The following is a 72,089-nucleotide window of genomic DNA, read 5'->3' on the forward strand; positions in this document are numbered from 1 at the left end:
GCATTGAATTCCCGCATAAAATTCACCCAAGTCCTGGGCGTTTGTTCCCGTTCCCATTTTTGCCGAATAACATTCCACCAGGAACGGGCCGCCCCTTCCAGTTGAAAGACGGCGAAGGTCACCTGCCTCTTCTCCGTATAATGTAGGGCGGCAAACATATCCACCATCTTCTCTAGCCACCTTTCGGCCATTTCCGTATCGGGCCCCCTGATAAACTTTGGTGGGGCAAACTTCTGGAACCACTCGAGAGCCCTATCCTCGCTCTCCACGTGATTGCCGGGGTTCCCAGGGTTGGGGTTAGGATTTTGACCCTGTTGGTGCACCACTTGGGCTAGTAAATTAGTCATTTGCTGCATAGCAGCCGCTATTTGGAAGTTAGGATCAACCCTAGGTGCAGGGTTAGGTCTAGATGAGGTTTCAACAGTGCCCCTTTCAGGCGTGGGTTGCCCACCCCCACGTCCACGGCCTCGACCACTACGAGTGCCTTCCATCAATCTAAGTCGATCTAGGTCACAAAATAAATATACTGTTAAAGGGCACCTAACCCTCCTTTTCGTAGCACTAAACAGGAACAATTAAACAAGGACAATTAACTAAAACAACTACCTCGTAGAGCATTTAAACACATAACACATATACATAGAACACATAACCGGATCAAGCAATTTTACAGAACAGTCAGTCAAGTACATACAAAGTCATCCCATGAAACAAAAGGGGTCCTCCAAAAGTACTATAGACAGACCAGGTCACGAGTACAAACGAACTCATGAAAAGCTTTCCCCCCCTAGGCTCCGTCCATAATCTACGAGAACAACACCATTTATATCTTAATCAAGGTTGATCACTCTTAACCATACCCGAACAAACTACACAAAATTCCATAGAATCGCATTTCTAGTTCGCCCAATCCTTTCTAACCTAGGCTCTCATCTCTTTCGTATCCGGACGCAAGAATCCCATCTAAGATGATTCACAACTCGAGCCGGCCGGTCCCAAGTGTAATTCATCCGTATTAAAGATTCCTACCTGACATACATACCTAACTTCCTCAAGTCCCATGATAAGGATCCTTACACTTATGACATGCACAGTTCATAACTTACGCTCAAAAGAGCACTTATACCTTTCGACGCATTCATGAAAGCAGGACCATAACACCATTTGGTCCAAGCTCACTCCTCGCAGAGACCACGCGAAGTAGCTCTGATACCACCTGTGACAACCCCACATTCCCCTAAGGCGAACCAAAGGGGTTAGCGAACTGCCTGCCCAACTCTCGCCAGGACTAACGGTTCAGTTTAGAGCGACCTAATACGTTCCGGAACATACAAACGCGCGTAAACAAGTCAACATCACAAAAATGAAAAAAAATGAAAAAACGGAGCCGGTCATGGACAGTAACTGCCACGTCCGAATACGGCCGCCAAAAATTTTGTTTCGCCGATTGAAATCCGAATCTGTCCGAATTCTCGCCCAACATCAATCAAACATTTATACGTTGAAACTAAGCATATACAATCCAAAGTGGCATACAAAAGTTATTCAAAAGTTTATACATGTACGGTTTGCCAAATCAAAAGAGAAAACGGACCCAAAAGTACATTTAGGGTTCAATCAATGAGCTACACAAAAGATATGTACATCTAGCTCAATTCGGCAACCAACTATCAAATCCAGTCCAAAAGTATTTATTTTCCTGTAAGTAAAACAAAAGGGACAGAGTGAGCTTACGCCCAGTGGTATACTATCAGTCAAGCAACCAAGTCATATAGGCATAAAGCGGTCAAGAAAGAAATAAACCAAGATCACGCATTCACAAGATGGGTAAAAGGATACGGACGGCTTTCAAGAGCCCCTTTCCCCGCTCGTATATTTGATCGGACTTCATTGACCCTCCGTCAATGTTTACAAAGTAACCAACCGTAGACTCCACTTTACTTCCATTCCTTCCACCCAACATACCCCTTTCGGGTCCGAACTCCAAACAGTAGAAATTTGGTAATACTCGAGTATACCGGAATCAAGAGTCTCACTACTACAAGATTCCATATAACAGTCCCCATGGCTCGTCAATTTTCACGACCAAGCCCTCGCCGGCTCGATCCAATCGACTACCAATGGGGTTGAACTCAGTAGTATCAGTAATGGTCGTTGGATACTCGTCCAAGCGACACCAAATTCATGAACCAAATTCAGTATTTCATGTATCATTCAATCATTACAGTGAAACAGTAGACAGTCATATGAGATACCAAATGGGTGAGGGCGATCAAGTACACCCTCACTTAATCAATTTCAACGGAGCAAATAAGCCTTCAAGGCATCAAGTTCACATATACCAAAGCCACATTGTAAACAACAAGTGAGTAGTACACTCACCAAGCAAGCAAGTGGGAATTCGTAAACTTCCGCCCAAAGAGCGTCTTTACTCACCGTCACGCCTTAGAACATTCAAATAAGTATAATAAGATTCAATTACAAGTCATAACTAAATCCACATACCACCAAAATAAGGTTCCACTAGAATGTATAAGCACTAGAGTAAACCAGGGAAATCCGGAAATTGAATTAAGCTCTAATCCAAAAAAAAAAAAATAGTTTTTGACATCATTTTGCGGTTTTGGCACCATTGGCACTACGATTATCGGATTGAGGTGCAAGATACACCGTTTCGAAGCTAACCGATAGGGTTACAATGTTACAGAATGTCACTCAGCCCAGTTCATAGTGAAACTAGGCAAAAAATGCAGGATACTAAACCAGAACCGCAAAAACAGGTGAACAAACCGCATTCTGGTTAATAAACTGTAAGTCAGGCTACCTAAGTCCAAATCAAGTGATTCAAAAGCCATTCGAAAGCTAAGACATCAGTCTACATTTCTTCAGAAGACCTCAACAACCAATTCTGAAGTATTTCCAACCAAAATAACCCATTACAGAAGCAATTCTCAAGTTCGGGTGAAAATTGGGCAGCAGGGGTATTTCGGTCTTTTCACAAGCTACACTACTCCGATTGGTCTGAAATTTTGAAGACAACTCTAAAATATCATTCCCTACAACTTTTATGTTTTAACCCAAGGCTAATTCGGCCTCTAACTATGATGAACAGTGCCGGGCAGAATTAGGGGAAATGAAACCCTAACTTTCAAAATTTCTTTCCAAAGCAGAAATTTTCTGCAATTAACCACACTTTACACCTTCTAACTTCCTTCAATATCATTTCCAACCATCATACATAGCCACACCATAACAATCATATTAAAACAGAAATATCATGATTAAATAGAAAATGTCATCAATCTCAACCAAAATCATGAATTAACACCAAAGATCATTACTTCAACTCACATAGGTCACTAATTAAACATTATTGGAAAGACAAGAGTAGTCTCTTAGTCACTCACCTTATAAGACAAGAAAGGAAGCAATTCAACACCTTAGCCTTCCAAACAACTTCACCAATCACTTCACAATCACTAAGTGGAGAGGTTTTATGGAGCAAACACAAAATTAAACGGTGGAAATTGAAGATTGAGCAAGTTTGGAGCAAAGAAATTGGAGAGCTTTTCTTGTCTTGTTGCTTGAAGATGGCCGGCCACAAAAAGCAAATTTTGAGTGATTTTTGGTCAATTTTTGAGTTATTTTAAACAAATGGTAAAAGGGTGAATAGTAGTCAAAAGTAAGAATTAACCTCTAAGTGACACATGTCACTTTCATTAATTGCATACCTAACCTTTTTTTCTCTCTCACACCAATCCACTTGGTAACCTCTAATTATCTCATAACACCCGGTAAATTAAACCCAATATCCAAAACTTAACCTAACTGGCCGAATTTTTTCGAACTTTTCACACTAGCGGGTCCCACGTCCGATATACGCTCTTAACTTCTCAAAAACTAACCGATACTAGAAAAATCATCTAAAAACTATATTTACTCATAAACATTATTTAGAAAATTTTCTAATAAAGAAAATGCATAAAAGGCGTGCGAATAATTAAAATAAGGCCTAGAAATAAAGAAATTTATGGGTTCTCACACAGGTGATAAGTAGAGTTTAATTTAACTTTACATTAATTCTATTCATGTTTACAAAAAATTTTATAATCATGTTTTGTTTGCCTCCCTTCCATGTCAAGTGCTTAGACTCCATCATTGGACACAGGGACTTGTTATCTAAATGTTTATATTTTTTACTTTAGACGATACATTGCATCGATTTCTTTGTGAAAAAAATCGAATTTTGAGAAATTGATTCTTCCAGGACCTTTTCTTCTTAAATTTTTTTGGTCAAGATATCGAATGCAAGGTACAGTAATTTTTCTGCTTTTATGTAGTTTGTTGATTTTGCTAGAGTGTGTGCCTGCTCAAGCGAACTAATCAATTTGGAATTAAAAAAATTATTTTTTGTTAAAAACGTTGCCTGCTGAAGATTCACCCTCCCTCTTTCACTTCAGATTAAGCCTTCGGAGCAAATGGTTTGGAACTATAATGGGTTTCCCTATAGCTAATATCCATTAAAGATGGAAGATCATATGTATACTCTGCACAATTTGCAACTTGTTACATTATATTGTAGGGTTAAAAACAAAAAAGCCCCTTGTGCTAAACCTAATATACAAATAAGCCCCCTATGGTTTCAAAATATATAACGCGACACCTCGTGCTTTGAACTAAGTTGTAACACTGACGGAAATTGGTAAAATTAACGGGAACTGATGAAAGGACCAAAATGCCCTTGTATAATACCCAAAAGGCAATTGAACGGACTCATTTCTTCCCTTCAAACCCTACAAAGAGAGAGAGAGAGAGAGAGAGAGAGGGAAAGCAAGAGCGAGAGAGAGGAAGTAAAGCCCAACCAAACGGTCTCATCTTCTTTGCTGCAATAGACGCTTTCTGTGGGGGGAAAAAGATGGCGAAAGGAAAGTTCATTATGTAGCTTGGGATCAGGTTTGCTTGCCGAAAGAGTGTGGTGGCCTGGGTATTAGAAATCTTTCACTTCTCAATGAAGCAGCCCTCAGCAGACTTGGGTGGAATTTGTTGAAACATGAGGATGGTCCTTGGCAGCAAATCCTTTACAGTAAATATGGCAGCAACGCTTTCTCTTTGGCAGCAAATCCTTTATAGTAATCTGATTTTGTGAGTTTTGAGATTGGTACTTTGGATTTAAAATGAAGACTTTTGCTGTTTTGGGACTACGACTTTGGTTTTGAAGCCGAGATTTTTTTTTTTAATTTTGGGTGTTGGAACTAGGAGTCATGCAAATAATTTCTGAAATGTCCATTTCTAATGGGAGATTTTTGCTGATTTGGGACTGCAAGTTTGGATTTAAAGCCGAGATTTTTGTTTATATTTGGGTGTTGACTAGGTGACGCAAATAATTTCTGAAATTTCCATTTGTGATGGGAAATTTTTGCTGATTAGGCGTGTTGAGTAGGATCTATTAGCCAAAACCCAAAATCAAATCCTTTTACCTTAACCAAGATTGTGTAGTAGTTCCTCGCAGGTTGACTTCGTATCTGGAGAATGGCTTTACCTTTCAAACCTCCTGCGTGGTAATTTGATTTCTCCCAAAGGCTAGTTCAATTTCTCCCAATCAAGTAGAAATCAATTCTGTACACAAGCATCGCTGGGAGGGAGTTTTATTGGGGGCTAAGGGGTACAATAGGAATATTTGCTAAAAATAAGTATAAAGAATTTGTTTTTAGCTTCCAGTACATCAGTCCCGTTAATTTTACCGATTTCCGTCACGGTTATAACTTAGTTCAAAGCACGAGGTGTCGTATTGTATATTTTGAAACCATAAGAGGCTTATTTGTATATTAGGTTTAGCACATGAGGCTTTTTTGTTTTTAACCCTATATTGTATTTGGAAATTTGATTAGGGTTTTATTAGAACAAAGGATAGTCTTGGAGTACAGAATGAAATCAGTGATACAATAATCCAGAGTAGAATGCAAGTAGAGTTTGGATTGTAGAGATAGACCCTGCAAGAACGAAGGGGGTGATAGGTGAAGCAGTGGTCATGGCAATGCAAGAATGAATATAATGGAAGGTATTTTAGCGAATATGCAACAGCAGATAAGAGGTTGCATATAGATAACGTGAATGAAACCCACATCATAGTGGTCATCCAAACACTAAGTATCGGAATCATTAATACTAACACCCATTCCTAGGCCCTTTACCAAACAGGTCCTAAAATGGCATTCAACCTTAAATTATTACTTGGACACTTGCCCATCCCAAGAGCATACAAACAAACTTGAACGCAACTAGAAAATCTGTCAATTAGAAAAGCACACCATTGCGGCTCAGAGAATTAGAACTTTCAATGAATGGGAAAAAAGGCGGGGCGCATTTAAATCAGAACGTATGGTTAGTGTATGTCGACCAATTGTCCCCATTTGCCATAACCATTATTTTAATAATCCGATCAAGTCAATAATAGAAACTCCAAAACGTTGATGACTTCAGAAACAAGAAATCAAAAAGAGGACACTGATTATTTTACTAACAAAATGTATTTCTACGAGAACTGGCCTCTATAGATTTCATATCCTGAAGTGGAGCCAGTTAAAGAACGAAATCTGATCGAGAAAGAGTATGGCACAGCAGGTACGAGATAATTCTTATGGACACAAGGAGACCAGCTATCATCTCCACCCAAGCCCATGTGTTTGTGGTCAAGATGCACCTGCAAGCAAAGGTTCAGAAGGATCATCACTGACTTTATTTTACCAGACATTGTAATTGCAAGATGATGCAGAAAGAGACAGGTAGAGAGAGAGAGAGAGATTTAAAAAAAGAAGAAGAAAAAAACAGAAAAGGGTAAGAAAAGGAAGAAACATCTACAACGAGAAATGAATTATATACACTTGCTTTGACCACTGCTTCATAAAGACAAGTATATTAATTCATAAAAAACTGACTAAATCTAGATCATTGTTGAACATCAATTAACTAGAAAATATAACAGCTCAACAGCGCAGGATGACAGAAAACCTAAGAAAGGGCTTGTAAAAGGAAAAAACAGTTACTTTAGACTATGACATAAATCAGTAAAGTGATACTAGAAAGACTGACTACGCCCATCTGTCACAACTTTGAAGGAGGAAGGTTTCCCAAACTTTTCTCTTTGGGCCAGATGACACGAAATATAGAAGTGGAACAAGTCTTGTACATCATCTTTATTTTCAACTATTGCACCTAACTCCAGCAGAACTACCTTCAATGTTAACTCATTGTTTCTTTAAAATCCACAATATGACCTTAAACCTTTCTAGCTTCAAAAATTTCAATTTCCCTTCATCGGTGAAATCGCTGATCAGCATTCCTATATTAAGTTTCTAATTCCCCTTGAACTTTTTTTGCAGTTCTTCTTTTCCTCCTTGTTTTATCCGCATTTTTCTTTAGTTTCAATGCAGGATTCGTCCAGTGACATCTCCAAGGACTCTTTTTTAAGGTGTTACAATTTTTCCCTTTATGTGCCAAATGTTAAATAGCCAAACTTTAGTTCAATCTCATATTCAAAAGGCAAATATTAGCATGTGAAGTTCTGAACTTGAAGCCAAGAGTTTATGGCAGTATTTGTTAGTGGCCAAGACTACCATACAGTTAAACTTAAGGCAGCTGCTCCAATTAGTACATCAATAGTGAGAGAAAACAGAAGGGTTTGAACAAGCTCCAATTATCACGATAAAACTGTAAACTTGGGAAACGGGCAACAATGAATCTCTCAGACTACTAACGAATTCTAACAAACTTGAGACAAGTTATAAACTGGGTTACTCTTAAAAACCTGGAATTAAAGCCAAGAAATAGTGTTACATGTTGAATCGACCAGTATATGCTCAAGTGAAAATGTTGCACCCTGAGCTCCACCTATCTAAATTAACAAGATTTTGAGACACACAAACTTCTTGAAATTCTCCAGTTTATTGTATTAAATGTGAATATTAGGGCTCAACATATCTAATAGGGCTTCCATTTCTACAATCTTCTCTCATTACTCTACAACTTTTACTTTGGCAATTAGCTGGCTTGAAAGATTTTAATGCACCAAAGAAGTTTTTAGATAGATTACTCAAAACCATTTCTAAGAGAAGGCAAGTGTCATACATGATGCATCAAATTAAACATCACGAAAAAGCTTCTAGTTTTGATATAATCATATTAAACCTTTGTGCTTTTTTCTAGAAATGGATCTATCTTGTTTCAAGAAATGTCACACTCAGGTAGGCAAATTAAATAAGCTACTTACCTCAATGTTCTCCCCTTTTATAAGCTCCTCATTGTGTGTTGCCCTTTCAAGTTCAGCAGTGCTGTAGTAACTTGCATTAATTTGCATTGGTGGAGATCCACCATTTATCGAAGCATATATGCCATAGCCATCATTGTTTTGAAAAGTAACCCATCTAACATCAGCCCTACCTGAACATTCCCCAGGAACAATGTAAGGCACATGCATATCATTCACATTCTGCTCATACAGGCCTACATGGGCAGCAATTTTTCTATCCGGATAACATTCAAATGGTCCTCGTCCATACCATCTGATCACTTCCATAGTCGTGTCCAGGTGAAATTCAACTCCCACACGTGGCAAAGGTGGAAGATGAGAACTTGGTTTTACATTGCATTCCAGCACAACATCACCAGACCCATAAAAAGAGTACAGCATATTAACCTTGAATAGAGCAGTTGACTTGTCTAACTCTGAAGCTGTCTTGTCAACACATCTTGGCAGGCCCAGAAAAGCAACTGCTATTTCAACAAGAAAATCTGTCTTGTTTTGAATAGAGCAACTCTCAGCAAGAAAGATAAGTTTATCAATACTTGCAGCTGTCCACTTGGAGAGATAACTAACAGATCCTCCTCCTTTGTCATTATCTGTTGGTGCTCGCCAAAAGCATGGGACAATGCCTTCTTGCAACACTGAAACTCCGTGAACCTACAACTCACATCCACATCATGACACTTAAAGAGAATCAAAGGGAAAGCCCCACTTTTAGGGCACCAGTTCATTGCATCATTTGCTTCAACAACCTTGACTTTTTCTTTGTTTATGCAATTAATTGCTTTGCATATGATATCATTTTGTGACGAAAGTAGTGAAATGGGCCGGATATTACCTTCCAGCTCTCAATTGCACCAGTCTGTTTGTTGAAGTTTATCTCCTGCAGGTCCTGCTGGCTAAGTACAATTATGTTGTCCACCACCTCGCAACCAAATTTAATGTTTTCTGATTTAATGGTCTGGAGTCATCAAAAGTTGTTAGCTCATTGATCAGACCAGAAACAAGTTTCAGATAAAATCACAAATATCAGGAGGGCCACTTACACGAGGAACAGTTTCTTCTCTTGCTGGTAACTGAACTTGTGTAGATGAAATTACATGACCAGGTTCAGCCCAGCGCGTGGGGCACACATGCTTTGAAGTTACTGTCAAATAAAATTCAACAGCATCTGAAGAACTCCACACAGAATACCATGGGCCAGACTTAAAATCAATTTCTAGACTTCTTTGTGGATCTATTATTGGTAGAGGGAGGAGTCCTGAACCAAGTTCATGGCCATCACCATGAAGCATCCAGTTGAACTCAACTGCTTCCGTTGTATCAAAGAAGTGGACATTTCTGATCTACAAGACCAACTCAAGAATTTTATAGCCAGACAATCCATGAATAAATGGAAATGAGACAGTGATATTACCTTGACTACACCTTCAGTCAAGGAAACTTTGATTGGCTGGTATAAGAATTTAACCTCTAAAAACAACATTACCAGCACCAAGTGAATTTAACAACCATCTTGAACAACTCGTAATTCTGGAACTCATAGAGAGAGAGAGAGAGAGAGAGTATGTTACCATGCACTGCAGGATGAGGACTTCGATCTGGCCACATAAGGCCATTTAGACAGAAGTTCAAGTCATTAGGGGTATCACCAAAATCACCCCCATAAGCCCAATGCTTTGTACCATCCACACCTTCCTTGAGTAATCCCTATTTAAAAATAACAAAATACTGACCACCTTAAACTCGTACAAATATGGAGAAGCAAGTCAAAACATTTTTAAAAAATGGTAAAGGCAGTAACAACTAAACCATTAAACAGTTTCTGACAGGGGAAGAAAGGGTTAAAGAAGTTCATGGTAGAATGACCAAGGAGTAGCAGCGCTATTACGACATTTTTACATGACATGTACTAGGGCATTCGTATACAGAAGTAATACCCCAGAAAAAACTAAAAAGGTAAAACATCAAGTATCCCAAGAGATTTGGTTCATTAACAGACCCATAAAACCTCAGACCCACACTTAGTCTTCCATCTAACATCCTACTTTACCAAGGAAAACAGAAAAAAAAACATTTGTTTTTTACACATTAAAAATTCAATTTAAGTTCTAAAAGTGAAATATGTCTGCTATCAATTTACTGTCCTTTACATGAAGGCTGCAATTGTGACAAAGCATCTCAACAGCATTGAACTTCTTGCTTGTTAAATTGTATCAAGCAATATGATAAACCATAATATCTCAAACAAGGGCGTCCAAAACCTAGCCTACAGTAACTGAAATGTAAGAAAAAATAGATAGTCTTTCTCAGAAGATATCAAAAATTGCTGGACTGCAAAACTGCATTAGCAGATTCTATTTTTGTCCCAGCTGCTGCATTACTCTAGTTGACAAAAATGAACAGGGCAATCCAAACATGGCAACAGAACAACAGGAAGTGAGAGTTTAATATTACAGTGGTAGGAATAGCTTTCATACAATAATCTCACCAAACATGTTTTGGTAGTCCTATCATCTACGGAAGAATCAAATACATTATAGAAGTACCTTAATCCTGAAAGCTGTCAAATACTGGACTTTGTTTCCAGGATAGACAGGTATAGATGGTAAATGCACATCAAATAGACTAAACCATGACAAAGAAGCAGAAAATATAAATTCTTTTTTATCATATACGATGGCTCCCTATCACATGATTTTGGAGATAACAAAGCCTCAATGCAAAGTTATCACTAGGAAGATGGACATCTAAAGGTCCAGTTACTTGGCATAATCTAAATCTGGAGCTAGGTTTGCCTCTGTCCGCTTACTTGGCATAAACTGAATCTGGAACTAGATCTGTTACAGCAGAAACAATATTACTATCGTTTGTCAGGTAATCTGCTCTGGAAGAGAAGCAATTTCCAAAGAGAACATTTTAGAATCTTTGTTTAGCCTTTAGATTTAGTTGGCTGGAGGAAGGAGGACCAATGAAGCTTCCTTACTGAAAGCAACAAAGTCATCCACAACTGTTGTTTCCATATGAATTTTGACCGTTATCTTGGAAACTTGGACCCCAAAATTTAATGAAACCAAGTCCACGAAATAATAGATATTGCTATTGTGTCTGATATGAAGACCATAAATTATCAGTAACCTGCACAATACATACTTGAAGAATTCTAAGGTTCAAACCTGATCAACCCAATCCCATATGAAACCTCCTTGAAGACCAAATGTGGTATCAATTGCTTCCCAGTACTCATGAAGATTACCATTGCTGTTTCCCATAGCATGAGAGTACCTTCCAGTTTTTTATGAAGCACGTATCAGTGGACCGCTTTGCTACTCGGAAGTAGCTATGATTCCTAAAAGATGAAAGTAAAGAGGCAACATACTCGCACAATATCAGTGGCCGTGTTTCGGTTGGATCTTCTGCTATCTTTACCATCTCCCATACACGCATATACATAGGACAGACAATGTCTGTTGACGATGTCCTAGCACCACCACCTTCATAATGTAAAACCCTTGATGCATCCTTTCCTCGTACCCAACCTGAATGTATCACAGCTCACGAGTAAATACAGAAAGGAAAAGACTGTTGCACAAATTTTTGACAGCGTAATAGATGACAAGGTCAATGTGAAGGTTATGAATGAAGACCCAGAGTTTGGATGAGGACAAAAGATTTAATTAGATTCAGATTTTAGCCACCTATTACTTTTTAAATTTGTAGTCCTGTTGCTGTCCTCCAATTTTCATAGAAGTTAATTTTATTACATAGTCAGGGTAGTACTGATTCTCCTGAAAGCCCCATCAAATATGTGCTATAGCAAGGTGGTCATTATTAAAACTCAATCATGTTTGGATTCAGATTTTAGCCACCTATCACTCTTATAAATTTGTAGTCCTCTTGGTGTCCTCCAATTTTCATAGAAGTTAATTTTATTACATAGGGTAGTCCTGATTCTCCAGAAAGCCACATCAAATATGTCCTATAGCAAGAAAGTCATTGAAACTCAATCATGTATTCACTATCTGCTGTCCACTTTTAGCCAAGCAAGGCATGCTTCTTAAAGATGCTTGCAAAGATTCAATTCCAATTCTTTGGTCAGTGACCTATCCAAGCATCCGGTCCCTATTATCATCCAAAAATATCTGAACTGGCACCATAAAACGTAACAAAAATATTCAGAAAATACAAGGAATTAGCTTGTAGAGAGTGCAAATCAGATACTCATGACAGGCATTATATTGGCTTTATATTCTCTTGATGCTTGGAATGGACCTGTCAGTTTAAACCTGAAACTCTAGCCGACAAACTACAAACAGTCCAACCACCATCTTCAGGGTTTTACAACAAGAAAGAACAAAATTAATGGGGATTTCCATGAGCAACCCCAGAGAATAAACCACACCTGCTTCTTATGATGCATAGCTATTTTACTTCTCCAAACATGAAGAGATGTTCTCCAAAGGATGTGATTTTTGTGCATTCACTCAATTAAATTTTAAAGTCTTGGACTCACTCCCAAAATGGACACTGTGCCCACAACTATCAGCCACAACTTTCAAACAAGATTTCAAAACTTGAGACCTTTAACTAGTTTGAGATCCAAAGTAAGGTGGAGATCTTTCTTAATTTTACACTTGAAAATAAACATATAAAGGTTGTAAAAAAATGTCATCCTTTCCTATACATGGGCCGCAAAAAACAAGTGACAGTTTTGTTCACTAGGAATACTTAAATGCTACAAGAGAAAAATGTTGTTTGCATTCCAAATAATATGGATTCTCATACCAGCAAGTGCAGCATGATTAGGTCCATAGGCTGACTCATTCCCAAGAGACCAAGATATGATGCAGGCATGATTTTTGTCCCTCTCAACCATGCCAATGACACGATCCAACATGCAAGAAGCCCAACTTGGTTCCTGTGTAGGATGCTTTATGTTTGTAAAGTCATGAAAACCATGTGTCTCGATATTGGCTTCATCAATCATGTACATCCCAAACAGATCACATAACTCGTACCATCGTTGATGTTGGGGATAATGGCTGTTTCTAACAGCATTGATATTGTTTTGCTTCATTAAGACCAAATCCTAAACAAATAGTACAAATTTATTAAGCAAAATCCTATCAGTAACTCAAAATTAAAGCATGCAGATAGATATTTAGCTTGAGGAGAAAGGTCGTGACGCATCACCTTAATCATGCAGGACTCCAAGTTTGTCTTCCCAAGGCGTGGATGGTGTTCATGTCTATTAACACCTCTTATTACCACTGGGTGCCCATTTACAAGCAGCTGTTTTGGGGCTTTTGATATTTCTCTTATACCTACTTGGCATGACTCACAATCGATTACATTTCCAGATGCATCTTTGAGGGTCACAACTAAAGTGTAGAGATTTGGCTGTCAACAAAGGCAAATTAACTGTGTAAGAGATCAATGAGAAACTGAAAATGCAAAACACTGCCTATTGACAAATCATTTGAACTCAAAGTTTGCAAAATCAAGGTCCTGATGCATGTGGACCACTTATCAAATTGGTTATGTGGCTTGTTCAACTAGTATGACTGGTCCAGTGTTTGTCCAAGAAAAATGCAAAGAAACTGAAACCAATTTCAACCTGGTCTTTTCCCCTTTTGTCTGATTCGATCCATTCATGACCAGGTTTGTCTGATGGTTGGGAAAGCTCACCATCATTTCAAGATGGTATGGAAATTGAGCTGGTTCCCAATTGCAATGCGATGTAGTTGAGGTGAGTTCTGGTTAAAGAACTACAAAAGGAGGTAGTCCTTTTGTGATTGTACCAACTGGTCATTCAGCAGACAGTATTGAAAGCTATTCTTCTGCTTAGTTGCTTCAGATGTGATGTAATTTGCTTTCCATTTCTTTCGTATAGCTGTTGCTCATCCTGGCTCAGACTTATTTTGATATTTGTTTGAATACAAGAAGGACCATAAATTTTTAGACTTTAAAGGTGACAATTCAAAAGCTTGACACTTTATTGGACTCCTACTTTCTAGTTTATTTTATTAAGGGAAAGTTAATCAAGAAGTGGAGATATGTTTTCAATTTTTTATTACATTAACATTATAATTTGTACAATAAGTCAGAGAACTAAATTCTCGAATGTCCTAGGAGAGTTGAACTAGATTTCGACCATTTATAAAATGGAATTGCCATAGTCAGATTTGCCAAATTTCGGTATCTTCATCATACTCCAAGGAAACCTTCTCATCTCAGCCATTCAATTTGCATTTCAAGATACACATTCAAAATTTTCAAAAAATTAGAAATAAAATCTAAACATGCAGTATGTAGCATTGAAATACATGTACTTAGGAAATCATAACTACTTTTTTGAGCTTGCATGTACTTGCTCAATTGACAAGTGCACAATTGAGTATACCTATCTGACAAGAAAATTAGCTAACAAAACTATTATTAGCATTGAATTACTGATTCATCAGTACAAATGCTCTAACTGGAAGTTGCAGAGCACTTCCATGCAAGATGTCAAATTTGATCAGTACAAATGCCCTAACTGGAAGTTGCAGGGCACTTCCATGCAAGCTGTCGAAGAAACCACAACAAACAGCAGCTTACATTTTGGACATGTGCCTAACATCACTGCTGACCTTCAAGTAGTTACACAATCTGGATATGTGCCTAGGATCACAGAAACTGTGGACTGTTGATATGTGTGACATAGATCTTCAAATGTTACACGCATAGATCTTCAGGTCTATTAGATTTCAATGTAGAAATCATTAGAGCCTTAAGAAAGCTATATGCAGCAAATGATCAAGTTGGAAAATGGAATCTTACTTGCTCAGCCGACCAAAGCTTTGGCGAAAGCAATTTTCCCTTTAACATATACCCCATGAATCCAATATAATGATTTAGAGATGAATCCAGTTGTAAATGAGCCACACTACTAGAAAGCAGATCAGCACGAGCATTATGGTTGCCGCAATACCAACTCTCTGTATCAAATAAAGCACCTTCAATGGTGAAGTAACCTAGAATGTCCTCCTTTGGTATTTGATTTGAAGAATCAATTTGCACTTCAACCTAAATTTTAGACAGAAATATATTTAAGTTACATTATTTTTTGTATATCCACAAATCTGAAAAGTAGTGAATAACTTTAGCCAAAAAGAAAGCTTAAGATATTAACATACAAATGACTTTCAGATCGACAACAATAAACACTTAAAAGAGGTAAGGAAACATCTATTTCCAATTACTCAATTATCTACCACATATTAATATAAATAAAAAGGTTCAAAGTTGAGGAACGTAAGGTAAGGACACTGCAAGTTTGGGCATCTATGTAAAGGTGTTCTGTTTCACAATGTACTTTAAAAGAGGGGAGTTGATGGAAATCTTGCAAATTTCTCCTCTCTGTTAACTTAGTGGCATCCCTGACAATGAAAATGAAGGAAGCAAATCAAGTTTTACCCCAGCTAAATTCAATTGGCAGGCAACTGCCTAGCTCTTGCTGTGATTCACTCACAAACTACAAGCAATATAATTTGCAAATAAAGCTAATAAAAAGATGATTTTTTAACCCATATCAAAATCCACAAAGGCAGTCACATCTAATTGTATTATACTTAAATCTTTAGAAATTAGCCACACATACATCTCTTTCACTATATATATGCAACTAGAAGTGTCGGCCATCCTCCATATTGCAGTTGCAACTCAAGTCTTGCAATAATTAATTGCATTCTGGTGTAAGCTCAGCAACTCAATGAGGTTTTGAGTATGCAAGTGTCATTCAAGCTGATATTGAGGTAGGAGCATATGCTATAGCACTTTTGTTAATTAAACACATCAAAAGAAAAAAAGGGTTGACTTCATCAGATTGTATTTATATAATTAGAATAAAAGTAGAACTAAGGCTAGTTGTATGCAAACTGCCTGACCATTAACTAAATCAATCCAATAATAGACTAAATGATACAGAAGACACCCTCTCAGGTATATTGTCTTTATATTACACTAAATATGGAGAAATTGTATCAGAGAGATCATGACAGTCAGCATGCTATTCATAGGTATCTGGAGAAATGGTGAGTCAGCATTGTGGCTACTCAAACTGGGTACATGACATATGTCAAGGATAGTAACATGTGCAGAAATGCGGACATGTGCAAAACTGCTGGTGAGAAGACTTTGGTCAATGCAATTTAGTGCCTCAAGTTCTAAAAGTGCTACTCAGGCAACAAAAAGATTAGTTAATTATCTCAATATTCATGGTATTTGAAAAGAGGCCAGGCTTTTCTTTTTTTATTTTTATTTTTTTCTAATTGTCTAAATATTCATGATACTTAATGTCTTCCATGCCTTGTTTCTGTTGAATTGATGAAAACCACTTGACCCGAAATTGCTAGTACTTTTCAAATTTCTTCCAACCTTGTAGATACACCATTCTTTGCAGCTTAAATACTCTGGTAAGGTGGTTCCACCATACTTCAATCACCCAATCTCTTCATAGAAAATATGTCAGTCGGTTGGCTGCTTATAACTCGGCACAGTTGCCATTGTTGATGTTCAAAAGAAATGGCAGTGTTACACAAGATATTTGTTCTACTGTCTAGAGACAAAAAGTCTATTTCTCTTACGCTTAAAACAATTAGTGAAATTCATGAAATTCTAAAAGTCAATCAACAATAACTTTAAGAACTTCATAACAGGGTAAAGTTTCATATAAGCACGTAAGATAAGTCAACTTCTCACAGAGATGCCAAAAGCAAAGCAATTTGTCTCCTGGAGCAAAATATCCAAAATATCCTCTCTAAATCTGTTAATGCATTACAAGAACAAAACTGTTATAGGATGAACCATTGCTGAAGATGCAGTAGCACCTTGACCTTAAAAACATGAAACGTGCAATAATAAAATCGACATAGTATGAAGACACTTGTCTTTACAATATAGAAAAATGCTCCTCCACCACATAGGTTAATGATATGAAGTAGACTAGAAACAAAGAATTAAGCTTCCAAAGCAATGAAAAAGATTCACTTTCTAGCGCATCTTGCCATAAAAAACAGGAAGCTTAAACAATGGTTACCTGTATATCTGCATAAGAAAAACCTTCTGCCAAGCTTGATTTGAAGAAATAATCTGCAATGAACACCTGTATATTTTCCAGCTTGGATTAGGAAATGTTGCTGTATGTTAACAAATTTGATTAGTTACTTATTCAAAAAGAAAAGGCCAGAATGGGTATGTTTCAGTTCTAAGTATCATGTCCAATACCAGATAGCAACTTTTGGATGATATCAAGATAAACTATATTCTGGTTGACATGCTGACAAGACATCCTATACATATATAAAAAGCACTTTGGATGGCAGTGTTCATAAGTTTCATCTGCCTCCTATATGGGTACTTCAGTAATTCCACATGTTCTTCTTAAATTGGTTATGAAAATTGTACAAGAAATATAATGCAAGGACATGAAGAAAATGACCATTTCACCCTTTATTTAGTCATTGAGTAATCTACATGTTGCATCATTAATAGATAGAATCTGTGTGAAATTAAGACAACTTTAATGTCCATAACAAGACTTAATTGTTACTTGTCCATTACAGTCATAACTACAAAGTGATTCAAATTTTCTTCTTCAGTTTCCTATGCTTTAATATCGGGCAATCATAACTGCAATGTGATTGGAATTCTTCTTCTTTGGTCTCCTGTGCTTTAGAAGGCAGCAATTGTTCAATATTTTACTATTTCTTCTTCTGCTTTTCTTTTTTAGGCTCTAGGTAATTGATGGTTGATTATTTTGTCGTTGTTGTTTACAAATTTGCAGGTAATAATTTACTTTATAGAAAACGTGCTACTCCTTTTCGGTATGTGAGTTGTAATCTCTAAGAATTAGTCAAAAATTGTACATCCAGCTATAGTTTGCTTCATTCCATGAGTACTAGTGTAAAAGAATGAGCATTCTTTCTTGTAGAACTGCCGTTTTATGCTACATGTTTTTGTTCTAGACACTACCTAGAAGAATTCACCGGGGAAATTTGTAGCTGAAGAAAATTTCAAGGATGCTCCTAAACTATATTCATTCGCAACACATGCCAAGATAATTTTACACATAATGGTTGCATTAAGTGTCAAAATTTGTGTGAAATACTATGGTTAAAGATAGTTTTAAATTATGTGTTATTGTGCGATTATGTTAATAATTTCTTATATCCTTGATGTTATTGTCTATTCTTATTTTCCTTCTACTTAGTGATTTTCATAAAATGAGTGCATTACAATTCTTCTTTACTACATAAGTTAGTTTCTATTATATTATCTTCCATTACGTTTCATCTCACATTTCTTTCACTTTCTTCTTAACTAGACATTGCAAATTCATTAATCACCTCTTCAATACTTTTTTCCACAACACACGTACCAATTCCCACGTGTTACGCGGGCCTCTCCCTAGTCTTGGACAATTGAAACATGGAACCAAGAAAACAAAAAATAATTTCATGAGAGGGGGGGGGGGGAGGAGGGAATAGACGAAGAAAGATAAGTGGTTGGGAATCAGTACAAAATCCGCTGGTTGATACTTGCATGAGAGTGCACTATCTGCTCCCAAATTTATTGTGAATAGCAAAAATGTTCACAACAATCTAAAGAGGTTGGGTAAGTTGAAGGAAGTTTTCTGCACGGTTTGTTTGACAACTGTGTTAAAGCTTCATTCTAGGGAAGAATGGTAGCTTTCCACCTAGAGCACTGGGTATGATGGAGACTGCATGCATGGGGACAAAACAAGTTCCTGGAATAAATTGTTATTAAAAGGAATATTTTCCTTGTATCCCAGCATAACTTTTAACTTTTAAGGCACGTATTAACTATTGATAGTGATGGAACTTGGAAATCTTACCACCTGTTTGGTTGGAGGGTTTAGGGGGTAGGCAATGGGTGTGACCATCAATGATTGTCATTGATAATGTTTGGAACACTGCAATGGTAATCAATCTACGATAATGGAAGGCCAAAAACTCTTCAATGGCCATTCCAGAGTAAATTGGGCCCTTTTGCCTTGGTTACCCACCAAACCACAAAAATAAAAGAAAAAAAACCTTCCATTGCACAAAAAACTCTCTCTCTCTCAACGCTTCTCTCACTCACATCCTCACCACCCAACACCCCTTGTTTCTATCTCCTTACCTAAGCTTTCCCTTAACCCATATGCTCTAGATTCCTCCAACATTGGTCAACCATGGGATCCAAGCTAGAGATGGTTGAGTTGTCATCTTCTTCTTCTCCTGATTTTGCTGGTAATGGTCAGATGGTCAGATGTTGGGTATTCATGGTGAATTTTTTTTTAATTAGCAATTGGTGGTGATGGTGGCTGGTTTTCAGATTTGTACAAACTAGGAAAAAATAGTTTGTTGAATTTCAATTGAAATTTTGTTTTCACTAAAATGCATGGAGATGATTTGAAGAATTTGAGATAAATTTGTGAAGTTTTGGGGACTACTATGCTTCATGATGTCATAGGCTGTGATTGTTGGCTGCTACATGGTGGTGCTTATGGAAGATCAGCCGATTCCATTATGAAGCAAGAAAAAATATTGAAGAAAAAAAGGAAATCCATTATAGTAATAAAAAGAAAATGGAAAATATCTAATAGATTCCCATTGCAACGTAATTACCAAACGAGTGAAAAGGAATAGGCAAAACCTATTACCATTGAGGAACTTTTGATACTCATTGTCTTTGCCATTGTGAAATTCCAACCAAACGGGTGGTTAGTAGTTCAAGCAGATATAACCACTCCATGTAAAGATTTAGCAAGAGATTGAAGCAGCACCCATCCCATCTTGTTCATTAGGTACTACAACAGCTGAGAAATTAGGTCCTTGTTATCCTCATTTGGGTATCACAGGTGTTCTAGCCTTCAGGTTTACTTGCTCAAATAACTCTCCAGCTTTCTGAAATACTGTTTTATGACTTCTTTTTTGCATTTCATACAGCATAAAACAGTGTCGCATGACAGCAGTCTTGACTTCTTAAAGACCACTTCAATAGTAAATTAAAAAAAAAAAAGCAGAAACAACTGAATGTTGTGCCCTTCAGAAGAGGGATTCCCTCACTTGGGGCAGCAAAGACCTCAATTTGTCTTGTCAAGGTCATTGTATAATATACATCCTTAAAAAAATGAAAATGCATGGTGTACACCAAGACAATATTAGGGGATTGACTGCCACATTAAAGATTTTAACATCCTCCATCAATTGCGAAATATAAATATAAAAAGATCAAATCAACCAAAAGAGGCAACATCTATGTAGAAGACTCTAGTTTTGAAAACCAAACTAGTTGAGATTCAGTCTAAAACCAGAAGGCGGTAGGCATGTTAAGGGAAGCACATTGCTGAGAAAAAGATTTAAAGAAAAAAAAACAAAAAATTGCTAAAATTAAAATTATTAATCCCCGTCAAAAGAGGAGATGACGGTAAGAGAATGTTTCAATTTATTGAGTTCTATTCTTTGTATATTTTTGTCTGTCAATTTTGAGAACAACATCATTTAGAAATTTCTGCAGTAAGTGTACTTATATTATCATTTAATCACTCTTAGTAACCACTACTTGTTTGGTAGTAAATGGCTTTGATCTTTATGAACGAGCGTTAACTACAAATGGAAAATGTTAAAGTAATTGTTAAGAGAATATAAGTATTTTTGTAGATAATAAATTAGTAAGGGTATTCTTGTAAATAGTTTGTTAGGTTTCTACTCCTATAAATACTAGTTGGTCACTCATAATACTGTGACTAGATGTTTTCCTCCCAAAATACCTATTGACATGGTATCAGAGCAAAAGTCCTAGGATTAGGGTTAAACATCTAGTCAAAAGTACTGTTCAGCCGCACTGTTCATGCCGTTACTGTTCACACGTCACTATCATCTCGAGTTTTGACCCTTTCTTTGGTTTAACGTGCTATTCGCCATGGTTGAAAGGTTTGTTAATGCGGTTACCACTGACCAAATTGAATCGAGTTTTTCAGCACATGAGTCCCAGAAGACTGTTACTATATCTGAGGAAGATTATGTTAAATTCCTACAGTACCAAGCTACAAATCACGCATCTCTTCCCTCTGCTTCTTTAGCACAAAAAGGTAATGACTCATGGATTATTGACTCCGGAGCTGCTGATCATATGTCAGGTACCTCTAAAATTTTTTCTAATTTTCAAAAGTCTACTCCCTTTCCTCATGTTACTTTAGCTGATAGATCTACCACTAAAATTAAAGGATTAGGCACTGTAGAAATTAATCCATCACTTCCGCTGTCTTCTGTTCTTTACGTACCCAATTTGCCCTTTAATCTAATGTCTGTTAGTAAGCTCACTAAATTTCTACAGTGTACAGTTACTTTTTCTCCTAATTCTGTTGCCATTCAGGATTTGAAGACAAAGAAGACGATTGGTGGAGGGCATGAGCATAATGGTCTTTACTTTCTCAACTTCAATGGTCCGATAGCATGTCCTGCTACTGTTTCTCCTCTTGAAATTCACTGTCGTTTAGGTCATCCGTCTTTACAAAATTTGAAAAAGTTGGTTCCTACTTTGAGTCAATTATCTTCGTTAGAATGTGAGTCTTATCAGTTAGGAAACCATCATCGTATTTCTTTTGCTCCTAGAGTCAATAAACGGGTTTCTGAACCCTTTTTGTTAATTTATTCTGATGTTTGGGGTCCTAGTCGAGTCACTTCAAAGTTAGGTTTAAATATTTTGTAATCTTTGTTGATGATTTTTCAAGAGTTACATGGCTTTATTTAATGAAAGATCGTTCAGAACTATATTCCATTTTTTGTGCATTTGTTGCAGAAATAAAGAATCAATTTGGTGTGCCGGTACGTATACTTCGCAGTGATAATGCAAAAGAATATTTTTCCACTCCTTTTAATACCTTTATGAGTAAGTCTGATATTATTCATCAGTCCTCTTGTCCTCACACTCCACAACAGAATGGAGTTGCTGAAAGAAAAATTGGACATTTAATCGAAATTGCTCAAACACTGTTGTTGCACATGAATGTGCCCAAACAATTTTGGAGTGATGCAGTTCTAACTGCATGTTATTTAATTAATCGCATGCCATCTAATATTCTTGGAGGTCAATTACCTCACTCCATTCTTTTTCCTCATGAACCTGTGTTTAAATTACCTCCTCGTATTTTTGGATGTGTGTGCTTTGTTCATCAGTTTACTCCCGGGGTGGATAAATTAGATTCTCGTGCTATTAAGTGTATTTGCTTAGGATACGCACGAGCGCAAAAGGGGTATAGATGTCACAGTCCAGTTTTAAATCGATTTTTTACTTGTGCTGATATTATTTTCTTTGAATCCACTCCATATTTTATCAAACACAGTATGCCTTGTGAGTTAGACCAGTGTCCCTCTTTTTCTTCTCCTGTTTTACCAATCCCTTCCCCTTTATTACCTGAGTTATCTAGTCCACCAGATTCCATAACTCGATTATCTCGTCCTCATCTTCAAGTTTACTCTCGTCGTTCCATGGTTGAGAAAGTTCCTGATATGCCACGCACTTCACCAATTAACTCTCAATCTTCAAATCCAGGTATGACGCCCTCCTCTGAGTTAGATCTTCCTATTGCTTTACACAAAGGTAAGAGACATTGTACTTTCCATCCTATTTCTAATTTTGTTTCTTATTCTCGTCTCTCTATGTCATATTCTTCTTTTGTTGCTTCCCTTGATTCTATCTCCATTCCTAAGTCTATTACCTATGCTCTTAATCATCCTGGTTGGAGATTAGCTATGCAAGAAGAGATGTCTGCTTTGGAACAAAATGGTACTTGGGATCTTGTCCCTCGTCCTTCAGGTAAGCCTGTTGTTTGTTGTAAATGGGTGTACACTATAAAAGTGCAGCCTAATGGTTCTATTGATAGATTGAAGGCTCGTCTGGTAGCTAGAGGATTTATTCAGGTGTATGGAGTAGACTACTTAGAAACATATTCTCTTGTTGCAAAGATTACCTCAGTTCGTCTTCTTATCTCTTTGGCAGCAACTTACAATTGGCCATTGCATCAGTTGGATGTGAAAAATGCATTTCTGCATGGAGATTTGGAAGAAGAGATATATATGGAACAACCTCCTGGATTTGTTGTTCAGGGAGAGAATTCGCGATTGGTTTGTCGTTTGAAAAAATCCTTATATGGATTGAAACAGTCTCCGAGGGCCTGGTTTGGCCGGTTTAGTAGTGTTGTCATGGAATTCGGTTTGACAAGATGTGGAGTAGATCATTCTGTATTTTATCGGCATTCTAATGCTGGTAAAATTTTATTAGTTGTTTATGTGGATGATATTGTGATTACAGGTGATGATGTTGTGGGAATCCAAAAACTTAAATCCAATTTGCAGGCAAACTTTCAGACAAAGGATTTAGGTCATCTACAGTATTTTCTGGGTATTGAGATAGCTCGGTCTAAATATGGGATTTATTTATGTCAAAGAAAATATGTACTCGATATGCTGAGTGATGTTGGGATGTTAGGTTGCCGACCTGTGGATACTCCTATGGATCCTAATGTGAAATTAGTAGGAGATCAAGGTACATTACTAGATGATCCTAGGCAATATCGAAGACTTGTGGGTAAATTAAATTATCTCACTGTAACGAGACCTGACATTTCGTTTGCAGTGAGTGTTGTTAGTCAATTTCTTGATACCCCTCGTACTAGTCATTGGGATGCTGTTATACGGATTCTCAGGTATCTTAAGAGTGCACCTGGAAAAGGATTGCTATATCAAAATCATGGACACACTGATATTGAAAGATATAGTGATGCAGATTGGGCTGATTCTGCCTCAAATCGAAAATCGACCACAGGATATTGTGTATTTGTTGGTGGTAATTTAGTGTCGTGAAAGAGTAAGAAGCAAACAGTTGTCTCCAGATCAAGTGCAGAATCTGAATACCACGCTATGGCTCACACTGTGTGTGAGTTGGTTTGGTTGAAGAGCATGTTACTTGAAATTGGGTTTGAGCATAAACAGCCTATGAATTTAGTGTGTGATAATCAGACAGCTGTTCATATTGCGTCTAATCCAGTGTTTCATGAAAGGACAAAACATATTGAAGTTGATTGTCATTTCATTCGAGAGAAATTGCTTGACGGAGTCATCAAGACATCTCATGTACCGTCTGTAGATCAATTGGCTAATGTATTTACCAAGAGTTTAGGGGGCTCTATGGTGAAATACATTTGTAACAAGTTGGGTGCTTATGATATATATGCTCCAACTTGAGGGGGAGTGTTAAGAGAATATAAGTATTCTTCTAGATAATAAATTAGTAAGGGTATTCTTGTAAATAGTTTGTTAGGTTTGTACTCCTATAAATACTAGTTGGTCACTCATAATACTGTGACTAGATGTTTTCCTCCCAAAATACCTGTTGACAGTAACAAATTGCATTTCAGCTTCACATAAACCTTATCAGGTATAAGCAACAGAGAAGTGTGAACTGACTCAGCCAGATACCAGTGTCAGATCTACCAGGAGATTGATAGTTTATGAGTTCATTCAAATGTTAACCAAACAAATTCTCTATTAAAATTTTTAATTCATCTCCAAATAATGCTCCCCCATCCCCCACAAAAAAGAAAATTCCTTGATGACAGTAAACATGCTTATTTAGAATCAAGCAGTGGAAATAAAGCCAATTTACAAGGTTCTATATGATGACAATTGATTGCAAACCTTGGGCTTGGCTAGAAGAAGCACATCACGATGGATGCCCGATAACCACCAGTGATCCTGATCCTCAAGGTAAGAACCATCACTCCATCGCATCACTTGCACAGCTAGGGAATTTCTCTTGCCAGATCCACATTTGTGACAAAAATCTGTGATCTCAAATTCACCAGGTAGTCTACTATCCTGACTGAATCAGGGAAAATCAAAATAAATAAAGTTAACATTTCATACCACATGAAAATGCACAAATATAGTCGGTATACATATGCAGCATCAATAGCTCCTGAAGGTTTAGGGCTTTCCAAATGTTTTAGGAGGCTTTAGGAGAGCTTTCATCATTTCAGTGTCATCCAACAAATGTGGAAAAAATTAATTCATCATCCACCAGGCTATGGTGCCAGAATATTTTTAAGCAACTGTCAATTAAGTGAAATTAACAAAAAGAAAATCTTCTTTGACATTAACCTTGGAATTGGGAACTTCAGCACAAGTTCAAAAATAAGTCAAGTGACTCAATGACTTTCCATTTACAATCAAACATTGACTGGTTGAAAGGATCCACATATCCAACACGGTTCTCACTTTACCTCCTAGTGCAATACAACGTTCATTATTAAGATGCATGTACAAATTCAACCAGAGATGTCATCCAAGGATGATTGCCGTGGGTACATTTTAGATGTTACGCGGAGAATGCAGTTTCCTATTTCATATAGACTCACATTAGGTATAGATTGTTGTGTCACACAATTAACGTGCACAGATGCCAGTACACTGGATTCCATTGGATACATTATGAGTAAAGCATGTTTGAAGGACGACGAGTATTACACCCACATTGCTAGAACTGTAATCTTAACGAAAGTTAATTACTTTTATCGATCACATGGTAATAATTGCCCAACTTCAAAAGGATAACTTTCTAAGTAATTAAGCAGTTTCAGTAGCTTAATCAGAAATTATTATCTCTAAAATGACATATTCTGAAAAGTCATAAAATTCAGCAGGTGGCAAATATTCTACACATCACATTTTTGCCTTATTCTTTTGCATATTCGTCAAAAACAAAAGCATTATGTATACAGTTTACATCCGTGAAGTAAACAACATGCCAAATCAGAATAGTCATGCTGTTATAAAAATTCTCAATGACAATAGCACTAAATCTGATTAGTTGGTCCATAACAACTGACATAGACATCTAAAAAGCAATGTAACATAACATATATGCCTACCATGGCCGAACATAGCTTTTATTTATTAGACAGGCTTGTGCATCTTAGGTGCTGTTTTATACAAGTAACAACTAAAATACAGCTCCATAAATGCTCAATGGTAAACTCAGAAGCATAAAATCTTAATTTCAGTTCAAAATCTTTGGTCAAATAAAAAACCTGAAATTGAGCACTACACTTATCAATCACTTTGAGAATGGTTATAAGTTAAAAAGTGAAAACTATTTCTTTAATGATTTTCTTTTGAGGCGAACGGATGATAGACGAGGCAAGAAGGGGAAATGAGGATGGTCACAAATTGAACCTTTATCATAAAAAACCGCTTAAGCACTGTGCTATGCAACACCCTATTCTCGAATTTTTAACTATCTGACATTCATATTTTTTCCCTCATTGCTTCAGTCCACAACATTGAATAATTACTAGTAGCCATGTTATCAAGAACAAAAAACATTACAAAGAGTATAGAGCTCAGCACTCATCCTTCATATTTTCTGGCCAGAAAAAGATCATTCAAAGCCTTCATGCATCAAGGCTGAATAGCAAATTAGGAACATATATACTCTGTTCATCTCCACATACACTGTAATAAATAACTGTATAGATATGCATGTTTCCATACATAGATGTGCATATGTAATGCGTAACAGAAGCTTCACAAGTTAAAATTCTCATCTAGACTCACAGTCATTCTTTAATGACATGCAACAATGTCCTATGTTTGCGTCTCCAGTTTACATTTATACAATAAAATTTTGATCATATTGTTTATCTTATGTTATCAAGAAGAAAAATACATCACGAAGAGTTTAGAGCTGAGCGCTCATCCTTCAAATTTTCAGGCCGGAAAAAGATGATTCAAAGCCTTCATGCATCAAGGCTGAATAGCTAATCAGGAACATATATACTCTATTCATCTCTGCATACACTGCAATAAATAACTATACAGCTATGCACGTTTCGGTAAATAGATGTGCATATGTGGTGTATAACAGAAGCTTCACAAGTTAAAGTTCCCACCCAGATCAACAAGTCTGTTTGCAATTCTTTAATGACAAGCAGAGATGTCCCATATTTGCTACTCCAGTTTATATTTATAGGATAAAAATTTCGCCATATTATTTATTTTATGTACGCACCAGAATTATTTTTGTGGCATGCACATCTAAAAGTTACTACTGGAAAGTCATAATTAAGCTTTTGACATAGAGATGAGGAGTCTGCATCAACTTGAGGTGCAAAGTTGACTTGTGCAGCCTCTATAACATGTGGCTCTGCATGTATCAGCATTTATTTGTGCTTATTTTCAACACCCAAAATGTGAAGTATGAAGCTCATCTGTCTTGCAGAGTTCAAATATGATGTTACTCCACCGACTCTCCAAGGTTCAATTTGCTGTAGTTGAGGATTTTGTTTTTGAACCGTTCTAATTGATATCATCAGTTTTGCAGGTTGAGTTTATCCTTGTGTTGGGCTTAGGAATATTTAATTGTCCAGTCACAAGGCTACTGCAGAACTTGGATTTCTCTTAAATTAGTATATTGACCTTTCAATATTAGGGTGGACTCAGATTCACTTTTGCTGTCTAAGTTTCTTTGCGGAAAAACACAGCTACTGCTGCCTTCTTGTTTCCTATCAGCAGCTGATTTATTTGTTTCTGTCAGCTGGTGTTGTATTCAAAATACTTGATATAACCTTTTCTAGTCTACTGCATCACAAAGTAAACATCATTGCCATTGGCCCAACTAATTGCAGCACCATCTAGGGGAACCCAAGTCATTATGTAAAATATTTCACAATTAATCTGTGGCTTGTTTAGTTTTGAAATTTGAGTGCAGCCTTTTTTCAGGCTGTTTGTAGTTCAGATTTTCGTTCAATAGAAAGCATTGCAAGCACTTCAAACTCTAACAGTTCAACTATCAAAACCCAAAATCCAGCCCCAAATGTTGAAAACTGTTGAAATTATTTTTTTATGAGTTTTAACTGTTAATAAGTAATACTGATTAATATCCTGTTAGTTGAGGGAATTGTCACAAATTACAAATTTTTATTGGTACAATCGGGAGACAGTATTTTCTCTCAAAATACTTTGAAATATGGTAGATGATTAGATTAAAATATGGACCCAAACATATTTGGTGATAGAAGAAAAGCAATCATGCCTCTAGAGTGAACAAACTTCTTAGTTCTGTCTTGAGAAATGTAAATGCTTCTGTCTTCATTTATCTCTTGAGAAGCCCAAACAACTTGGCACAAAATACTAGGACATCACTAAACTATTATGAGTCTCAAAGTTTGGCCACTCAACTAGTTTGAATCTTAAATAATCATCTAATCTAAACTGTTAAAAGCATGATCTTCAAGCTGGTCCAACTAAATACCTGTGCATTAGTTGGAAAAGGCATGTGCTTAATAGGTTAGATGCTTCCAAAAAAGTAGTTAGGACGCACCTTGTAGGAATCTTGAATGAGTAATCTTAGGAGATAAATTAGTGAAGGAAATCAGGGTGAATGTAGGAATCTTGAATGAATAATCTTAGGAGATATTTTAGGTAAATTAGTGGAGGAAATCAGGGTGAATAAGCTGTCTCCAAAATTAAGGGTATTAGATGTAGACTTTCCTTGTTTAGTGTACCAGAAAATTGTATATATAGATTAGAATGAATTGTAGGAAAGATACAGAATTAATAAAATCTCTTTGATTCTTTTCCAACATGGTATCAGAGCCCGTCTAGGGTTCTGGGAAAAATACCACTTTTGCTTCTTGTCAATTCCAGCCTTAATTGCTGGTTCCTTTCTTATTCTCTCCAGCCTTCATTGCTGTTCCTTTTACTATACATTTTTTTTTCCTCCTATTCAATCATGGCGGATGCTACATCCTCAACGCGGCAATTGTCTTCAACTGTGGAAGAAGAACAAAGTACACGGAACACAACAGAGCTTCAAAACATCCAGGCAGCTTATAGACTAAATGGAAAAAATTATTTGAAGTGGTCTCAATTGGTTCGAACATTCCTGAAAGGAAAAGGAAAGTTGAGTCATCTATTAGAAATAGCACCGGATAGTGAAACGGCGGGGTTTGAAGCATGGGAACAAGAGGATTCAATGATCATGTCTTGGTTATGGAATACCATGATTCCTGAAATCAGCGATACATGTATGTTTCTTCCTACAGCAAAGGCAATTTGGGATGCCCTTCATCAGACATATTCCAAGGTTAATGATGCAGCTCTTATCTATGACATCAAGACAAAGACAACTGGAGCAAAACAAGGGACAAAAACAGTGACGGAGTATGCCAATTTTCTGCAAAACCAGTGGCAGGAACTGGATTATTACAGGACACTTGATTTGAACTGTAGCAAATGTGCAGCGTTTATCAAGAAGTTCATAGAAAGGGATCGAGTTTATGATTTTTTGGCTAGCCTAAACTCTGAATTCGATCTTGTACGAATTCAAATTCTGGGCAGGCCAGAATTTCCCTCTTTAACAGAAGCAATATCCCAGGTACGTGGAGAAGAAAGTCGCAGGGGTATTATGTTAGAACTACCTTCAATAGAAAATTCAGCCCTTTTAAGTTCCAAACCTCAGCGGTTGGTACTGAACAAGGTTGCTGCGGACAAGACCAATCAAACAAGTGGGCAAAAGAATCGCAAGGAGTTGTGGTGCACATACTGCAAGAAACCACGACACACCATAGATCAATGCTAGAAACTACATGGGAAACCACCCACTCGTGAATGGGGACAGAAAGGTGGCCAGCAAAAGCAGGCTCGTATGTCGGTTCAAGATCCAACTCAAGTGATTGGAGGGTTTAGTATGGAGGAAATTGAGAAGCTTAAAAGTATGTTAGAGACAGTTGACAAACCAGCAACTAACAATTCTCAATCAGGGAATCCGGGTATGTGTTCATTGACACTTTCAGGTAAGGCTCTAATCTCTTTTGCGTTTAGTGTTTTAAGCAATGAGCTTAGGAATGTCTGGATTCTTGACTCTGGTGCTACGGACCATATGACTAATATTTCAAATAAATTCAAAACCTATAACCCCTGTCCTAGCAATAGAAAGATTGTTGTTGCAGATGGTACTACAACCACTGTGGCAGGTATCGGAGATGTCCAAGTTACTCCAAATTTGATTCTTAAAAATGTTCTTCATGTTCCTCAATTATCTACAAAATTGGTTTCTGTAAAAAAACTTGCCAAAGATCTAGCTGGCTCTGTTATATTTGATGAATCCTGTTGTGACTTCCAGGACCGGGGCTCGGGGAAGAGGATTGGACTAGCTAAGGAGCATGATGGACTCTATTACTTGGATACATCAAGTCAACCAGAATTTAGTAAATCTGCCCTGTCCACATTGTCTTCACCCTCCAATAAGGATGTCATCTGGTTACATCATAGACGTCTAGGTCATGTGTCTTTTTCTGCACTAAAAATAATGTTTCTCTCCTTGTTCAAGGGATTTGATGTTCAGTCTTTTCATTGTGATATTTGTGAGTATGCTAAACACACTCGTGTACCATTTCCTATCAGTAATAAACGATCGTCTTCTCCTTTCTTTTTAATGCATAGTGATATTTGTGGGCCATCAACTATTCCAAACATCTCAGGGTCCAAGTGGTTTGTCACATTTATCGATGACTGCACAAGAGTCTCTTGGATCTATTTACTCAAAAATAAGTCTGATTTGAGTCATATTTTCCCTGTTTTTCATGCAATGATTCAAAATCAATTTGGCACCAAGATAAAACACTTTCGTTCAGATAATGCTCGTGATTATTTCAATCAAACTTTGAGTCCGTTTTTCCAAAAAGAAGGAATCATACATGAATCATCCTGTATTACCACTCCACAACAAAATGGAGTGGCAAAACGGAAAAACCGACATCTTCTTGAGTGCACTAGAGACTTACTGTTTGAACAAAGTGTGCCAAAAGCATATTGGGGAGAAGCTGTACTCACATCAACTTATGTCATAAATAGAATTCCTTCCAGGGTCTTGGGGTTTCAAAGTCCACTAGAGAACCTATCCAAATTCTACCCCGATATTCGATCTTCCTTTAATCTCACTCCTCGAGTTTTTGGATGTACTTCCTTTGTTCATGTCCATAGTCATAACCGTGGGAAGTTAGATCCTCGTGCTCTTAAGTGTGTCTTCGTGGGGTACTCATCTACTCAAAAGGGTTACAAATGTTATCATCCACCTACTAGAAAACTCTATGTCTCGGCAGATGTTACATTTGTTGAAAATAAGCCCTATTTCATCACTCCTTATCTTCAGGGGGAGTTAGATACACTTGAAGATAAGGAGTTAAAATTTCCCTCCTTAGAGTTGTCCACATCTGAGTCATCCAAATCTGAATTCCAAGAGTCAATTCTTCAATCTAATGTGGTAGAAGAAAAAAAGAAAGATCGTAAAATCTATGACTGGTTCCAGTTTGACCAAGTGTATACAAGGAAAGGAGATCAGAACAATCCTCTAAACCAAGCTCCGGGAATGAGGTAACAATGAGTGAATCAAATCTGAATTCTACACCACCGACCGACCATTCTTCCAGCTCTAAATCACCTTGTCCTGAGCCTCTTAGCCTTGACCAGGACCTACATCTACCTATTGCTGTAAGGAAAAAACCCCGAGAATGCACCAAAAGACCCCTATACCCATTGTCACACTTTGTGTCTTTTGAGAAGTTTTCCCCAAGCCATCAAAGCTTCCTTTCCACCTTAAACACAGTCTCTATTCCTAGCTCATTGTCTGAAGCATTATCAAAGAAAGAATGGAGACTTGCTATGGAAGTAGAAATGGATGCATTAGAGAAGAATGGGACCTGGGAATTAGTTGATTTACCAAAGAACAAGAAAGTAGTGGGCTGTAAGTGGGTGTATGCAGTAAAGTTTAAAGCAGATGGATCCCTAGAACGCTACAAGGCAAGGTTAGTCGCGAAAGGATACACACAGACATATGGAGTAGATTATCGGGAAACGTTTGCTCCGGTAGCAAAGATGAATACAGTAAGAATTCTGCTATCCTTGGCTGTTAATTTTGATTGGGAATTACAGCAGTATGATGTGAAGAATGCTTTTCTTCATGGAGAGTTAGAAGAGGAGATTTATATGAGCATTCCACCGGGATTCAGTGGGGTTGACAAGAACAAGGTTTGTCGGTTAAAAAAGGCATTATATGGGCTGAAACAATCCCCACGTGCTTGGTTTGGACGATTTGCCAAGGTAATGATAGCTAATGGTTACAAGCAAAGTCAAGGAGATCATACCCTGTTCATCAAGCATTCAACCTTCGGGGGAGTTACTGTTTTGATTGTATACGTAGATGACATTATAGTGACAGGAAACGATGAAGTAGAGAAGAAAACTTTGAAGTGGTGCCTAGCCAAGGAATTTGAAATAAAGGATTTAGGAAAATTGAAGTATTTTCTGGGAATTGAAGTGGCTCGATCAAGGCAGGGAATTTTTATTTCTCAACAGAAGTATGTTATGGACCTGCTCAAGGAAACAGGCATGACAGCGAGCAACCCAGTTGGAACTCCCATTGAGCAGAATCACAAATTGAGGCTCATGGAGATACAGCAGTGGACAGAGAGATGTACCAAAGGCTTGTTGGGAAACTCATTTATCTCGCACATACTAGGCCAGATATAGCTTACTCACTCAGTGTTATTAGTCAGTTTATGCATGATCCTAGAGCAGTTCATCTACAAGCAGTTTATCGAGTGCTTCATTACTTAAAGGCACATCCAGGGAAGGGAATTTTATTCAAAAAGGGTCCTGAAATTGATCTGGCAGTTTACACAGATGCAGACTTTGCAGGGTCTCCAGTCGACAGGCGATCAACTTCGGGATATTGTACATTTCTTGGAGGAAACTTAATATCCTGGAGAAGCAAGAAACAAAGTGTGGTAGCAAGGTCAAGCGCTGAAGCAGAGTTCAGGGCTATGGCAGCAGGGGTATGTGAATTATTGTGGGTTAAAATTATCCTAGAAGACTTGAGGATTCAATGGAGCAAACCGATGAAGCTATACTGTGATAACAAATCTGCTATAAGTATAGCTCACAACCCAGTGCAACATGATCGGACAAAGCACATAGAGATAGACAGGCACTTTATTAAAGAGAAGCTAGAAAGTGGACTGATTTGTACTCCGTATGTTTCGACAGGACTTCAACTTGCAGATGTGATGACAAAGGGACTGTGTAGCAACACGTTTCATGAGAGTGTTGTCAAGCTGGGAATGGAAGATCTATATTCACCAGCTTGAGGGGGAGTGTAGGAATCTTGAATGAGTAATCTTAGGAGATAAATTAGTGAAGGAAATCAGGGTGAATGTAGGAATCTTGAATGAGTAATCTTAGGAGATATTTTAGGTAAATTAGTGGAGGAAATCAGGGTGAATAAGCTGTCTCCAAAATTAAGGGTATTAGATGTAGACTTTCCTTGTTTAGTGCACCAGAAAATTGTATATATAGATTAGAATGAATTGTAGGAAAGATACAGAATTAATAAAATCTCTTTGATTCTTTTCCAACACACCTCATTCCCTCCACAAACAACTTCCTCCAAAATCAACTTCCTTATTTTACCTGTGCACGTCCTTTAGTTTTGTTTTACATCTGCAAATTATGCAGGTGAATGGGGTACGAGTTTCATTGTGGGCATTGGAAGGGAGGCTACCATCCATTGTCCAAAGGGGAAGGCCAAGGGGAAGGGAGATAGATTGGGATGAGGTGGCAGTGAGAGATGCAGATTGGTTCAGAGACATCGATAGGTGTTGGGATGATGAGAGGGAAGGTGGGAGTCAGAAGAGTTGAGAACAGTTTGGGGTAAAAGAGCTAGGGGGTCTGCATGGAGGCCGTGTTGAGAGAAAGGAGATATTTAGGATGAGGTAAATGCTGGGGGACAGGGACGCAGATTGGTCAGAGGCATTGGTAGGTGCTGAAAGTAATGCGAGCAGTGAGGGGGGCGGGAAGAGTTTACAGGCATGTTTTCTTTGGAGGTAGTAAGATCAGCATGGAGATTGGGTTGCTTTGTGTTGGCAGGGTGAAAACAGAAGTGAGGGGTGAGGCTGTTTCTTGTGAAATTGATGGGCATGTCAAGTGGGACAGGGATCGCAGATGTGAGCGTTTGGAAGGGGAAGCGGATGATGGTATTCTGGGTTGAGGTGCTGGGGGTGGCACAGGGATGCAATTGACAATGTTGACACAAAAAGTTTAATTACACTTGTGGATCTCAAGTATCTATATTTCTCTCTAACTAAATGGTTTAACTCGGTGAAAAGACTAAGGATCAATTGATTTATTTGAGATGCTAAAACCATATCATGAGGATAGTTTAATTGCACCCTAGGTTTGACACCCCATAACAGAAAAGGGTTTTTCAATTTATGGGCTTCTTCTTTCCTGACCATCCAAGATAGCATTCTGCATTCTGTGGGAGTTTGAGTGGTGGTAACCTTAGGTCTGGGAAAGAGTGGCCAATCTCTTACACAGGACCTGATAGTTCGCCATAGGAAGGATGCTGTTACTCCTGCAATATCCTCTCATGAGCAGCCCCTTGTGCACCAGTTACTGTTGCTCTCCACACCCACACACACACACACAGATGAAAGTAACTTAATGACTAAAAAAACGGAGACAAAAAGAGAGCTACCTCGAATCTCTGCCGAACTGGTGGCTTTCTGGCTTTTTTCATGGATACTTAATCTATGTTCTCGTTGTTGAGAAAATATTTTGGAATAAATTTTGTGGGTGTTTGGACTCACTTTAAGGGTAAACTTAAGTCGTAGTCCCACCTCGAGTCTGCCTGATTGGTTTCTATGTTCTTTTTGCTCAGAAAAGATTTGGTAAAAATTTTGTGGGTGTTTGAAACTTAAGCCCTGGTCCCACCTCGAGGCTGCCTGGTTGGTAGATCTCTGGCTATCTTCTACAAAACTAAATGTAAATCTGTGATCTGCTTTCAGAGGAAAAATTAAAATATGAATTTTCTCTGTTTTTGAAATGATTTAGAAGGTGGCCAAGTGGCGAGCCGCAATCATTTTTTTGCTTCCCATTGGTGATCATCCGCCCATCTTCAGATAGATCCAATCTAGTATCAGTATTCGTTGCAGAAATTAAAGTGATGAAGTATTATTCAAACAAAAAGTCCTACAGGAGGTGCCAGCAGCCGGTGGTGCGTGGCAGCTTGGGTGGCTGACCCACTGACCATGATAAAGGACCTTCTTTGAAAAAGAGATCTATTTTAGGGACTGAGTTGCAATTAATTTTTTAACTCTAGATGTAATTGAGACATTATTATGGAAATTTAACTACATGCCTCCTTTTTTTATAATTGACGAACAGAACCAATTTCTCCAAAAATAAATTTGCCAACAGTTATATCCTAATAACAAAAATCAAATCTGCTCCCTTATTCCTAATTCTCCCAAAAGTTTATGCTTGAACCATTTCTCATCAAGAGGACTAGTTAAGTACCAACCAAGATAAGGTAAAGCCAGCCTAAAGCAGGTTCTATACAACGTCAATAATAATAATAATCTCAACTTATGGGAAAAGTTTTGCATCACCAACCTGTATCCAACAGGTACACCATTCACCCAAGCAAAGAAGGCAGAATCAACAGCTTCAAAATGAAGAAATATCCTCCGACCTGTCCAACATTTTAGACATTGCTTCATAACAATGAAAACGAATGAACATATGCTTAGTTATATGTCATGTAATGATAAGAATCACAAAAGAATTTGAAAACTCAAAATAGTATTAATCAAGGCCAGAAAGTTCAAGGGCTAGAGACACATAATAGCCCAGTGGGATTACACTTACTTGTATGTTACAGCCTTATGGGAGAAAATACAAGTTCCCACAATGTGCACAGAAGTATGCAGGTTCCATATTTAGATATTTCTTTTTGGGTGGGGGGTGGGGGGGGGGAATCAGGAAAGAGAATGGTAAAGAGGATCATTAGATTGGTAGAATAATATTCAAGACATGCAAACATTAACGTCATTGTGAAGTGGGGAGTCTCTTTCAAATTAAGAAACAGCAGTAAGAAAGAATTACCAATAAAGGAAGAAAAGAATGCCTTCTAAGTTCCTACCTTCTCTTTCTCCTTGTCTATCTCTGTCTCTCTCAAGTTTCAAAAGGCCATATTTTCAAATAAATGCTCAATATAATGTTGAACAATGAGTTAGTTCAATATCAAATGTTAAACTGTTCTCAAAATTTTGCTAGCTTGTTCATCTTGAGTAGATTTCAAGGATTCTATAACTTGATTGCTCTAATATCTCCATGATCCATTGGATTACTAGTCAGTGCATATGGTCAGAACAATAGATCTTCATAATTTGTATATAACCAATCTCCACATAAGTTTAGATAAAGCCAAATATGTGCTTCATGCAAAGTGTCTATCATTCAAGCTGTGAAGCTAATTGCCTGTACTATGTCAGCATTACTATGTAATGTATAACTAGCTATATGCAGTCATATGAAAGGGTTTCTACCATTGTCTAAAACCACCTAATATGAACCATGATACCTTATACTTTGGAGTTTAGCTATAAAGCTGGTTAGCAAAAGCAAATTATCAAACAAACAAAAGGAGAGAAGGAAAAAATGAATCTTCCAGCCACAAAAACTGCATTTTCTGCATTGTTAAGCATAGTAGTTTTCGGTCAATCAGTCATTGATCCTTTCAGATTAGATACACAAAAAATGGCCCTTGTGCAAGCAACGGTCTCCAGATCTAGCTGATAACAGAAGCTTCTTGAACAATGTTTTCCTTTTCAATTTTCGAGTGAAATTGCTATCAGGAGATCAAAAACCATCTATTCATGTCTTAGTTACAATTACGATCTTCCTTTGCAAAAGAGCATGGCATCAGAATTCATTTTCCAGGTTCATTCTAATCGTTTCTGTTCATTGATCCTTATCATGCAAGAACAAAGGCATAATATACTATGATACAATAAGTTGAGTAAAAAGTATGTCATGATGATCCTAACAAGGCATTCAGTACAGCCACCAATCTAGGCCATGCCACATCAGCAAAGTGGGAGAAAATCTCTCATTTATTTGTTCCAAGGCCCATTTCCTTGCACTACTCCAACACTCTGACGTCCCTTTATTTTCCTCAGTATTATCCACTCCTCTGTTTCCTTTTTTTCCCCTTCAAATCTGTTAATTTTGTTCTTTTCTTTTAACATTCTTAAAACGACAAAAAAATCTAAGATTTTCTTCTTTTTTTTCCCTTTTACTTTAGATGGATTTCTATTGTTCGATATTACAAAGTTACTGATTTATCAGTTAATATTAATTAAATATTTACTTGTTTTGTGCATAGCAAGAATATTTGCAATTACTTAAATAATTGACAAACTAGTAATTTAGTTATTCACATACAATGCAAGAACAGATCTCAGAAATAAAGGGATGTTAAGTGTTAAGAGTAGTGGAAGGAAGTGGGCCTTGGAATAAATGAGAGAAATTTTCTCCCACTTTGCTGATTTGGCCTGGCTAGATTGGTGGCTATACTCAAAGCCATGTTAGGATCACCCTGGTATACTTTTTAGTCTAACCAACTGCCAAGCATTTTCTGTAAGTTGTCATGTGCTTGTAATGAGATTCAAAAGAGAGCTTTGACATCAACTATAAACAGAATTTAAATAGACTAAGAGCTCCATATGAGATTTGAATAACAAAAACTGTATGAAATTATAAAAGTCAATACAATCAACTTCCATGAATTAAAACACAGACTTTTCATGTTGCTTCTGTTAATAATTGTTCCTCTATTTTCAAAAATTATACCAAATGTGAGAATCAGAAATAGAGAAGCCTAAGCATGACAGTCATTTTGCCAATCCATCGGGTACACAACTCTTTAAGCACATTACCAATGTCAACACCCAAGGTAGTAGGCCTTATATTGAGGTACCAAAGGAAGTATATAGGTTGCCAGTATCCAATGAATGTCTAGCGCTTGGCTAACCAAATATCAGAATCAATAACAAATACTTCTATCTTTAGTTCAGTCCAGGTAGTAACTCTCTGATGATGGGGGAAATTAAACAATCTCTCATCATAAGTCAAAACTGGCTAACCAAAAAAATGAAACGAACTAAATATAATTTCTATCTTGGATACATTTCTAGACACTAATTCATTAAGGGAAAAATGTAAACTAAAATACCTTCAAGTTAACTCGAGAAACTAAAGGTTCCACATGTTTTTTCTATACAAAACAATTGATTTGATGCATTCTTGGTAGACAGTTGTAAAAACTACCAGGGCGAAACCTTCTAAACGAGACAATATTCTAGGTCGGATGATTTTAAGCAACTAAAGCAGCATTATTAATTCTAATATTTGTATCACCTAAAACATCATTAATTGAACAAAAAAGCAGGGCATCAATCTCTTCAAATGCTCAGTGATTTAGCCGCGATCCTAATGTGGTGCACTCAAGAAAGTCAAATGACATTATATTTAGTTTAACTATACACACGTTTCAAATTACACATACTGAGAATGAAATAACTCATTTAATAAATATTCGAAGTATATTATTCATTAGACATGGAAAACAATGAGCAACATGGAGGCAGAGATAGCTATAGCAACCTTAACTTTTCAAGTCTTTGGTGCAAACTCACCTTCCCATTCTCTAGGAAGCAAGAAGTAAGTTCTGTAGCAGCCACACGGATTCTCCTCAGGTACTTTAGGTGGATTAAGTGGAAATGGATACATAACATTTGTATAAATAGGCCTATCAAAACCATGCATCTGCCAATTGGAAGGAACTGTTTCAATCAGGAAACAAAGACACATCAGAAATATTAGATGAATACTTTGATGGAGCAAGACAGTGACATGCATTCCAAAATACAATAGGTCCAAAATTTAAATATAAAGAAAATAATTTGAAAAGTCTAGGAAACAGATCAGTAAATCTCAAAACCCTGTTATGGATTTGTATGTCTCCAGAGGCTGCATATTCCAGTAACTAAGAATAACCAGATCAGAATTTGATCAAACAGAAAGTGAATCCACTACATCAATTCTAGTGATATCAATCAGCCCAAAAATGTTTCACAACGGCACTATCCTAGAAGAAGCTTTTATAGACTTTTGTGTCTCTATATGCATCTAATAAGGCCATATGACATGCATAGAGGTGGCAAGTTTAAATGGACTTGGATAACCACTTCATCAAGTTTTTATAGACTTATATGACTCCATTTGTCCATCCAAAGAAACCAAATTTAAATGGATTTGGATGACCAAAAAAGGATAATGACTTTAAATGGGTAACCATTTAAACTGAATTAAGTTGATGGATTTACATGGATAATCCATTTGATCCATATAATCCAATTATGAAAATAGAATGCAATGGGAACAGAAACAAAAACTCATTTGAACCCTACCTCCTCCTCCTACAATTCGAATGCACAGAACCTAGGACTCACACCTTTCCAGTATTAAGAGATGTTCTTATGGGTCCACAAAACTAGCTTTCGAAGACAGTACATCATCGTTGAACACTTCTTGAACTCACAGGAAAGAACTGGAACTCGAAACAAATAGTCTTCATAATTGGCCCCTCCAAGCTATTTAAATTTGAAAAGAATCTTTTTTTTTTTTGGTTATTGTCTTGTACTTTCTTTGATATATTTCCTTTTTCTAGTGAATCCACTACCCTAGGTTGCTTAATGATCACATGTTCTGTCTTCTACTAAATCTATGCCAAGTACTAAACTCATCAATGTCAAATGTTTCAACTCAAGTTGCTTCTCTTTTTCTCATCTTTTTCTTTTTCACTCAATTTTTTTAGTAAAATAGTTTGCTTAAATTTCTATCCAGACTGTAGAATGAAATTTTTATTGCCAAATCTTTTACACATCATGGAGAAGGGAAAAATCACTCTTTTTTTTGATTGGTTGTGGCTTAAGAAAAACTTTAAGCATCATGAATCAGAACTTTGCAGGAATAAACCTTAAATTGTGAAACATCATCCAGGAACCAGAAAAACCCGCAAAAAGAACAAAGTATAGACAACGAGAATTTTTATGCACTGAAATTCAAAAGAATACACCAAACAATACCAGCTACTCTACTAACTGGTTAAATGGATGGATTATGGTTTTGCATTATGCACTAAGATCCAATCCATTTATATCCATTTATTAAATGATTGTAATTGGATTGCATTAACTTTATCCCCTATCCATTAAAGAAGAACCATTTTATCAACCATTCTTCCATTTTGCCACTTACAAACATGTGTATAACACAAAATAGTTATTACAAGTTAGTGACAGGCAATTTGCTTTGAGGTTTGCACACTTTTATCATGAATGGACTACATCCACGGACAAAGAGATTAAAAAACAAAAAAATTCACCAACATGCACAAGAGTACAAGCTGAACTACAGTCTAACTCTTGTCCAGTTCCCAGAAACAATACAAATAACTGAAAGGGGCTTTCCTCAAATATTAACCAAGTCTTAATGTTCTCTTCCAAACAAGAGAAATGACATCTCTTCAACTTTTGAGAGGAGTCCAGAATAACTCCTCTCTATGCCAGGAATCCATAGAAAAATTCCAGAACAACCCCCAACACATAAAACTTATAATCTTGAATAGGAGTAAAAGAAGGTGTAAATGCATCTTTGAAACAAGTTAATCATTTGATTTGGACCAGCTGATCTACCTTTTACTTGCAACTGATATACACAAGGGGCCTTGAACCAACAGAGTACAAAATTTAAAAACTTCCAATTTTGCAGGTGACAGCTGCAGCTGACCAATTAACAATTGAATGACCACCTAGCTGATCCTTGCAAAGGTCAAAGCAAATGCTTAGCTTATGTAGCCAACTATAGCCTTTTAATCCGACTCAAGAGATCAACCCTCTACAAAGATAACTACTGCAAACAGAATTTACCCTATCCTGTGAGGACTGTAACATATCCCATCACCACCTTCACACGACAAAACAATCTCTTTTCTGGAACCCAGTATAACTAAGATATTAGATATCTCAGATACCAATAATTTTACAGATTTTTAGTGGCTAAGGGAGAAAAACAATACAGCTTTCTAATTACCAACAGCAGATAAAACTTTCTAGTCTAACTTCCACAGTAATGCTGTTGAAAACCTATGTCCTCAATTATCCTGAAGAGATAACTTGGGCAACACCAAGCAAGTAACCAATTAAAAAGTCAAACAATCTGGGACTTAATTGAGTTTACATGTCCGTTACTTTAAATCCAGTCACATGCAATAAGTATATTACTCTGGATTGCCAGGAATCTCAATTATGAGGATTTAACCATCTAGACAACATGTGACTACGGGCAAAATCTCAGAGAATGGTTTCATTCTAAGAAAATTACTCCTGTCTTGCTCAAACCAAAAACTGAGCTGAGGTCATACGGAAAGCTGCTAGTAGAAAATAAAAATAACCAATCATGCATGTTCTAGTGGAAGAAGCCATCGCTTTCAAGTTGGGGTCAATGTGCTCAATTCACTACAACTGGGTTGGCTACAACTACAAGTCCACCACAGATAAACATCAATAAGTGAACAGAAGCAAGGAATAGTTAGTCTGCATAAGTAAGCAGTGATAGATGTTAAAGAGAGTAATTTGCCGGAAAAAAGTTCAAGTGAAGACCATACTACCTGGTATAGTACTCCATGTAGAGTCTTCAAAGGTGCTATCATGAAAGTTCACAGGACTTGTCTCAGGACTCTGAGCAAGTAGAAATTTCCAATAGCCCGACAAAGACTTGACAAAAGGCAAGCCCTTCACCCAAAAAGCAGCGCACTCCAGGGCCTCAGTTACCGCCCTATCATCCCAAACTGCTGATTTTGATACCAAAAAATCTACTTTGTTGCGCTCATACCAGTATCTAAGAGATCCTAAACAAATTGGCATACAATTTTTACAATCACCTTCTTTTGGGAGTAAAAACAAAAAAAATAATAATAATAACAAAGCACAACGAAATCAAATCTGCCAGATAAAAGTAACAGCTGAATATTTCTAGAAATGCTGCACTTACAGCCTCTACAATCACCTCTACAAATGCTGCACTTACAGCCTCTATAAAAATGCTGTACTTACTTAACGAGAGAGCAGAATTTTAAGCTATTAATTATAAAGGGCATTTTTATTGATCGATCTACGAAAATATACACATTTGCACGTACAGTACTAGTACATTTTACAAAATTAAGTACAAAGACCCGTTCCAATAAATAGTTGCAAAGTTTGCCCTCTACAATCACGCCCTTCTGAATAATTACCCCAAGTAGTACAAAAATCCATTACTTGCAGGAATTCAGTATAATCATTTACAGCTAGGATTCACACTGCTGCTAGTGATTGAGTATAATAGACAATAATTAACACTCACCTTCAACTGATTCATGGCAGTGAAATGGAACATGAGCAGCTCTCTTTCTCCACTTGAAAAATGAGGGATCCTCCCACACCTTACAATTGTTATTCGGAGTACAAACAATTTGACTAAGCATGGAAGCCATCTCCAAATTAACGCTCAAAACTGCAGGGAACAAGCAACTAAAAAAGGGTTCTTATTAGTATCCAAGATATCATGAATCCGTGAAAATATATTTTACGTATGAATCAAATTAAAATCAAAACAGTGATCAGTGGTATGTAGAAGAAAATGTTGTGAACACCTCTATACTTGGTGGGAGCAACTCTTTTCAATCTGAAATTGCAGGGAACAAACAATCCGGTGTCATATTATACTACCGAGTGGGAATCAGTCACAGAGTTTAGTTTTGGACTCTTGATTGGTGATTCTACTCTTTTTTTTTTTTTTTGAAAAAGTGATGCTACTTATTCACTTGCAAGGAAAGAAGATAATGAAAAGGCGTATGCCACAGGAGGAATATGCTAAGAGCCCTCGAAGATTAAGGCAAGATAAAGTGGGATAAAGTGGGATAAAGCGGGCTAGGCGTATGTAGACACATACACAGGTATATACGTACATATATACATCTATACAAATGTACATAAATAAATATAAAAAATTAATTTTTTCTACACTGACACTATATACACATATTAAAAATTAACGATGTAAAATTTAAATTTGAAATTCAACTTTTGCACACATGTCATAAATTAAACGGTGATAGTGTATACATTATTAATGTATATAAGATTTACTCATATATAAAAGAAAAATTATTTATGAAATTACTGATCCTTTAGGCTCAGAAATTCATAAAAAGTTAAAAAAATAACAAATAATACAATCTCAATTAGATAACATAGCAACTAGAATTCAATTTATAGTTAGTCAATTAATTGAAAAATGTACAAATATACAAATAACTGGACAATTTAAAGGTGAATATAGTTTTTGTAGACAAATTTATACTCCCCAACATTATGATGAATCAAAAAGGAGAACAAAAAAAGCAAAAAGATAAAAAAACAAAAAATAAAGAAAAAATATTTCCTTAGAAGATCATTAGCTCGAAAACCATATTTAAATAAAGAAAAGCATATCAGAAGATTCAATTCTAAGGGATAATATAGTAATGGATTATCTTGTTTTACTTGTGGAAGTACAGCTCGTGATTGTAATCGTAGAAAAAATATGCATAATAAGAATGCAATTCTAATAGAATGTGTAAATGAAGATGTTTTAGAAGTAGATGAATACATAGATGAATACATAGATGACACTGAATCTAGTTATATTATAGTTTTTATAGGTGATAAGGAATTTCTAGAGAAAGAAGATAAAAATAGTGATGATGAGTTTACTAAAGATAGTTTAGAATCTGGTAGAAAAAATAAAGAGAATATATTATAGTAAGCTTGAACAATTAGAAGAATTCAATGAAATATTAGAAAATCTTGTAGAAACAACTTGTGAACACCAATTGATAAATAGAAGTGGATCTGATGATTATCCTTGTAAATTTTGTAACAAATACCCAGTCTTAGCATTAAGATATAAATGTAAAATAAGCTCTATAGAAACTTGTAAGATATGTTTACAAAATCAAAATATAAATATACCACAAATAATAAATAGAATAGATAAACACCATGAAAATAAATTATATTTAGAAAAAAGAATATAAAATTAGAAAATAGATTAGATAACTTAGAAGAACAACTAAACCAAATAGATAAAGGCAAGAAATATTTTTATTTTGTTGTCCTATGTATTCGATTTCTGGTCCAACATTTATATTATCATTATAGAATTCATGTATTTTCTAATAAAATGATTCAAATTGAAAATTATCCCCCCTTGGTCGCTATTGCTAACAAGTGTCCCCAGTTTGATCGGCGAGGATCGCGACACGTAACACGAGAAAAATTGCATAAATGTAGCTGAAAGCGGAGACTTTCAGCCTTCCTTTTGCAACACACCTGTTTTCTAGAAGATTGATCGATACGCTTCGTTTTGAAGGGTTATAAACTAATTCGTAAGAGTACGGGTATGGCATCAGAAGAAATGGCAATTATTATGGACATGGCAGGATTCTTCAGAGTTGTGAAGGACTGTGGCATGAAGCACGTCATGTTCCTGGGGATGTATTTCGCTCTTCGCATAGGGAGCATTCGATTCATCGCAGAATTGAACCGACTGTTTAAGGCAGTTGAGGAGATGAAGGGGACCCTGATAGAGTCAGGGATGATGCGGAGGACTCATGCTCTTCTAGGAGCAGTTGGACCTGGTGCTGACATGTGGCCTTGCTTCGGTGGAAGAAGTGGACCCCACACACATATGAAATACATAGTGCAATAGCGTAGTTATTACGCATTTGTATGTAGGTAAGGATTTAATGTAGCAGTGCCACGTGTAATTAATACGCAACATCAAAATAAAAATTGCATAAATGTAGCTGAAAGCGGAGACTTTCAGCCTTCCTTTTGCAACACACCTGTTTTCTAGAAGATTGATCGATACGCTTCGTTTTGAAGGGTTATAAACTAATTCGTAAGAGTACGGGTATGGCATCAGAAGAAATGGCAATTATTATGGACATGGCAGGATTCTTCAGAGTTGTGAAGGACTGTGGCATGAAGCACGTCATGTTCCTGGGGATGTATTTCGCTCTTCGCATAGGGAGCATTCGATTCATCGCAGAATTGAACCGGCTGTTTAAGGCAGTTGAGGAGATGAAGGGGACCCTGATAGAGTCAGGGATGATGCGGAGGACTCATGCTCTTCTAGGAGCAGTTGAACCTGGTGCTGACATGTGGCCTTGCTTCGGTGAAAGAAGTGGACCCCACACACATATGAAATACGTAGTGCAATAGCGTAGTTATTACGCATTTGTATGTAGGTAAGGATTTAATGTAGCAGTGTCACATGTAATTAATACGCAACATCGAAATAAAAATACGTCAATCCATTTCATCTTGAAATAAAAAGCGTACAGATTCGAAATCTGCTTCCGTGCAGTTAATCAAAACATGTGGCAAGGAATTACACTTCAATTCTAGATTAATTGAACTTATGACGCCGTAATTACATAATTGGCTCATGACAAGAGCCCTGATCCTATTATTAATCCTACTGGGATTCACGTTTTTCAAGGACCAAGGAGTCCTGATCAGGAGCCGTGCCCATATCCTGGTGAGGTGGAGCCTCCCGCGGAGGTTATAATTTATCCGAATTAACACCGACCAAGTAGTTGGAGTGGTATGGAACGTGGTGAAATGGAGGGGATCTTTCTGGAAGTTCCAAGAAAAACTTCTTTGTTGCATCAATGCTCAGACCGCGTATCCCTTATTGCAATCATTGCGGTGAAGCAGGCAGCAACCATATGCGAACCTAATTCTCTTGGTTCGCCTCTTCCTCTTGGACAGGTGCCACCTGATCTTGAATTCTGGGGGCAAACAGGGGACTCTTCGATGAAGCAGAATGCAGCATTCTGCTTGGTCCAGGTGAGGAGATCATTACGATCCGATTCACTTAAGTAGTCATGGTAGGTGCAATTGGTACAAGGATTGCAGAGTACGATTGTGGAAATTATGGATATTTAGAATTGAGAACCAATGTAGTTAGGTCTTCTGTTATTATGATAATGGACCCAGTGCGAAACCCATGTACATTTTAAGTGGCTCATTGGATCAATAAGTTGAGAATATTTTTAACAAGAATGGATTGGGTCTAGTGTGCACTAATTGGCTCAGTTGTCATTTAATTGGCCCATTGGATGAAGAAATTGATAACATTTTCGACGAGAAATGGATTGGGCCTAGTGCGAGACCCAATTACAATTTAATTGGCCCAGTGGATCAAGAAGTTGAGAACATTTTCGTCGTGGATGGATTGGACCTGATGCGAGACCCAGTTACCATTTGATTGGCCCATCTAATCAAGAAATTAGGAATATGTTAAGTCTGAGTATAAGTGGCCCACACATTGATAACCCTAATTCGATTCTCCCCGACAAGTGCAACGGTACACAGCTCCTCTGATCTGTGAGATGAGAATCTGCTCCGGTCGAATAGTCGGAAGCATCCATTTTTCAGATAATCATCCTCTCATAAGGTATGATCTATGAGGATGGACAATTTACTTCGCATTTGCATATTATGATCGAAACTCCATTACAGAGAGTATGAACGGGTTCGAAGACTTTCGGACCATAATTCCCCTAACTTACCTGCGAATTGAAGCAGGAAGTGGAGAAAGTTGGTATTTTCATTGAACTACTCCCATGTCCTTACTCTTGATGAAGATGAGATGATTGGGAAGGAAGTGTTTTGTGTTTTTTGGTGAAATCTTGAAGATTCAGTGAAGCGATATCGATGAGACATAGTACGGAACTCTACCTAGATAACGTCACCCAACTCAACCTAATTACGTCACACAATCCATTCCAAAGTATCTGTGTATTAAGCAGATTGGATTGAGTACATGTGGCAGATTGGGAGTGATTGTATAATGAACCCTTTTAAGACCCCTTTTCCGAGTGTCTTATAATATTATAAAGACGCTTGGGACAGACACATGGACGGTCGGAAGGCCTTCACGTGTTATCCATCCGAAAGATAGACGATCCGGATTGAATCTGATGAGGAGGGAAAATTAAAATTGGAAATTAGAATTCAAATTTGAAATTTCCTTGACCCGCGGAGCTGGCCCCCATCCTCCCATGGACCGCCGTACTCTTTTGCCACGTGGCTGAAGGCCACGGGCTGCTTTTGAAAGGTGGCCCCTTCATGGATGAACAGGGCAGAAAAAGAACTAGGTAGAGGCGACTACTGTTGAATTTTGAATTCAAATTCAAAATTCGAAATTTAAATTGGAAATTATCTCGCCTTGGTCACGATTGCTGACACATGTCCCCAATTTGATTGGCGAGACTCGCGACACGTGGCAAAAGAAGAGTTGCACAAATGCAGCTGAAATCGGAGACTTTCACCTTCATTACGTAACACGCCCGTTTTCTAGAAGATTGCTCGATATGCTGCGTTTTGAAGGGCTATAAGTTAATTCACAGGAGTGCAATTGTGGCATCAGAAGAAATGACAACCATTAGGGACATGGCAAGATTCTTCAGGGTCGTGAGGGACTACGGCATGGAACACGTCGTGTTTCTAAGGATGTACTTCGCTCTTTGCATGGGGAGCATTCGATTCATCTCAGAATTGGACCGACTGCTCAGAGCAGTGGAGGAGATGAAGGGGACCCTGACAGAGTCAAGGGATGATGCGGAGGAATTGTGCTTTTTTAGGAGCAGTTGAATCTGGTGCTAACACGTGGCCTTGCACATATGAAATACGTAGTGCAATGTAGAACACGACAAGATTATTACGTATTTGTATGTAGGTAGGGATTTAATGCAGTAGTGACACGTGTAATCAATACACAACATTGAAATAAAAATATGTCAATCTATTTTATCTTCAAATAAAATGCGTACAAATTTGAAATCTACTTCCGTGCAGTTAATCCAAACATGTGGCAAGAAATTACATGCTAATTTTAGATTATTCAGACTTATGACACCGTAATTACATAATTGACTTATAATAAGAGCCCTGACTCTATTATTGATTCTATTGGAATCCACGTCTTTCAAGGACCAAGGAGTCCTGATCAGGAGTTGTGCCCACATCCTGGTAAAGAGGAGCTTCCTGCGGAGGTTGTAATTTATCCAAAATGACCCCAACCAAGTGGTCGGAGTGATCTGAAATGTGGTGAAATGAAGGGGATCTTTTTGGAAGTCTCAGGAATAACTTCCTTGTTGCATTAATACTGAGAATGTGGTGTCCCTTGTTGCATTCATTGCGGTGGAGCAGGCAACAGCTCTTCCTCTTCCTCTTGGACAGGTGCCACCTGATCTTGAATTCTGGGGGCAAACAGGGGACTCTTCGATGAAGCAGAATGCAGCATTCTGCTTGGTCCAGGTGAGGAGATCATTACGATCCGATTCACTTAAGTAGTCATGGTAGGTGCAATTGGTACAAGGATTGCAGAGTACGATCGTGGAAATTATGGATATTTAGAATTGAGAACCAATGTAGTTAGGTCTTCTGTTATTATGATAATGGACCCAGTGCGAAACCCATGTACATTTTAAGTGGCTCATTGGATCAATAAGTTGAGAATATTTTTAACGAGAATGGATTGGGTCTAGTGTGCACTAATTGGCTCAGTTGTCATTTAATTGGCCCATTGGATGAAGAAATTGATAACATTTTCGACGAGAAATGGATTGGGCCTAGTGCGAGACCCAATTACAATTTAATTGGCCCAGTGGATCAAGAAGTTGAGAACATTTTCGTCGTGGATGGATTGGACCTGATGCGAGACCCAGTTACCATTTGATTGGCCCATCTAATCAAGAAATTAGGAATATGTTAAGTCTGATTGCAATAAGGGATACGCGGTCTGAGCATTGATGCAACAAAGAAGTTTTTCTTGGAACTTCCAGAAAGATCCCCTCCATTTCACCACGTTCCATACCACTCCAACTACTTGGTCGGTGTTAATTCGGATAAATTATAACCTCCGCGGGAGGCTCCACCTCACCAGGATATGGGCACGGCTCCTGATCAGGACTCCTTGGTCCTTGAAAAACGTGAATCCCAGTAGGATTAATAATAGGATCAGGGCTCTTGTCATGAGCCAATTATGTAATTACGGCGTCATAAGTAATTACGGAGCCAATTAGGTAATTACGGACTAACAATCTCAAAAGAAGGTTAGAAGTCCTTAAAAGAACATTTTGTTTGAAACCAGAAATTTCCGGCTTTGTGTGACAATACTTGAAAAATCATATCTTGAGTTCCGTAAGTCCAAAGATTGGGAGTTTATACCGTTAGAAACTAAATCAATGTGCTAAAACTCTCTAGAAGACACTTTTTCTAGATTCAAATTAGAAATCATTCAAATCTCAGATCCAACTTGCCGCTTCATTAAAACAGGGCAAAATAGTCATGATTTTTAGTGAAATTTGAAAATTTAGCAAAATTCATAAGAATCGAATTGGCCTCTGAAATTTATAACACTAAAATAACTTCAAGTCTAGTTTCAAATGCAATAAGTGGAACTCAATTTGGATTTTTCTACACCAAGATACAATAGTTCTTTGAATACTGATTTTTGAAACCTGGTTCACGAATTTCCAGCCTCGGAACATCCGACACAGTTTCGAAATCAAGTCATAACTAAGGCTACACAAGTCCAAAATTAACGTGATTTATGGCGTTGAAAACTTGATTCAAAATAACAAAAATTACTAGAGGAAACTATCTTCAAATTCGTTTCACAAGAGGAGTGAAAATGGGCTATAAGATGCAGATGTGCAGGCCTCTCTGTAAAATAGTATAAGAAAATCAGTCAAATTTTCCGGTTCACTACGGCTCACAGAAAACGAAGTAGTAGGGGTATTCTATGCTGTTAGAAAGTTCTCGGAGTCTAGTTTCAAATACCGTAAACAGCACTTGATTTCGACTCCTATACGAAAAATTATATGCAATTGAGTGTGCACAGGCAGGTTGCACTGATAAAAAATTCCTGATTTGATTTTTCTCTCTTTAGCCTAACTTTCACCCACCACTACAAGAAAATTGGTCATCAGTGACAACTTTTCTCTGTGACGAAAAAAAGTTGTCACAAAAGTGGATCCTTTATTGACGACTTTCTAACTCGTCACAAACCTCTAATGGGAGCCAACTCATTTAAAAGTCGTCACTAGTAAATTCCCGCCAAGATTTAGCAAGAGCGCGGGAGTGTTTAGAACACACAATAGTGACGACATTAAGAACATCATCACTATTGCTTGGCCTATTTACGGACGACTTTTTGTTGTCGTCACTGATCACTAAAAAAAAAAATTATTAGTGATAACATTTTGTAGTGATGACAATAAGTCGTCACAAAAGGAGTTTCTTTAGTCGCGACACCTAAAGTTGTCACAATTGCATCAAAGCAACTAAATGTTTAGTGACGACACGTTATTTTCGTCACAAACTACACTGCAAGAAATATGGTCATTAGTGACAACATTTTTTAGTGACGACAAAATTCGTCACAAAACGTGGTTGTTTAGTGACGACAAGCAAAGTTGTCATAATTGCTCAAAGCAACTAAGTCTTCAGTGACGACCTTGAAAAAGTTGTCACTAAAATGATCTATATAGTGACAACTTCTAATATCGTCACTGTCACTCTACCGATTTGAATTTAGTGACAAGAATTAATCGTCACTGTTTAAAGTACTTATTTCTAAGTCACTTTTATTAATTCTACTATGCCACCCTAACTTTTGCGATTTAACCCCAAATGTTGTAAAAAATTCCATTAATTCCATTATGATACCTTAACTTTTACAATTTAGCCCCATATGTAGTGCACCGATTTCTTTAATTCTATTATTACTCCCTAACTTTTGTAATTTAGCCCCATATGTAATTCACCAATTTCATTAATTCTACTATGGCACACTAACTTTTACAATTTAACCCCCATATGTAATACACCAATTTTATTATTTCTATTATGGCACCCTAGCTTTTACAATTTAGCTCCTATTTTTTTATTAGGAAATTGCGAATGGTATCTTGATAAACTATGCATAAATATTTTATAATTTTCTCAAACTTAAGTAATAATTTGTTATAAACTCTAAAGATATATCTTTCATTACAATAGTTATAAGGCAGGCAGGTCTTTTTATCAATGGAATAAGAAATTTATGCCAGATTTATCTTTTGTACTACATGCCAAGTAGTATTAGCAAAGGAATAGCAAAGTACTACAAAGTAATTAACAAAATAGCCTTCAGGGAGTGTAGTTTATGGGCAAATGAGCATTATCTATTCAAAGTACCAACTTTTTATGGGCATTTTACTCTCAAACATATAATTTATGATAAATTTATAAATGTTTGTAAGTAAAATTCAAAAAGTGTTACACTGATTTCTTACAAAACGAAAACTGGCAGGTTATCTTTTCAACATAAATTAAATTTTTTTAAAAAAAGAAATGGCCCATAAAGTACTAACTCTTTGTGGGTTTCCTCCATTACATGAACAAATATTCTACTCTTTATGGGCATTTCATTCTGAATCATTTAATTTATGTTAAATACATAAATATTTGTAAGTAAAATTCAAAAAGTGTTGCACTAATGTTTTTATGAAAGGGAAACTGGTAGGTTTTGTATTTAACATAAATTAAATATGTGAAAGCAAAAAAAAAAGAAATTACCCATAAATCTATGTCTTGCAAATCTATACTAGTAAAATAGTTTCAAACAAAATTAAACATTAAAATAAACTGTAATTTATACACATTAAAATATCTGTAATTTATACACATTTTGCAACTACTACTTTGTGTTTTCTCTGTAATGAATTTTTTAATTATTGAGAACTTAAGTTTTGTCTTGCAAATCTATACGAGTACAATAGTTTTAAACAAAATTAAACATTAAAATAAATGTTTGAAAAAGAACAAAAGTACATTTATCACTTGCAGTAATGTAACAAAATTTTCTCAACCATTATCAATATTTTCACAAAAGTATTAAAAACTAGCAATTGACAATATTAAAAACTAGCAATTTAATTAGTGACGACTTTTCTTGTCATTATAATCTTGAATAAATTAGTGATAACATTATGTCATCACTAAATTTTCTTTGATTTTGACTTAACAATAATGTCTTATTAATAGCATTTGATTATTTTTAATGAAAGTCTGTTATAACCATAGAATCTGACTTTCGTTATTTTCAATTAATGATGTACTTTAGTGCTGCAATTATAAAAAATTGCAGGGCTAAAATATTTGCAAATTATAAAAATATATTTTCACTTATATGTAATTAACAAATTTTGCCACCTATATTGATGAAAATTTGTGTTTTTGTACTAAAAAATAAAGAATAATACTATAGCAATAAAACCTATGCTTCAAACCAAATTAAAAATAAAAAAAAAGCATGATGATTGGTCTCAAATGTTGGGAAAATGATTATTTTTATTGAAACTATGTTATAACGATATAATTTGAGTTTAATTATTTTGAATTACATGATGTTCTTTAGTGCTGCAATTATAAGAAATTAGTATAAAATATTAGCAAATTATAAAAGTACATTTTCAATTATATGAAATTAACAAATTTTGCCACCTATGTTGATGAAAATTTTTATTTTTTGCTAAAAAATAAAGAATAATACTATAGCATTAAAATCTATGGTTCAAACCATATTACAAATCCAGAAAAAAACATGATTTTTGGTATCAAATGGGGGGAAAATGAGTGAAGTCAAAATTTTGATCAAATCATAGTGAAAGTGCCACGCAACAAAAACAATATCCAAAGCAAAGCAAAGACCAAAGCAGCGGAACACATTCTGAAAACAAAAGCAACGGAACACTTGGTCTGAGTTAAAGCAACGAAACACTTGAGCAACACAAACTTTCACCGAGCTGAAACAAACAAGCTTCTACACTGAGCACAAAACAGAGCTTCCTATACATTTTCCCCAATTTTTCCAAATCCCTAATATTCTACTACATTTTCCCCAATTTTTCCAAATCCCTACTACATTTTCTTTTCTCCTTTTTTTTTCCAATCTTTTGCCCCCTCTATTTATGTCGAGGAAGCACAGGGGAGCAAGGTGTTGGAGCTGAGAGGAAAAAGACTGAAACAAGAAGGAAAAACTGAGAAGAGAAACCGAGAGAGCCGAGAGTAAGGCTGAGAAATTCTAAGCAAAAGGAAAGGGAAAGCAGCGAGTGAAGGAGAAAACCATCGCTTTCCATCATCGGTTTCCATCATCGTTGAAGGGCAACGCTGTCCGCTAAAGATCTTTCCAATCCGCTTCCTTTTTGCTGTCCAGGTATGTTACTTCTTATCTATCTGTTTGACGATGACGAGGTAGCCTTGCCATACTTATGATTTTAAGGTTCTTGGTACAGTCTATGATGAACCCATGAGGTCTTTCGTTGGATGTTTATGGTTGCCCTCTTATGTTTTGACAGGCCAAAATCAGAAAAATCACATAAATTTCCTGTTTCAACATTCCATTCCTTTACTTGTGGTAGTGATTAATGGTTTTGTTAGAACCCCTGCAACAAGATGAAACCTTTTGCTTGTTGCAACTGTTTCCGGTACTTTTTTTTTTTATTATCTTTTTTTGCCTTTCGGTCGCTGAGATAGCGTTTGATGTGATGCTGTGTTTGTTGTTTGATCCAAAGGTTTTAACTTTCTCCAATCTGGTAAGCCAAAGACTACATCTTTGGTCCTTATTTGCATAACCTGGGTCTGTTAGGGCCTTTGGAGTCCAATCGAAGGATGCACTGCGACAAGCTCGAAGTTATCGGCTTGTTGCAGCAGTCTTTTCTTTCTAGGATTGCTAAAGTTGTGGTTTCATTTGATAATCTTGTTTTCGTTTGCAACTGGAGTGGGATACTATGAACATATCAGCTATCAGGGCTGTGTTTAGAAAGTCATTAGCCTTGAACTAAAGGCACACTGTCCTCTTTTCCCATTCCCTCGCTGTTATGCGAGCAATTCCAGTAGCTGAGAGTTGCTGCAACAAGGACGGTGCTCCTTGTCCTGCTGCAGCAATGTAGACAGATTAGAGCCCTATTCTCTATTGCAGCAATAAAAATTTTGATCTTTTGAATTGTTGAAGTTTCTGGAATGGTTTGAATTTCCTTTTTGGTTGGTTTGTTGTTTGATAATAATCTCATATATGAGTATGCTACGATTTAAAACAGCAATCAGTAAGCCTGCTACCTTCTGTTGTGCTCCTGTTCGTTCACTTGTTTAAGTAACTGTTTTCTTACGTTTCTGTGGAGTTTTGCTTAAGAGCCCGTTTGAGAGATTTTGACTTGCTTTACCATGAAACAAGACTTTCACTGCTGTTTTCCTTTTCATAATGCTGACCAAGTGTGAGTGTTAACTTGTTAAGTGAACTCCCATAGGTAAATTCAGAACTGGTGGAGACCTTTTGAATGAATTAGAATTTGCAAACTTTCACTTTGTTAGCTCTTATCCTCTTGTATGTACAACATGGCATTTTGATTATGAGTTTACGAAAGTTAATGTCGGTTTGGCTGCTGAATCTGTTTGGGTTTGAGCTGCAATTGTTGTAGCAGAAAGAGCTTGCTTTGTGGGAGCAAAGAAAGCTTCGGTCTGCCGGAGCCCAGAAACCTTTAGGAAATTTTAGGAACCTGAAGTTTTGGATGCTCCTTTGTTCTTTCTTAAAGCTGTGCTTTGTATCTTTTGATGGGGAGTTTTTGATAATAGCATTTTTTGGGGCTGATGTGACCTGTTTTTGGGTAACTTGTGGTCAATGTGGACTGTTTTTTGGTAATAGCTGGTAATAGTATTTTTTGGGGCTGATGTTATGCATCATTGTGGACTATTTTTTGTTATAGTTGTGTAGTCCAGATGGTAAATAACAATTTATGGATACTCGCACCAAGAAAAGGAAAAAGAAAGAAAAAATGTCTTATGTCTAGGACCCATAATAACTCAATCACAGCAAATGCTGGATGAAGACTGTCCTTATTGAGGAAATATTTCACTCATTTTCTTCTTATTTTTATCTTGGATTTGTGTATCAATTTGCTTTCAAAGCAAATCCAGATTAAAAAAAATGGGATGTTGACTTGTGGAAAATGTGAACCAATTAATGTTGAATATTGATTTGAGTCCCATTTCGGATGGTTTTGTTCCTATCCATTTATTATCATCACTTTTTTTTTTGGAATAAAGCAAAGTGGTCATATTGTGAAGCTCACATTATAGTATTATACTTAACAAATTTGAAAATTAGATAACCTTCATGTATTTGTGACATGTTTGACAGTTAGTTTCCTTTTTGTATTTATGAACCAAATGTGTAGTTGTGACATGTTTGAATTTACTAATAGCTGTGTTGTATTTTGTTTAATTTTTATTATTGTTGTATGGGAAGATTAATTTCCTGTATTGAGCTTAATTTCCTATATTTATTATATGTGTTGTCGTTGTAGTATCATGGTTGCATTTTTTTTTGTGTTAGGATCAACAGTGCATGTGAAAAAACATGGATAGGAGTTGGATGACAATTAAAGATTACTTGCATCCTAGATATTTAGCAGGAGTGAAAGAATTCGTTGAATTTGCTTATTTAGGCAAGGATCCCACATATAAGCTCCCTTGTCCATGTAAAGGGTGCAACAACTTTGAGGATCAAACTATGGAGGTCATGAAAAGTCATTTGTGTGGGGGAATTGTTGAGAGCTATACTAGGTGGGTATATCATGGTGAAAGGTTTGAAGATTCTGATGAGGATGAAAATGATAACATAGTTTTAGATGAAGAAAACAGTGAGTCAGATGATATTCAAGAAATGTTAAATGACGTTGGTACTGCAAACTTTGGCGAGAATTGGAGAAATTCGGGGGAACATAATAGGGATATACCAAATAAGCAAGAGGGGGAAGCAAGTAAGTTTCTTAGATTATCAAGACTGAGGAGGGACATTTAAGAATTACTTCTGTCAACACAAGGTTCTAATCAGATGGTGTTTTGATCCTGGGAGTACATTTGTGGCTTTATCATAGCTTTGTTATCATGAAACAATAACATTACACAAAAAAAAAAGCTTCAATAGTGTTTCTGTTTCATGATATTAATTTGAGGAGCACAGAAGGGCTAAAGAATAGAAAAGATTATTATTGTCATTTGGCCAATGAATTAGCTAAAAACTTTTCATGGCCAATGAGTTAGCTAAAAACTTTTGACGGAACAAGATATACAGTCCCAAGTGTTAAGTGAACAATTTAATCAATCTCTGACTTGTGTTGGGTTGGGAGAATACTGCATTTGATTACGTGAACATTTTATCAATCGCTGACTTGTATTGTAAGATTACTGATTTGATTACGTGACTATTCTAAAAGGAATATTCCTCTTGTATAGCAGAGTGGTAGTATAGTAGTGATGGACGAACAAAACAGAAGATTTATTCATCTTTGACAGTATTTTGATAGATTAAAGAAACATTGCTGATGCCAAAATTGGTCTTCATTTGTGACAAACCTCCTCTTTACAACCGTTAACACTCCTCATTCTTTGGTAGTCAACCAAGGCATCTTGTGTAGTAGATAAGGCCTGCAATTATCACAGTTCCCAGTTTTTCCCTGTTTCCATCCATTGCAGCAAAAACATATCATTTCTTGACATCCAGGCAAAATTTGCAGAAACAAGATTTTTCTACCCCACCGATGTCTTCAGCAATCAAATTCGGATCATCAATCCAATCCACCAACTCTTTCCTCCTACACACACTCCTGTGCACTAATTTTTTTTTTTCCACAGACCATCAATCCATTTACAATCCTCCGGATGCCATGCAGGGTGGAATCCGATTCAGCTCTACAGACTTCAGTTCTAAAGATTGCTTTTTCTTCATTGGGGTAAACAGTTTTGTTATGTCTTACCAGCCATGAGAAGAACTGCCACCTACCTACCTAGTCCTCCTTGCTCACCTGTTACACATACTCTCCCCTTCTCCATCTTCTCCCCTTCCATTAATTTGTGTCCGTCTAGCCTTTAATACCAGTATAGTACTGTTTGGTCTCTCTGCAGTGGATTGTCAGTTTCAACTTGAAGAATTAATGTATTTCTAGTATAGTATTTCACTTGAAGAATACCAGTATAGTACATGCGAAATGTATTTCCTTCAAGTAGTTAAAGGGAATCTTCCTTGTTAGTTAGACTGTTGTGCTGAGTCAACAATCAAGTAGTTATTTTGTTATTCTTGAGCTGTATAAGAATGCAGAAATCTGGATTGGGCAACATGGAAAAATCATTTTGAATAATATCTCTCTTTCTTCTTCCTCAAGTCTAGTTTCTCTCCCCCTTATCTCTCTATTTCTGCTGCAATTGCTGCATTCATTACGGTGGTATCAGATTAGTGAATGCTTGTTACTTTTGTTGTTTATTTAGCAATTAGAGACTGTTTTGCTTTTGTCACCTGATAACTTTACTAATAACTTTACTACTTTATTGCAGATATATTGCTCATTTTGGAGGTTTCGAAGAAGATTAGCAGTACGGCTTACATGTCGGCTCAAAAACTGTGGTTATAGTGTTGTCTTAAGTTTAGAAAATGTTTCAGAAGCGTAGGAAATGTTTTGGGACTTGGAATATGTTTTTTAGTGCAGCTTTGACTTATATGAGTAGTATTTGTTCTACTCAAACTTATGAAACTATTTGTACTATGATGTTGCACTTATTTATGACATTTGAATATTTAATATATTATTTTGGCATATTCTATTGTAACGGTGCCTACATTTGTTATTTATTAAACATTGCTGATATTTTCATTTTTTAGATATTATTGTAGTAGGAAAGTCATGTGTAAGGTGTTGTAAATGAGTAGTATTTTTCTAGGCAGGATGTCTTTATTGACAATTGTTATTGTCACTCAATCAAAACTGTCTATTGATAAGGGAATGTTGCCACAGTTGATCAGGGGTTTATTGACAACAAAGTCGTCACTAATTCCCCTATGCCCTCACTATCGTCCTTTCATGCATCACTTACATCACTGACAAGAGAAAGTGTTGTCACTAGATTTATAGCTTTTACTGATGACATATGTTGTCATAAAAAGTTTCATTCACTGACGACTCTAAAGTCGTCACTGTATAATTTCATCTTTTACTGACGACATAGATTGTCATAAAAAAGGTTCTATTTACTGACGACTTTAAAGTCGTCACTGTATACTTTTACCGAAGAAGATTCAGTGACGACCTTACGACAACTGAAATGTTGTCAATAATGGTCATCAGTAACGACTTTTTGATTATTTGTGACGAAAAGTAGTTATCACTGATGACCAAAATTCTTGTAGTGCACTCAAATGAAATGATTTTTGAGAGATAATTTTTACACACATAATCGAACATATAACAAGCATTTTTGCAGCAATTTAACAGCAAAATTCGAAAATAAATCAGCAAAAATTCGGACAACACTTCCTCCTCTTTTCTTCAAATTTTATCTCCAACTTGCAAGCCCAAAATCAAGTTAGAAATCACTAAATATCAACCAAACAAACAAAAAATCTTCAAATCCGCTTCCTAACAATCCACCTTAAGACATTTATCTAAGTATAAATCAAGAAGACAAGGGTTTCCTCAAGTCATCTAGCCTAGTTTTGTTTAGCGTTTCAAATACCCTTTCATAATCACCCATAGCTACTACTAAATCTTGCATGAACTAAAGATCAAGTGAAGTGAATCTAGTTACCTCACCCAAGCTTCTTTAACCCTAGTTAGAGCCAAGTTTTGCACCACCAATCCCCCAAGAAATTACCACAAGGTAGGAGCTTTCCTCTAGCTTGATCAACTTCCAAAGGTTTGAGGGTTTTGGAGAGATTCTTGGAGCAAAACTTGTTGTTTGAAGGAGGAGTTTTCTACCCTTATTTTTGAGCTTCAATGGCCAGCCAAGTGAGAGGAAAAGGAGAAGAGATGGAGCTTTGAATTGTGATGTGAAATTGAAAAAAGAAACTTACTTTTTGGTGGGTTAAAAGGTCAATTAGGAATAGTGACCAAATAGTGTCATGCACCACTAGTTTCCTTCTTGTTTCCTACTCTCTAATTCTAATCTTCCAAGATAGTTTCCTTTACACCACTAATACTCAATCTTACTAGTCCGAGGTTAATTCTCCAAATCCCCAATTAATTATGCTGGTGTGACTTTTTGAAAAATTTTGACGTGTAAGCGATAAACATGATTTAAGTAAAATTCATGCTAAAGTAATAAAATTAAATGACATGCAAATGCAATTAATTTTAAAATAGGTGAAATTAAGAATAAAAGTATGAATTCTCACATCCTCTCCCCCTTAAAAGGAATTTCGTCCACGAAATTCATACCTTGATTCGAAAATAAGTTTGGATATTTCTCTCGAATCTCTTTTTCTACCTCCCAAGTTGCTTCTTCTATTCCGTGATTCTTCCATAGGACTTTTACCAAAAGGAATTTGCTTATTTCTCAATTCTTTCACTTTTCAGTTCGAAAGCTTCACTGGTTTCTCCTCATAGGTTAATGTCTCGTCAATCTCAATATTCTCTGGCTGCAGTGCATGGGAGGGATCTGGATGGTATTTTTTGAGTATAGATACATGAAAAATATTATGGATTTGGGACAAATTTGGTGGTAGTTCTAATTTATAGGCCATGTTCCCCACACGTTGGAGAATTTTATAGGGTCCTACAAATCTTGGTTGCAACTTCGTTCCTCTTCCTGCCATCAAACTTGCTTTTAAGGAAGTGATTTTAAGCAAAACTCGATCTCCAACTGCAAACTCCAAATCTTTCCTTCGATTATCTGCATAACTCTTTTGACGGCTCTGAGCTGTTTGAATCTTTTGGCGTATCAACTTTATCTTTCGTACGCCTCTTCGATCCATGGAACTGTAGTTGGGTTTAAAACCTTTCTTTCACCTATTTCATCCCAACAAATTGGGAATCGATACTTTCGGCCATAAAGAGCCTCATAAGGAGCCATTTGAATGGATGAATGAAAGTTATTATTATAAGCAAACTCAACCAACGTTAAGTACTGACTCCAACCTTCTCCAAAATCCAAAATACATGATCTCAGCATGTTCTCAAGAGTTTGAATTGTCCTCTCTGACTGTCCATCTATCTGTGGGTGGTAGGTAGTACTAAAGTTCAACTTAGTTCCTAACATTTCTTGCATCTTCTGCCAAAATCGAGAAACAAATCCAGAGTCTCGATCGGACACTATACTTACTGGTATCCCATGTAACCTTATAATTCCATCCAAATACAGTTTGGCTAGTTTCTCTAATGAGTACTTCATACTAATCGACAGAAAATGAGCAGACTTGGTCAATCTATCCACAATAACCCAAATAGCATCGTGATTTCTTTGTGTTTTTGATAGTCCAGATACAAAATCCATGGTGATATTTTTTCATTTCCACTCAGGTATCTCCAAAAGTTATAATAGGTCAGAGGGTTGCTGATACTCGGCTTTAACCTGCTGGCAATCAAACAAGTTTGGACAAATCGAGCAATTTCTTTCTTCATATTCTCCACCAATAAAAGCTCTTCAAATTCTGGTACATTTTATTTCCTCCGAGATGCACTGTGTACTTAGAACGGCAAGTTTCTTCTAAAATTTTCTTTTTTAGCCCTTTATCCTTTGGCACTACTATACAATTTCAAAACCTTAATACTCCATTAGATCCCAAATTAAAATCTGACGTTTCCCCCTTTTTAACTTTCTCTAAACACTTTTGTATCTCCGAATCCTTCTCTTGTGCCTCCTTGATACGATCTAATAATGTAGATCTCACAACAATGTTCCCAAGAATCACTTTTCTTGGTTCAAGGCGAGAGTTTCAAAAACTAACTTCTTCTAACAGGTGCAATTCTTTTATCATCAAACCAGCCACTTGTACTTTACGACTCAAGGCATTCGCTACCACATTAACTTTTCCCGGGTGATAATTAATCGTACAGTCATAATTCTCTAAGAACTCCACCCATCTACGTTGTCTCAAGTTCAATTCTTTTTGGAAAAACAAATATTTAAAACTCTTGTGATCAGTAAAAACCTCAAATGTCACCCCATAAAGATAATGCCTCTATTTTTTCAATGCAAACACTACTGCCGCTAACTCTAAATCATGAGTTGGGTAATTTCTCTCATGAGATTTTAACTTTCGAGAGGCATACGAAATCACCCTTTCATTTTGCATCAATACACATCCCAAGCCTTCTTTAGAAACATCTGTGTAGACCACAAAACTATCTTTTCTATTAGGTAAAGTTAAAATAGGTACCCTTGTCAATCGTCTCTTGAACTCCTGAAAACTTTCTTCACACTTAGAATTCCACATAAACTTTTCACTTTTCTTAGTCAACTCGGTTAAGGGTCCCGCAATTTTATAAAAATTCTTGATAAACCTGTGATAATACCCTGCTAATCCTAAGAAATTTTGAACTTCAGTAGAGTTTTTCGGTTGCTTACAATTAAAAACTGTGGCGACCCCACTTCCCCCTAAGACGAACCAAAGGGTTGGCGGGCCGTCTGCCCAACTCTCGCCAGGACTCACGCAAGCATTCTAACTCAAAATCCTCCAGGGATTAACCTAAACTACTACAAAAATAACTCTTCCGAAATAAATCACTTTCTATCACCACATTAACTTCAAAGATAACAGCATACAACTTTGCCAATCGACGGCTCTGAAACACTTGACACGTTACTCGCAAGGATTAAAGACATACTATACCAATATAAACATACAAACCGAATATTAGAATTAGGGATTACACTTTTCCAGCTTCAAGTGGCAATCCAAAATGAAAGGTACAATGCTTAGCTTAGAAGTCATTACAAACCGAAAATTAAATTCAAATTGTTCAAGTACAACCATATGAAATATAAACTGCTCAAATACTTTCAATCTTCCCATCCTGTAAGGAAAACAAATAAACATGGGGTGAGCTAAAGCTCAGTGGTGCCCCAAAACATGCAGTCACGTAAATCAAACAGCGAGTAATAACTTAAATAAATTAAACAATTAAGAAAGCGTATAACAACACAAGATAGGATACAGGGGCTCTCAGGAGCCATTTTCCTCGCTTGATCACCATTTATCGTAGTTGACCCTCCGTCAACTCTCACTACCTATAATCCATGTAGATTCACTTATTTTGATCCTAACCCGTCACCATTCATACCCCTGTCCCGGGCCCGAACGTCGACTAAGGACGCAGTATACTCGAGATATACCCGTAGATAATTGGACGCAGTACACTTTCGTATACCCGTAGATAATTGGTCGAGGGATTCACCCAACGACGTTATCGTAGTTAGATTCACGCGTCGAGGGATTCACCCAACGACGTAACTACTTTTAGATTCAAGGATTCATGAGAAAAATGATTCACGCAAGTCACCACTCGAACGGCTAGTGTGATAAAGTACACACTGCTCACTTCGATGGATCAAAACTAGTTTTGCAAATTATCACATATCGAGTCAAGAAAGCACTTAATTCAAGTAGGAAAAGAACAGGCAGGGACACTCACCAAGAGTGAAGTTCAGATGTCAAGTTGGGGATCGAATTTCGCGTCCTCGCAATATCCTAGAATACCAAATTAAAACTATAAGTTTTCTATTCAATTTCTAAACTTATCCGTATAGAGAATTATCTAATATCTTACTAATTTACTTTATTCAAAAATCTATTTAGGTGGAAGCTTAACAAAAGTGGTAGAATTGTTCCTTATAGTTTTCCTTAGAAGGGGTAACTAGTATTATTTACTTGAAACAATTCGACCATCCACTAAGGATTGAAATTTAGTAAAAGTAGTAAATGTTTTATAGGACTTTCCTTAAAAATATTTTTCCCTATACGGGTGTGGCTAGTACTATTTTATTTAGAATAGGTTTTCTCGTCGAGGAAGTTTTCAGCTATTTTTTAGTTAAAGTCCCTAAAATCTTGTATTCGGAAATTCTCCACTAAACAATTAGCCAGGGACAATTTTAAGGAAAGAAAAGGGAATAGATCAAAACTTAGGGTTTTAAAACTAGTGAAATCATTTTCTAAAAATAATAAGACTGGTTTAAGCTTAAGGGAAGAAATATCGCGTTGGCAAGGTTTAGAAAATTCCTGCACGAAACCTTTGTTATTAACATATAATACTAAGTTTTATCAAATAATGCTAAGCACAAAATGTCTAGATAGTTGCTTAAACATTCTCGGAGTTGTGGGGTCGACGCGAAATTTCACAAGTTCGATCCCATATCGAATTCACGTACAACTTAAATTTTTCAGCAAATCAAGATCATATCTCAAAAGCAAGTCACTAGGGCTTCTTCAATCATTAACCCTAGATTTCAACAAAGTCAAATTCATTTGAACAAAATATATAACCAAGGCTTCGTCAATCATTAGCACTTGGTGTTTGGCAAGTTCATATCACTACTTAACTCAATCGAAATAAACATATTAGCTTCAAACAAATCCAGCAGTTCAACTTCACCACACTTAACACTTATAAAAATTTATTCAAATGGCCAAGGCTCCATCAATCATTGCCTTTGACAACCCTCAATCATATCCAATCACAGTTTCAATCAGAAATTAAATTCACAAACGAGTTAAGTGTTTAATCCAAGGCAAGATTTCAATATCATGAAGAACAGGACATTTCAGCAGGACAGCCTCCTTTGAGGAGTCACGAACAGCAGTATACATGGCAGAAAAATATGAAATTTCTACAGAATAAAGGCCCATGAATCTAGTTTCGGATGCCACTGACGGCACTTCAATCGGATTTTCCTACACCAAGATATATGCATTTTGCCTAGACTGGTCAGTAAAATCCGAAAATTTGGATGCTCTTGCTCACTTGTGGAAAAGCTCATTTTTCTCTTTTTAAAACCATAAGGCTTTTATTCTAACCATCCATACAACTCTTGTAGAATTTTAGCACCACATTTTCCAGGCAATTTCAACCATTATGAACTCAAAGAATAATTTCACTTTCAAGCTGGGAAATTCTTACTCAAACTTTGGCAACTACAAGGAAAATTTCCAGCATTCGTATACCCACGTTTTTGGTTAAATCATTCGTGATATCAAATGATTCATTGCTAAACAACACGTATATCTTAAGATACACCTTTTTCCTGTGTTTCGAAACCATTTTATGCTAAGGAAAATATTCAAACATCAACTAGTGAAATCCGGAAACAATTCAATATTTTCTGCTCAAACGTTTGGTTAGCTAAATTTTCCAGCAACCATTTATCTTGTATTAAAAATTTTCCTTGGCTTATTCAGTTATTTAATTACTCGAATTCGGCATATAGATACTCAATTTACTGGTTAACATTTCCAGTTCAAAAATTAGGTTTGAATCACAACCCAAAACATCGAATTTCCAAGAAAATCTCCAGCTAGCCTCGGTTTGAGCTGCACAAAAATCTGGTTGCATCTTATTTTTATTTTTAGTTCTAACTCAATTAATTAACTACGTGCAAAGCTAAAATTTCTTGTTATTTACTAGTTAATCAAGGTTAGAGGCTCAAAACAGCAAAGTTATACTACATGAGCTACATTACCCAAGATAACTCTCGGCAGAAACTTTTTCAGCAAAGCAGAATTTTCCTAAGCTCCTTAATTCATCATTCGATCGCATAAAATTATCATGCAAGGTCCTAATCATAAAATCATCCAAGATTCGGTTAGTTAATCACCATTGCATGCTCAAATCACTTCAGGAAAACACATTAGAGCTGCATTTCGAATCAGCTTCTCGGCTAAGACATTTTCCTCTTAAAACCGAATTTCCTTAAGCCTTACCATTATCATCCGAAAGCACAATCAACATGCATGGTCTTAATCATCAAGTATTCTCACGGCTAATTCCATTAGAGTGCTCAGATCGTCACAGGACAACAAAATGAAGCCGCATTTCAAATCAGCTTTTCAGCCGAAACATTTACTTCCAAAACAGATTTTCCTAAGACTTTGATTTCATTAACCGGCTGTCTAAACCATGCATGCATGTCCCTAAATGGTTCAGTATAACTCTGATCAACCCTAAAACGATCCAGAATTTACCTCACAGTAAGCTAAGCTCTCGTACAGAAAGTCTGAAAAAACTTTCCTTCCTCTCGGCTCTCACGCACGCAGCAGACTTTGGTTGCGGTAGTTGCTGCTGGATACTGGTTGCAGCTGGTACGGGTTTTGCGGTGAAGGTGGTTGCAGCTGGTGAATGTTGGTCTGAAGTTGACGAAGATGGTGATGTTCAGTAGCTCCCACGGCTTCCACTTGCTCTCCCTTGTCTTTCCTCTAGCTCGCGGACAGAAATGGAAGATATTGCAGCTCGGCCTCTCACTCTCTCCCTCGGTTGACAATAGCAAAGCAGAGTAGAGATGCAGTGATGGTTTGGAATATGGAATGAAGAGGAAGGGTATGGTGCCGTGGTTTGGAATAGAGGTTGAGTGTTGGTAGAGATTGTGTACTGCAGTGGTGAAGATGTGGATTGGTCAGCTAGGGTGGTGGCTGATCAGTCTGTCCGAGGAGTTGTTTGGTATTGCATGGAATTGCTGCGGTAATGTTATGGTGGTGTGGTGATTTTGTGGAGTTGTGAAGTGTATTTTGGTCTTTTCACTTTGCTGCATAACCTCTATTTAAATTCTCAATTCTAAATTAAATTCCAAAAATTATCCCCAAGTGTGGTTTGAAAGCCTAATTATACACTGGTGTACTTAAACCCTTTTTATCGAATATTTATCGATTGCAAGTTAGTATTAAGGTTCCTATTAACGCTTAACATTCTTGCTTGATTAATTAAACTATTAAAATCAAGTTTGACCTTAATAAATAAATCTAACATTTAACATTAGCAACTAATTGGAATTAATCATTGGAATTTAAATAAGTTTCTTTAAGATAATAAGGTTATCAACTCAAGGGTCATTACTTTTGCATAAAGGAATTTGAGTATTCTAACCTTTTTATGCTAAGACGAAAAAAAATTAATCTAACTCTAAAAATATTAATTAGTCTAGCAAAACCAAGAAATTTCATAACTTAGGAAAATTATATTATTTTTCACATAAACCTGTTTTTGCGTACTTAATTGCAAACAAGTAAAAGTAATGCTAGGAATTATTAAGGAATAAAAGAAGTGCAAATGACATTTGAAATGTTATTTATATGTGCATTTTCAGGGTTCTCACAAAAACTGCTTCCACTTTGGCCGGATCCATCTTAATTCCTTTCTAGAAAAGTTACTTCCTTTAACCAGAATTCGCATTTGTTGAATTTAGCATACAGTTGATGTTCTCTCAAGGTTTGCAAGACAATTCTCAAATATTTATCATGATCTTTCAAAATCTTAAAGTACACCAGTATATCATCAATGAACACCACCACAAATTGATCTAAATAAGGTTTAAAGACTCGGTGCATTAAATCCATGAAAGTTGCAGAAGCATTAGTTAGTCCAAACGGCATCACGGCAAATTCAAAATGCCTGTATCTTGAATTAAAAGCAGTTTTAGGTATATCTTTTTCAAAATCCTCAATTGATAATAACCCTGCCTGAGATCCAACTTTGAAAATACTACCGTCCCTTGCAATTGGTCGAACAACATCAATATGGGGTGAAGGATACTTATTTTTAATAGTAACATCGTTCAAGTCTTGGGAATTTATACACAATCTCAAGCTCTCGTCCTTCTTCTTAACAAATAACACTGGAGCTCCCCACGGAGAATCACTTTTTCTAATAAAGTCTCGCTCTAGTAAATCTTGCAATTGCAACTTCAGTTCTTTCAATTCGGCTGGAGACATTCTATACGGTGTCTTAGAAATAGGTGCTACCCCTGGAATCACATTAATTTTAAATGCCATATCTCTTTTTGGTGGCAATGACTCTAGTTCCTCAGAAAAAACATCTGGATATTCCTTTACCACTAGCGTATCTTCCAACCTCACCTTATCCCTGGAGGTATTTATAAGAAAGGCCAAATATCCTTGACTCTCCTTACTCAACAACTTCCTAATTCGGATCTCTGAAACAAGAGCGAACGAGACTAGTCTACCCCTTACATCCACTTTTAGAGTTGCCTCTCCCGGAATACAAAACTCGATCGTTTTCATCTTACAATTCAACTGAGCATGGTAGCGAGCTAACCAATCCATACTTAGGATAATATCATACCTCTTAATGGTTAGACCTATCAAGTCGGCCAACAACTTCCGCTCTCCAACCCATATCTCACAATTTCTAAACACCAAACTAGCAATCAAACGTTGATCCCTAGTAGACGTTTTAACTTTCAAGTCATATGGTAGTTTAATCAGCCTCACGTCTACCCCACTCATGAATTTAGGGTTTACAAAACAATGGGACGCACCAGGGTCAATTAAAACCTTAGTTAAGCGGTGGTAAATAGGAATCGTACCTTCAACGACTTCAATGGATTCAGAAACCTGCTGATGATCTAAGGCATAAACCCTAGCCGGTACCTTCGGTCGACTTCCTCCGACACTAGATTAATTAGATGCCGACTTGTTAGGCCGTTGAGTACTACCTCTTTCCTTCGGTACACTTGAACATTTCGAGAGCTGATGTTCAGCACTGCCACAATACAAACACTTTTCGATTTTCTCCAACACTCATTCTCTGTATGATTGGGCTTACTATAATAGCCACAAACAACTTGAGGAACTACAGTCTGACCACTTAGAGGTGTCCCTCTCGATTGACCTTGTCAACTGTGGTCTCCTCTTGATAGAGCCCCTCTTGGTGTACCAGATATCTTTACTCCTCCTGTTTCTCTTCCTATTTTAGGAGGTGGAGCACCCTTATCCGCTTGTCCAGGAGGATTACTAGGAGCACCTTTTTTCTTTGCATGAAAATTTCTAACTTGCAGTTTTCCTCTCTCAACTCGCTGTGCTTTCTCTAAAGTTTCAGTGAAAGTAGAAATTTGGGGTGCTGGTAACCCCTCTTGAATCTCCACATTTAAACCTTGTACGAATCACTTTATCTTTTTTCTTTCAGTGGCCACTAATTCCGGAGTAAATCTAAAAAACTTAGTGAATCTCTCCTCATAGTCAGCCACACTAGAAGTCCCCTGTCTCAATTTTATGAATTCATCCTCTCTCTTTTCTTGAATCATGAAAGGGAGAAACTTCTCATTAAATTCTCTCACAAAATTTTTTCAGGTCCAAGGAGTCAGTGCTCTTTCCCATTTCCCCCTAATCACGTTCCACCAAACACGTGCCACACCCTCAAATTAGAAGGCAGCGAAGTTCACTCGCCTCTCTTCAGTACAGTCTAAGGTGACAAAGATGTTAGTCATTCTCTCCAACCAATTCTCCGTTATTTTTGGATCAGGCCCTCCAAGAAATTTAGGCGGGGTAAATTTTAAAAATCAGTCTAAGGATCTATCCTCTCCTCTCTCCTGAGTGCAAAGTTGGTTAACAGGTTATGGACCCTGACGATCTGCTAATCATTCTAAAATATCAGTCATACGGATAATAGCGGTAGCTACTTGATTGTCCCCTTCATTCCTTTGCTCTTGGTTCGGTCCGGTTGCCGATTCCTGATTATCTCCTTGAGCTTGGGGTTGCCTAACCCTGCACCCTCGACCCCTTCTACTTCTTCGACCGTCCATAATTCTAATATTTTTTCTAAAGGGATGAACGGAAGATAAATATGCATAAGTGAAATTTAAAATGACAATTTAAATATGCAAGATGAAAAATAAATATGTGCGACACAGAAATAATTACAAATATGTACAACCCATAACATAGATTAAAAGTCATAGACCAACAAAATCGAGCACATCATGCATAACGTTCAAGTGCTTCAAAAGATAAGTAGCATAGTTAAACAAAATACAATGGTCTTAGAACAAGCACCACCCCAACTATCCTGGACAAAAACTACTAAAGTAGAATAAACTACTAGTTTAGTGATTGGCAGAGCCAGACGTCTCGACCACTTCGGTAGGATCATCCTCATTTTCAGCACTAGGAGTTGCACTCTCCTATCCCTCATCAAGTACCTTGCCATCAACTATTTGTTCAACCAAGGTCACACACTCAACCAACATTCCCTCAGTTCGGTCCCGTACTTCTTGTACTACCCTAACAAGCCAACGATTAGCCTCTTGAAGCTGCTTACGAAGAGCCTCTGCTCTGTTTCGCTCTTCGAGTACATCCGTCTCCAACTCATGAATTCTAGCGGTCTGGGCATCCACAGTTGCCCTCAATCCTCGATTATCCTCTTGGGCTATCCCATTCGCATTAAATAACTGCCTACACTCATTGTATAATGCTAGCACCACGTTATTAGCGTACGAGTAAGTCCTCCGACAATCGCATGAAGGTCTAGTTCAACGAACTGGATTCCACATGCAAAGAGCGCCTCTAGGCCTCTCTCGATAACGAATCACTGGAAGATGCCTCGAAGATGGCTCACATCCACCATTTCCGTCCATGACCTACAATTACAATTAGAAACTTAGACAACCCAAATACACTCAATAAACTAGACCCTAATGCTTCATACTACCACGTATACTTTTCATAAGATCAAGACTCCTAATCGTCCAACTAATTCAATCCTAGCCTCTAATACCACCTGCGACGACCCCACTTCTCCTTAGGGCGAATCCTAAGGTTTCGGCAAGCCGCCTACCTAGTTCGCGCTAGGACTCGATACAAATCAAGATTATAACTTAAAATTAATCAACCAATAAGAAAACTAATATAAATAAGAAGTCACTTCCTTCAAAAGTCATAAGATTCTACACCATAGTATTTCTAAAAATTACATCAAACCTCCCAAATTACAACTACCAAAAGGTCAGCTAAAACATTTACATCCATAATCAGATCAAAATATAACCAAGACCAGATTCTTCCAACCTTTCCACTTCAAGTTCCTGTTAAGGAAAAGAAAATTAAGGGGTGAGCTAATGTCCAGTGAGGCCAAGAAAATAGGCAAGCAAGCAAGTACAGGTAGCATTAACAACACAAGAAAAATAGCCATGATATTCATGTAAACTCACAAAAGAAAATAGAAACACAATCAATAAAGGATACGAAAGCTCTCAGGAGATAAATCCACACTATTTCACCGATATCTTGATTTAAAATTTCCAAGTGTTGACACTCCGTCAACCGAGCAAGTAACAAGTCCGTAGAACCCCACTTTTCACCAAATTTCTGTCTACCGTTACACCCCCTATCAGGTCCGAATGTCAAACAAGTTATGATATTACTTGGGTATATCAAAGCAAGTCAAGTATACGAGCCCAAGGTTCACAAAACTCCACAATCAAGCCCTTGTCGGCTTGAGTTAAATGGCTAGCCATTGGATTTTAGGGTCCCCAAATTCAAGTATAAGTCGATGAGATTACTCTCAAATCGACGCCAAGTCAAGCACAAGGATAAGTATAATGGTTAAGTACGAGCGAGTCAATTATGAAGTCAAGCAAGAGAGGATGAGTGAGATAAAGTACACACTCGTCTCGACAAGTTTAATTCACATAATCAACAACAAGCGATCCAAGTATTATGCAACAAGTCATGCACTTGACACTCACCAAATTCAAAAGCAAGCGAGCAAGTATGTCCTTTAATTGTCTGCACCGGGATTCCTTTCGAAATCCTCTTGAACACCTGAAAAAATGTCAACCAATCATCACTAAATGCAAACCACCTTTAGGTCAATTTTTCCCCTTAATCCATCACTTACGTATACCTTAAGGCACTTAGTATATAAGGAAAAAAAATTCATTTGCTTAGGCAACCAAGACAACGCATCAAGAAATGTTTAATCCTTTGAAACCCAAGATTCAAAATGAAAGTTTAAAGTCACAAAAGATCTTGTATCCATCCATGAAATCACGCTTCAAGCGGACTAACAATCTCAAAGGAAAGTTGGAAGTCCTTAAAAGAACATTTTGTTTGAAACCAGAAAATTCCGAATTTGTTTGACAATACTTGAAAAATCATATCTTGAATTCTGTAAGTCCAAAGATTGGGAACTTTATACCATTAGAAACTAGATTCAATGTACTAAAACTTCTAGAAGACAGTTTTTTCAGATTCAAATTAGAAATCATTCAAATTTCAGCTCCAACTTGCTGCTTCATTAAAACAGGGCAAAACAGTCATGATTTTCAGCGAAATTTGAAAATATAGCAAACTTCATAGGAATCGAATTGGCCTCTAAAATTTACAACACTGAAAGAACTTCAAGTCTAGTCTCAAACGCAATAAGTGGAACTCAATTTGGATTTTTTTACACCAAGATACAATAGTTCTTCCAAAACTGGTTTTTGAAACCCGGTTCACGGCTTTTCAGCCTTGGAGCATCCGACACAGTTTCGAATTCAAGTCATAACTAAGGCTACACAAGTCCAAAATCAACATGGTTTATGGCATTGAAAACTAAATTCAAAATGACAAAAATCACTAGAAGAAACCGTCTTCAAATTTGCTTCACAAGAGGAGTGAAAACGGGCTACAAGATGCAGCTGTGCAGGTTTCTCGGTAAAATAGTAGGAGAAAATCAGTCAATTTTGCCGGTTCACTACGGCTCACAGAAAGCGAATTAGTAGGGGTATTTTATCCCGTTAGAAAACCTTGGAGTCTAGTTTCAAATACCATAAATGGCACTTGATTTCGACTCCTGTACGAAAAATTATTTGTAGTTGATTGCGCAC

At 36.9% G+C, this 72,089-nt stretch overlaps 1 protein-coding gene across 1 annotated transcript; it reads right to left on the reverse strand.

Annotated features, from left to right (window-relative positions):
- Positions 1-6,390: 6,390 nt before the first annotated feature.
- On the reverse strand, positions 6,391-43,292 carry LOC113732534 (uncharacterized). The gene is made up of 18 exons (XM_027258359.2): positions 43,004-43,292; positions 42,715-42,881; positions 41,978-42,217; positions 38,943-39,089; positions 35,857-35,935; positions 25,045-25,228; positions 17,379-17,444; positions 15,122-15,367; positions 13,493-13,699; positions 13,085-13,388; positions 11,679-11,838; positions 11,476-11,584; positions 9,874-10,009; positions 9,717-9,772; positions 9,346-9,645; positions 9,138-9,260; positions 8,267-8,956; positions 6,391-6,700 (listed from the first exon to the last, which is right to left on the reverse strand). Exons 2-18 carry the CDS (start codon positions 42,842-42,844, stop codon positions 6,533-6,535), a joined length of 3,345 nt encoding a protein of 1,114 aa, XP_027114160.1. The 5' UTR covers positions 42,845-42,881; positions 43,004-43,292; the 3' UTR covers positions 6,391-6,532.
- Between the last annotated feature and the right edge of the window lie 28,797 nt (positions 43,293-72,089).

The sequence above is a fragment of the Coffea arabica genome, chromosome 2e (genome assembly GCF_036785885.1).
Source record: "Coffea arabica cultivar ET-39 chromosome 2e, Coffea Arabica ET-39 HiFi, whole genome shotgun sequence".
NCBI classification, from domain to species: domain Eukaryota; kingdom Viridiplantae; phylum Streptophyta; class Magnoliopsida; order Gentianales; family Rubiaceae; genus Coffea; species Coffea arabica.

What these genes read in the sequence shown, in the direction of transcription:
- LOC113732534 (XM_027258359.2), bottom strand. Translation starts at nt 42,844, where the DNA reads ATGGCTTCCATGCTTAGTCAAATTGTTTGTACTCCGAATAACAATTGT. An exon ending in GCTTCCTAGAGAATGGGAAG is followed by an intron (nt 35,936 to 38,942) that starts GTGAGTTTGCAC and finishes AATGTTGGACAG; the next exon opens with GTCGGAGGATATTTCTTCAT. An exon ending in TATGGGATTGGGTTGATCAG is followed by an intron (nt 10,010 to 11,475) that starts GTTTGAACCTTA and finishes ATTTTTAAATAG; the next exon opens with GGATTACTCAAGGAAGGTGT.